General features: G+C 35.3%; 1 protein-coding gene across 1 annotated transcript; it reads right to left on the bottom strand.

Annotated features, from left to right (window-relative positions):
* Positions 1-38,718: 38,718 nt before the first annotated feature.
* Positions 38,719-45,711, bottom strand: LOC144318571 (pancreatic alpha-amylase). The gene is made up of 10 exons (XM_077905653.1): positions 45,508-45,711; positions 45,039-45,185; positions 44,012-44,209; positions 43,405-43,635; positions 42,887-43,020; positions 42,012-42,134; positions 41,819-41,918; positions 40,131-40,249; positions 39,899-40,024; positions 38,719-38,946 (listed from the first exon to the last, which is right to left on the bottom strand). Exons 1-10 carry the CDS (start codon positions 45,673-45,675, stop codon positions 38,757-38,759), a joined length of 1,536 nt encoding a protein of 511 aa, XP_077761779.1. The 5' UTR covers positions 45,676-45,711; the 3' UTR covers positions 38,719-38,756.
* Between the last annotated feature and the right edge of the window lie 26,378 nt (positions 45,712-72,089).

Here is a 72,089-nt window from a genome sequence, read left to right as displayed (position 1 = left end):
AGAGTAAATCAAACAAGAAAGGCATCCTGGAGACGAGAGAGAATTTCTATTATCTATTAATTATTTACTTAGAATGGAGCAAATACTTTGATAGAAGCTAGTTGGGAAAGACATTTCCTTTATCGTATCGTAATATTTTTGTTTTGCTCTATATTTCTATCCCATTTTTCCAGCGGTAAAAGATGCAAATTTTCTTTGAAAATTTAAATTTCTATAAAAAATGAAAAGGACTCAATACAGTGGGATTTTGTGTGTGTGCTGGAGGCAAAAACTAACAGACACTTTAAAACCTTAAATATTTTCCAACGTATTTTTTTTCTCCCAGGATGGAGTTGTTATATTTAAAAGGAAAATTTTTTTTAAATCTACAAATTAAATTATATAATATGACCTAAAGTGATCTGGAAACTACAATGAAGTTTAGTGCATATGATTCAATCAAAATCAACAATTAGATTAAATGTTTACTAGACAATACAAGCAATAAAAAGTACACTTATCTTCCTGATGTGCAAGTTACTTTGACAAAATTATAGTTAACAACAAGGGAATTGCCTAAACCTCTGCCTTAAAATCCAACTCTATCACTCTTCCATCTGTAGGGCCAGACTAGACTCTTGGCTTGACTAGAGAGCCCTAATTTTGGAGCACTAAAGAGAAGAAAATGAAGCAATAGTAATGACAATTTGTCTAGTTCTCTTTTTCATCCTAACATCAGTATTATAGATTCTATGACAATATCTAACTTGGAAACCAAAAAAGCAATCAACAAGATTGCTAAAATGGTAGGTAAATTGGGCAAAAACTTTCTTTCTTTAAAATTTAAGCTCCTTGGGGCACCTGGGTGGCTCAATTGGTTAATCATCTGCCTTTGGCTCAGGTCATGATCTTGGGGTCCTGGGATGGAAACTCACATGAGGCTCCCTCCTCAGTGGGGAGTCTGCTTCTCCCTCTGCCCCTCCCCAGGCTCATGCTCTCTCTCAAATAAAATAAAATCTTTAAAAAAATTAAATTTCTTGAAAATTGAGCATTTTGTTCTTTGTGACTCAGTGTAGGCTTGAGCAATAAGAAATATTTATTAAATTAAAATTTTTAATTGCTTCATCAATGCTATTAAGCCCAGTTCAATATTTTTGGAGCTGTTTTATTATGCTGTTGATAAGAAACTTAGCTAATGATAAAAATTAGCCCTAAAAATAAAGTCTTATCCTCTAAATAAAATTTTTATGGCAAATGGGTGTTTTTCAGACATTGAGTTGCTTATAATTCATGTCTAATCATAATTTTAAAATAATCTAAGAGCTTCTTTCTCTCCTAAAGACTGTTAAATAAAAACCCCTTCCTAATTCCACCGATATTTTAATACAGAAAATTAAAGAGAAGTATGTTTTTCCCCTAGGCTAGATTAAGTGGAAATGAGAGAGATTAAAGAAGAAATTCCTCATTATATAGGTTGTGAGAAAATAGAACATTTTTCCCCTAGAAATTTGTACGTTGATGAGCCACTTTCCCTCTAGAAAGTAAAAGACGTTTATAAGCCAGAAGCAAGACAAAAAAAGAAAAGAAATAATATATAAGAAAATGAAGAATGAACCTAGAGGGTGAAGAATTAGGGCTAGTTATAATCATTTCAATTTGGATATCCTCAAAATTTGTTTATTTGTTTCTTTTTATTGATTTTCACTTATGCCAAAAAACATTTATTTAATATCTAGCACCATCTGTCAATTTAAAAATTCAAATGTAAAAGAACAATGTATAAAATTTTAAAATTTAATACTGAACTATAGTATTTTTAATACGCTTTAAGGGAAAAAGTAGATATATTTATTTAGCTGTTAAAAATTAACAAGGATTTTAGATTTTTTTTTTTTTTTGGATTTTAGATTTTTATTTCAAAATTTAGCCATGAGCAATCAGCTGTGTCACAAGTAATGTTTATACATATTTTTAGGATGAAAATAATACCAAATGTAGCAATGGAAAAAAGAAAAAAATGGACAAAATCAATACAATGTTTCTTAGTTTTGAATTTCTTTTCTTCCATGAATTTTTTGTTAATTACAAACATAAAAGAATATTGTGTTATATGTATATTACATATGATTGGGATATATAAATATATCAGTGTAAGATTAAAGTAAGTAAAATTAAAATTAATAATTCTGGACATATTATAATGCTAAAATGACCTTTATATTAAAAAGCAGCATATAATAATGACTATAGTATCAATATTTATTATTAAAGTAGTTATTTCTCTATGAAATACATTAGTATGCAACATGAAATTGACGAGTTAAATGATGAGATTGAATCTCATATATGTCTGAATTGTATACATGCTGGAATCAATCTGATTAATTCAAGTGCTCTGTTTCCTTGTTGCTCTGTCACCTAACGTGATACTGTTTATGAAAATCGAATCAAAAGATATCTCCTGCTCCTTATTTCTAAATGTCAACATAACTTTAACCAGCTACAAAACAATAAGATTCTCCACTAACGTGATACTGTTTATGAAAATCGAATCAAAAGATATCTCCTGCTCCTTATTTCTAAATGTCAACATAACTTTAACCAGCTACAAAACAATAAGATTCTCCACCAGATTAACCTCCCAAGTATGTTAAAGGTATTTCATTTTAGATTCATGGAAGCATATTAAATACCTTTTATAACTAAAAGTAGTCATTCATAAATTTCTTGCATCTTCTTCCAGAAAATGAAAATGAAAGCTATTCGTTACAATATGAACAGCATGGTAAAGATGCTGTTAAGTAACGGTGAATAACTATATAACTATAACTATGTAAATATATATATATTCATAATTTTCAGAAAGAAATGGGCAGGGTGAATTATTCAAAGAAAATATCATTTGTGGTAGAGATGACATGTGGAGGAAGGTGTGATAAGCCAAAGAGAATAATTTGACCCTTCTTTGCAACAATCAGTATTTTTCAGGGATGGAATGACTGGGTGATGGGCATTAAGAAGGGCATATAATATGATGAGCCCCGGGTGTTATATGCAACTGATGAATAACTGAACTCTACATCTGAAACTAATGATGTACCACGTTGGCTAATTGAATTAAAATTTTACAAAATCAGTATTTTTTCAATATGGATAAAAAGTCTGTGCAACTTTTCACTAAATTTGTCAATATAAGGAATTAATTAGAAAATTTTAACTTATTTTCAGAAAATTTTTTATCCTAAATATTGAATATTGTTGTATTAGTTATGTTGGTATCATATTGACACAACACTGCATCAACCATTTTATGACAGTACTGTCCCTTATATGAATAGCCCAAATCTTACTTTTACTTAACATATGTAAAATACGACAAGTTTAGGGGTGCCTGGGTGGTTCAGCGGTTGGGCGGCTGCCTTCGGCTCAAGGTGAGATCCCGGTCCAGGAATCAAGTCCTGCATCAAGCTCCCCAAAGGGAGCCTGTTTCTCCTTCTGCCTGTGTCTAGGCTTCTCTCTGTGTGTCTCTTATGAATAAATAAATAAAATCTTTTATAAATAAATAAATAAATAAATAAATAAATAAATAAATAAATAAAGTCAAGTTTAGTGTTAATATTTCAGAAGAATACCGTAGGAATTTTGTTACAATTTTATTTCCTCTTGTTTGCCTACTACATATCATACTTCAGATTATTCTCATCTTTTATTTATTCACTTATTTCCTTCAATTTGCAAATAATTACAAAGCACTTATGACTTATAAGACAAGGTACCTAAGTTTGAATCGTTCATCCAATTTATTGGGAAGCCAAAACTAAATAACTAATTATATAACTATTTACTACTGTGAAGAGAGAAGAGAAGCAGGAATGGGCTGGGCAGGAGATCACATGCTGTGCAGAGGGAGAAGCAAGTATGAAGGTCCTGACCTGGAAAAAATATGATTTTTTTAAGTAAATACATGAAAACCAATGAGACTGAAACATATCATGGAATGAAATTGGTAATCTGGTCAAGATTATAAAGAGCCTAACAGTTGTGCTATGGATTTGGGTCTTTATCCTAACAGTAAGGGGAAACCATTGAAGATTTTCAAGCAGTGAATGAGATTTGCATTTTTTAAACACATTAACCCGGTCTTAATAAAGTCAGCAGGCATCCACTACTTAATCATTAGACTAGAGAATAGTCATGTCAATGTATGAATGTACGAGGCACTGATTTGGTGTCTTTACTAGACACTAACTCCAAATAGCAGTTAAAACTGTATAACTCCAGGTTGTATGCATTAATTAAAAAATTATTAAAAGACACATTTCTATGTTTCCCATTTTCATATTGTCTGTATTTATTAAGTGCATACTAAATCACTTAAAACAAAACTGGAGCAGTGCCTGGGTGGCTCAGTTGGTTAAGTGGCTGCCATTGGCTCAGGTCATGATCCCAGTGTCCTGGGATCGACACCTGCATTGGGCTCCCTGCTGGCTGGGCAGCCGGCTTTTCTCTCTCCAACACTTGTGCTCTCCCGCTCTATTTCCCTCTTTCTCTCTCAGATAAATAAATTAATTAAATTTAATTTAAAAATCTAAAGAAGGAAGATATGCCTTTCATTTTTCCTGCCTTTCCTCACCCAAGTAGCAAATGGTTGGAAACATGGTTCTCTGTGTGTTCCCTGGGGCAACAGGATGCTCTTGTGGTTCCTGATGGTCTACAAAAAGTTCTTGGCAGCTTTCATGTATCTGAGAGCAGCCTCCAGCAAGTCTATTCGTCAGTGCAGGGTGGGATGGGGATGAGAAGGCATCTATCTGCAGCAACTGCAGCAGCTCCTCAGTGGAATGAATCTCAGCTTTGGGAAGGGAGAAAAGAGAGAAGGTTCCCTAAAATCTGAATTTGTTCACAGTTCAAGTTCTCCCTGGTCCTAGGGGTGGCAGCAGCCTTCTGTAGTTGCTAACCCATTACACTTAGAGCTCACTTTCACCCCTTTCAATAGTTAAATATATATTAAATATATTAAATATACCTTATTGAAATTATTTATGTGACTAAAACTAAATGATATAAGCATTACAAAGCATAAAAAAGCAATAAAAATGCTCATTGTTTAAAAGAAATTTAGAAGATGAAATATACAGTGAGGGAAAAGCATCAAAATTAAGTGGAATCATAGCAAGTTATTAACTTTTGTCTTTTTCTGTATCATTTTATATACACATATATTATGTCATACTGTATTATTTACATTATATATATGTTTAAGCATCTGTTTCCTGCTTATTATAGATTATCTTTTTCCAAAGTCATTATACATTCTTTGAATCCATGCTCTTTAATGACTACATACTGGGTCACTATAAAGGTAGATTTTATTTTCTTTTTTTTTAAAGATTTTATTTATTTATTCACGAGAGACACACACAGAGAGAGAGGCAGAGACACAGGCAGAGGGAGAAGCAGGCTCCATGCAGGGAGCCTGACGTGGGACTTGATTCCGGGTCTCCAGGATCACGCCCCGGGCCGAAGGTGGCGCTCAACCGCTGAGCCACCCAGGGATCCCCTAAAGGTAGATTTTAATTTATTTATTCCATTTTTCTTGTTCTTTGAAATTTAGTCTGTTTTCAATTCTCTTAACCTTAAAAGTGATACTTTAAAAAATAACAGAAATATCTTTATTCTTGGATGATTATTCTTTCTCCCCCCAACCCCACACCTTTCCCCAACCCTATGCATCTATCTGTCTCTCATTTTGACAATAAATCTTTTAATGATTAATGTGCGATTTTATAGAAGACCTCCATAAACTGTGACATCTATCTTTAGTAAGGAAGAATAACAATTTTTTTCTTAATTTTAAACTTGTAATATTTAAAATCTTATAAAATCTGGTGATTCTAGAATAAGAACTGGGATTCATCAATTTAGTACCTAATATGTTACCCTGTGGCTAATAGAGTTGCTTCTGTACAGCTTTGTAATTTTTTCCTGGCATTTGAACTTTTCCTTTGCTTTCATTTTACATCCAGTCTCCCCTAATGGCTTACCTTCTGCATCCTGTAGTTATGGGGGTAACTGTAGTGATGGGAAGCCAATGCCTATTCATCCACTGCAGCATTCCACTTAGACCTACCTTCCCATACTCTCTGTTTCTCTTTAACTTTTTCCAAGTAATAATTTGAAAAAGTGATAATTTCTTCAGTGTAGAAGCTTGAAGCTAATAAGATGACAGCCAACATACCTTCCTGATATAATATTATATGATTCTAGATTCGGCCCTCCCATGCAATCAATTTCTTACCAAAATTAAATATAGAATTATCTAAAATTTGATAGACAATATGGAGAACTCTAATTGACCTCCCTTCCACTTAATAAAAATATCTGGCTCTGAAATTAAAAGAAATTAATCCTGAAAACTCAACTTCTTCTTTTTAATTAAGTTTTATCTATAATAAATAGTTGCTGCAATTCTTCCTTTTTTTTTTTTTGTTCAGAAAGTTATTTGAATATATCAAATATTCAGATCTATATTAGTTTCCTATATCTAGGCACACCACTTCCTTCTATACTAACTTGTCCAGGTAATAGCAAAAAAGTAATTTTGAAGGTCATATTTTTATAATTGGATGTATTCATAGCACAGCTGCAAATCTCTTAAAGTTGTTATAAACCATGCAACACCACTTCTTTGTGACAGTTTGTTGAGCATTTAAATGGAAATCAGAGAACCTAAGCTATCTATTTCAATTCAGCTAGCAATTCTACAAAGCTTAAAAATTTAAATGCCACAGTACTGTGAAAACACAAACTATCAAAAATTTATACAATTAAATTAAAATCTATAAAAATAACTTTGCTTTCAAGCATTCACTAATCTCCTTATAAACATAGATTTCTTTTACAAAATCACTTAAGCTCTATAATGCCCATATTATGCATATTGTCTTCAAATTATTATGTTTTGAGTGAATTTAAGGTTTAGTTTAGTTTAGTTTGTTTGTTTTAGAGTAGACTCCATGCCCAGTGTGGAGTCCAATATGGGGCTTGAACTCATGACCCTAAGATCATGACCTGAGCTGAAATCAAGAGTTGGCCGCTTAACTGAGTCATTTGGGTCCCCCTGAGCTTTAGATTTCTAAACATGTTTTTTTGAAATTATTTATTTTTCCCATATAAATCTTAGATAAAAGGCTTCTAGTTGCACCACTTTACTCCTTCTGTTAAGGTCACGAGTGGCAAGGTAACAAGCTGTCTATTCACCCTTTCTGTCCCTTATGTCTTTTATGACACTTTTTCCTGATTTTAGCTCCTTTGTTTTTATTACACTGATAAGCCCTAATTCTGACCTCCAAACACTATCTGAAAACTCATGTGTTCAAATCTAAATTATTATCTTTATCCCATTTCATTCACCTCCAATTCTTTAACCTTTATTCAATTCTTCATTGAGCTCCACTTCTCCATATTCATAGATGCTGTGTTCCCTATTATAGTGATGGCTCCATCTATCTCCTAAACTAAATCAGAAATTTATAGATTATTTTTAAAGTATCTTTCTTCACCATCCATATTTCATTCCATTCTCTTAATTCCACTTCTTGAATACTTTTAAGATCATTTCCTTAATTTCTATCCTCATAACACTGCCTATATTCAGGTTCTCCCCTTTTTTAACTAGCAACAACCCGACCACTTTCCCAATCTCATCAAAATCATCATTCTCAGTAATAATAACAACACATTGCTTTTTTTTCTTCTCCTTTTTAATAATAGTTCCTTGTTATCTCCCTTATCAAATCACACATATAATAAATATATAGAAAATATAGGGGATGCCTGGGTGCCTCAGCGGTTTAGTGCCTGCCTTCAGGCCAGGTCCAGATCCTGGAGTCCTAGGATCAAGTCCCACATTGGGCTCTCTGCATCGAGCCTGCTTCTCCCTCTGCCTATGTCTCTGCCTCTCTCTCTCTCTCTCTCTCTCTGTCTCTCATGAATAAATAAATAAATAAATAAATAAATAAATAAATAAATAAACATTTTTTTAAAAAAGAAAATGTCTCTGGAGAACTAACACAAATAAAAAGCTCTTCTTTTCCCACTTACGTGTTGCCAAACATTTGACAGCAAATCTTTATGCTACGTAATCAGATGTCATGCAATTGGTGACAAAAACACAAACAAGTGGTTTGTGTCTGATTTGTAATGCTTCGCCATGTCAATCTCTATTTATTCTTCATTTGCCATGCTTCTAAATATTCCACTCTTACACCATTTTGGTGGCATATTTGCAAACATGCCTAGTTACTAACTGCATGAGTTACTCTCTTAGAATTTTAATGCTCAGGGCAGCTGGGTGGCTCAGTCAGTTAAGCACCTGCCTTTGGCTCAGGTGGTGATCTCGGGATCCCGGCGAGTCCCTCATTGGGCTCCCTGTTCAGTGAGGAGTCTGCTTCTTCTTCTGCCCCACCCTCTGCTCATGCTTTCTCTCTCTCTCAAATAAATGAATAAGATCTTTTAAGAAATAATTTCAATGCTCAACTATATTATAGCTACAGAATACGGATTAAATGTGATGGGGACTTTAAGCCATCAAACAAATATGTCATGGACATATGTCATGTCCTCCAACCTGCCAGGAAAGCATGTGTTACATATATATTTTAGGATTGTTTTTCTATTTCTGTGAAAAAAAATGGCATTGAAATTTTGATTGGGATAACATTGAAGTCTATAAATTTCTTCAAGGAGATAGTCATTTTAACAATATTAATTCTCCCAATCGATGAACATGAGTTACCTTTCCATTTATTTGTGTCTTCATTTCTTTTCTTAATGTCCTGTAATTTTCACTGTACAGGTCTTTCATCTGTTTGGTTAAATTTATTCCTAAGTAATTTATAGTTTTTCATGCTATTGTAAATGGGATTGCTTTCTAAATTTCTCTTTCAGATAGTTGATCATTAATATTTAGAAAATACAACTGGTTTTTGTATCCTGCAACTTTACTGATTTAGCTTATTAGTTCTAACAGTTTTTTGGTGGAGTCACTGTGATTTTCTATATATAAGATTATGGCATCTGCAAAAAGAGACAAGTTTACTTCTTCCTTTCTAGTTTGGATGCCTTGTGTTTCTTTGCCATGGCTGTCTTGGCCAGGACTTCCAGTGCTGTGTTGAAAAGAAGTGGCAAGAGCAGACATCATTGTCTTGTTCCTAGTCTTGGAGAAAAAGCTCACAATTTTTCACCATTGAATATGATGTTAGCTGTCAGCTTGTCATATATGGCCTTTATCATTTGAGGTACATTCTTTCTATATTCAATTTGTTGATATTTGTTATCATAAAAGTATATTGAGTTCTGCTCAATGTGTTTTTTAATTTATTGAGATGATAATTTGTTTTCTACCCTTCATTATGTTAAAGTGATGTGTCATATTTATTGATTTGGCATATTAAACCATCTTTGCATCACAGGTATAAATCACACTTGGTCATAGCATATTATTCTTTTAATGTACTGTTAATTCTGTTCGCTAGAATTTTGTTGAGGATTTTTGCATCTATATTCATCAGGGAGAGTGGCCTGTAATTTTCATTTCTTGTATTTTCATTGTCTAGTTGTGGTATCTGAGTAATGCTGGCTTCATAAAATGAGTCTGAAAGTGCTTCTTCCTCTTAGGATTTTTTTGGAAGAGCTTGAGAGGGATTGGTAGTAATCTTTTAATGTTTATTAGAGCTCACCAGTGAAGTTACATAGTCCTGACGTTAAGCATTGGGAAATTTTTGACTACTGATTCAAACTCGTTATCTCTTATTGGTCTGTTCAGATTTTCTATTTCTCCATGATCCAGTCTTGATAGGTTATGTGTATCAAGGAATTTTTAATTTCTTCTAGGTTTTTAAATTTCTTCTAGTTTGTAGCATATAATTGTTAATAGTAGTCTCTTAATACTTTGTATTTGTAACATAAGTTATAATGTCTTTTTTAAAAGATTTTATTGATTTAAGAGAGAGGGATAGCAAAAGAGCATGAGTGGGGGCAGGGACAAGAGCAGAAGGAAAGGGACAGTCAGACTCCCTGCTAAGCAAGGAGCCCAGCAGGTGAGCGGGGCTGGATCTCAGGACCCCAGGATCACAAACTGAGCAGAAGAGAGATGCTCAACTGACAGATCCACTCACATGCCCCATATGCAATCATTATTTAGGCAACTCACTGAAAGAATTTTCTTCATTTAATCAAATGATAAAAATTAAAAATACTTAAGAAGAATTAAAATTATATTTTCCTTGATATTAATATATCAATTGATAGTAACCACTCATGGACCAGATGTTCTTTGTGAGTTTACATTTAAGAACTGATTATGTTTGCCTACTATTTATTAGTCCTTCAAATCATAGTTCAAAATGCCACATAGCGGGCAACCTGGGTGGCTCAGTCAGTTAAGCATCTGGACTCTTGCTCTCAGCTCATGTCTTGATCTCAGACTTATGAGTTAAAGCCCCATGTTCAGCTCCCTTTAAAAAAAACAAAGCCACATAGTAATACAATTGCTAAATTAAATTCATCAGTGCTGTGAAGTCAATTTTTATTTACATTTTTAGTTCAACATAAGTAAAGTCAATTTAAAAAATAAAAAATATGTAAGTGGAGAGAATCCACTGAAGTAACTAAATTAAATTGGTTAGTAGCTACTCAATTTATATAATTACATTATTTATTTATTCTTTCTAGTCAAGATAAGAAGGTTTTTCAGGACTCCTGGGTGGCTCAATGGTTGAGCATCCGTCTTTGGCTCAGGGCATGATTCCAGAGTTCCGGGATTGAGTCCCACATCAGGCTCCCTGCATGGAGCTTACTTTTCCTTCTGCCTATGCCTCTGCTTCTCTCTGTGTCTCTCATGAATAAATAAATAAAATCTTTTAAAAAAAGATAAGAAGGTTTAGTATAATAATAACCGTAATTTGTTGCACATTCATTGAGGCAGGCACCGTGTCCTATATATTATCTCATTTCTGTAACTTTTCTGTAAGTTAGGTATTACTTAGAATAATTAACTAAGAACACTAAAGTGCAGAAAGGTTACACAAATTCCCCCAGCCACACAAAAACGAGCAGATATTAAATTCAAATCTAAATCTTTCCCACTCAAAACCCACAGTTTCACTATTGCAAAAATTGATTATTTTTATTATCAATATCCTTGTACTATCTATCTATATCTATTTGTATGTGGATCATTTTTCAGAGGTTGAATGTTAGTATCTAATGAAGAACTACATTTTCTTTCATTTACTCATCAATTCACTCAACAGATATTTATTTAAAGCCTACTTTGTATCAGACATCATGTTAAGTGCTAAAGATTAGTATATCCCTAGATGTAAATAGGTATTTGAATAATTATAAAAGTTTGTCTTCCTTATAACATTTTCATGAGATTTTCTCAAATTATATATTTATTAAAATAGATCCTTAGAAATATTTAATGCAATAATAAACTTTGAAAATCTTTTTCTAATCAGTCTAAGATATTTTTCCCCTAAACCTTGCCAGCTCCTCATTTAAATTTTTTCCTCCAAAATCTATGGAATAATTAGAATGCAGTTTTGCCTGACCTGTACATGGACCCAGTCTCCCAATTATATTGAACTTATTTTCTTTTTTTTTTTTTTTGCCTGTACCTAACATATTGATTTATACTTGCATATTATTCATCTTTGGCAATAAAATGTAGAACGAGGTGACAGGAAGACTCTACCTAATTGGCAATATGTCAGCATTTTTCTGGGAGACATGTAATGATGGACTTGGCGGCAATAAGAGCATGGGCATAACTGACCTAGCAGCATGTAAACTATTCTCGTAACACAGACAGTTTAACTATATGAACCACCAATATCCACAGCATAAATCTTTTTTTTTCCAAAATAAAGCAGCCATTTTTTAAAGTTTTAAACTCATGTATTAAAATATCGATTTGACTTTAATCATCTACCAAGGATGAGCTAAATGATACAAATCTATTCCAAAACCTCATATGACTTCCACTAATTTGATGGAAGATAGAAGGTCAAGAACAGGAGAAACCTTCTTGGACCTACTTTAATTTGTGCCTAAACTAGGAGATTTCAGAGGAACCCTTAATTTTGGGTTTCTATTTCTGATGTTGTCTATGACCCACACCAGGGCCTCCATATTAGCTTGTGCACCTCCTTCCACATCAAAGACAAAAATGATATAAGGTATTACCTGAAGCATGTCAGAAAAAGAGAGAATACAAGATCTTTATAGGGATAATTCTAATATACTTCCAAATATCAGTATCACTATTTTATGGTATATATAGAAAAAACAGTTGTCTCATATCTATCCCAAGATGGTGCATCACACAAATACTAAATCTTACTGCCTCCAACTGCATTGTAGGCCACTAATAATATTTATCCTCTCAGAATTCTTTTGAAGAATGTTGCCCCTACAACCAAATAGCAGAAGTAGGGACTGGCCACATTTGCCTTTTACTGCCCTGAAACTTTATCCTCTCCTGTATAATTCAATCAGTACTGAAGATCAGAAGAAATTAAACATAGGAAGGGAAGAATTCAAGACAGCAAATTTGATTTTCCTCATAGTTCAAAGAAAAGGTACAAAACAAGATAAACACTTAAAACAGAGTTTCTTGAGATGCCTGGGTGGCTCGGTGGTTGAGCATCTGCCTTCAGCTCAGGACGTAATCCTGGAATCTGGGATCGAGTCCCATTTAGGATTGCAGGGAGCCTGCTTCTCCTTCTGCCTGTGTCTCTGCCTCTCTCTCTGTGTTTCTCACGAATAAATAAATAAAACCTTAAAAAAATAAATAAAACGAGTTTCTTCCCAGACATGGCTCATTCCTAAAGATTAAGACATTCATCAAGTTTATTCTTCACTAGGAGTATCTATTTCTTTAAAGTACCACATTACAAATCATAATTCTCATCAGTAAAATCGACTGCAAAAGGTATGCAAAAGGACACAGATCCCTAGGATTTTCCAAAGTCTGTTTAACATTCTGAGGAGGATACAGCAGGACTGCCTAAGTGCCGACCTGAGACTGATCATGCAATTGGCAAATTATTCTATGCTTGTGGCTTTGGAAAAACTGAAATAGAAAAAAATATGTATATAGCTTGGAAAAATGTATATGTATATTTCTAAAAAGAAAAACATTTAAATATAATACAAAACTCAGAACTCTGTTAGAGTTCTTTGCATTTATATGCACTTTAGTATTTCATTCGTTTCTTTCAAAAAAATTATTATCACAAAGGAATGTAGGTTCCAAAATGGTGTTAGTAGACAGTGACTCTAGAAGTTTGAATCTAGCAATGGCTTTAGCACTCTAATTCAGGTGACCCTTGATATAGAAATAAATGTGAAGTAGAAAACAAGGATTCTTCTATTTTTCCTAGGGTATACTTATTATGAAAAATGTCTGTCCCAGGATACCTGGGTGGCTCAGTGGTTGAGCATCTTCCTTCGACTCAGGGTGTGATCCTGGGATCTGAGATCGAGTCCCACTCAGGATCCTTGGAGGGAGCCTGCTTCTCCCTCTGCCTATGTCTCTGCCTCTCTCTCTGTCTCTCTCATGAATAAATAAACAAAACCGTTTTGTTTTTTTTTAAGTCTGTCTTTCTCTCTCTCTCCTCTCTCTCTCTCTGTCTCTGTCTGTCTCTCTGTTGTGGATAGTATGCTTTGACTTTCAAATTTAGAAGACTATAATTTAACACTATAATACATCCTTCACATATGCATATTTTCTGTTTTCCATCCTCCCAATTTGGTTTTATTAGCTAAATCCAAATTTACTATTTTCAATATCATGTCTATGTGAACATTTTTCATTCTGAGCCAAGCATTTCATCATCTTTCTTAGACAATATTTTTTACCTTACCAAGTTAATTTTTAAATTTATTTTTACATGCTTGACATTCTTCAAATATCTATTAAAAGGGTGCCTGGGTGGCTCAGTCAGGTAAGTGTCTGCCTTCAGCTCAGGTCATGATCTGAGGGGTCCTAGGTTTGAGCCCCATGGCAGGCTCACTGCTCCTTGGGAAGTCTGCTACTCCCTCTCCCTCTGACCTTGCCCTCACTCATGCTCTCTTTCTCTTTTCTCAAATAAATAAATAAAATCTTTAAAAAAACAATAAAAACAATTATTTACTAAAGTCTTCTCAAACTTCCAACATTTCTCTATATAATGCTTTTTAATCAAATTATTCACATGGACAAAACTTTCAGATAATGTCTCAACTTTACTTTTTTGCAAAAGACCTTTCTCACAAATCCCACTAATGTCCTAATCCAGTATTTACTGGTTTACCTCTAGCCTATTGGAACCCTACTGTCTGGGGACTTTCTGTCATTATATTGAACATTCCCTTAGCCTCTTTTTGGTATTTAATTCATCTCAGAAACCTTATTTCCCTCTTTCTGGGTTTACTACATCATTTTGGTGAAAAAAAGGTACATGGGAGTTACAATTTTTTAGGTTTTCACATGTGATAAATATTCTCTCCCACAAATCACACTGGTAGTTTGGCTGGCTACAAAATTTCTCCTCAGGATTTTAAAGATATGGTTCTACTATATCAAGCTTCTAGTGTTACTGTTAATAAGTATTCTAATAATAGTTAACATTAATTTAGCATTCCTATCTACCAAGTTCTATACTAGCCCACTCATTCTTTATAACAAACTTATGAAAAAGTAATATTCTTAATGACAGATAAATTGAGATCCAGAGTAATTAAGTAGCTTGTCCTCTTTTTCCTCTCAATTTTCTGAAAGTATTACAATATGCATTGCTTTCACATTTCAATTTTTAATTTGTATACTTATATGCTTGAACTCACAATTGCCTTTTGCCATTTCCCAGTATTTTCTTCAGAAATCACTATAAATGTTGAAATTCCTGGAGTAATTTTATAGTAATCCCATAATTTTCTATCTATTTGATTTTATTTTCTCTTATCTTTTTCTTCTATTTCCTAAGATATTTCCTTAGTTTCATATTCCAAATTTCTATTATTTTTTAATTTTAGTTAGCACATATTTAATTTTCTGAAAATTTAATTTTCCTTTCATATGTATAAATATATTTCCATTTCTTTTTTGTGTGTCTCAAAACATTCTAAATTTTCTTTTTACTATCAATTTCTATTTTTGTTACATTTATTATTACATTCCTTATGGCTTTATTGTTATTGTAGATTATGTTTTTAAATTACTTTTCCCAAATGTTTTGGTGTTTTTTAAGAATGCCATTGATTTTGTACTCCTGTCTTTTGTCTTTTCTCCCTTTCCTTCTTTTATAATACTTAACATGGGCCATATGTCGTTTAGTTTTTTATTATTAGAATTTTTATTGTGAGTAGATCTCAATCTAGCTAAAGCTTTGAATGTGTATGTTTGGTGTAGGTGGCCCATGTGAGCTGGTACAGCATCATTTTATGTACATTGCCTCAGGACACTTTTGTCATCAACTTTTCTGTGTAAGCTCTAAGATTATTTATTTTCTTCATAGTACTTTGCCTGTTTCTAAATTATGTTTTTGGAATGAACAGAAAATCTGTATGGCTTATTATGAAGCTTCTTGGGTAATAGGTTTCCTTTGTGATATTAGTGTATTTTGTTCCCCCAAGTCAAACATAGAACTGGATTATCATGTCTTATTTCAGCATCAACCTTACTAATAATTTCAAGTATATCGTCAATCAGGAGGTTTAGACAAAACAGAAAAAGTCATGATATATCAACAACAGCTCCCCAGGTCCCATCTCCCTGCATTGTATATGAGTATCTGGCTCAGAACAATAGATGAGGTCTCTAAATAAGGATCACAGAGTTATCTCACAAATAGAAGCTTTTAAGATATAAGATATATCCATTTTAAATCTAAGAACATTGTACAACTTATAAGACATCACCATCCCTCATAGATTATAGAAGCCAGTTATAATAGGTACCTTTAGCAAGAGACACTCTATAAAGGGCATTTCAGAGATAAGGTTTCTTCTTCCCACCAAATATCAGTAGAACCCTTTCCCAGAAATACAGCCAATAAGGGGATTAGACCGGGTCATCTACCTCTTATTCTTCCCAGGGCATCTGACAGTCAAGAGAGTTAATAGATTTCAGGTTAACTGCTTTAGTTACTTCTAGACAGCTCTAAGTGGACTTGATACAATTATCAGGCTGATCATCAAACATATTCCTTACTACTACTTGCAACTCTAATTAACTTCTTCTGGAAAAGATAGGTTTTCATGCTATGAAATAGGATTTGTGTATAGTTTCAAATACCCCACTACATTCTAGTAGATCACTGTTCAAAGAAAGAAATCCTTAATTAGGTCTTTAAGGTCAGAGATGGCCATATTTCTAAGAGTTTTGTGCCGTGCACAAAATCTAGTGGTACTACTTCCTCTAAAGGTTATTCCAAATTCCATTTGATTGGTATTTCTATGCTGGTTCTTATTGTTTATTATTTGGTCTAGAAATCTCATAGTTTTATAAAGATGAAGGGATTTTTTTTCCTAGATTTTTTGTTCTTTTTTTTTTTTTTCACCAAGGAAGGGTGTTGGAGTGTAAATAGCTTTGCAATCTTCAAACATAAAAAAATGAAATATTGTTTTAAATGGCTTCTGCTGTAACTAAAAGTTCTGTAATTTGAAGAAGTTTCTAAAATCAAGATTTGTTTAAAACTATGTGGTTGACATTTTTGTAAATCAGTTTTTAAAAATTTACAAACAACAAAAATTCTATCCTTGTAAACTTTGAAACAGGCAAAAAGCAAATGTTTAAATTTTAAAATAATTTTTGGATATTACCTGTAAATGATAGACAGAAAATATAAGACAATAAAGAACAAGTAGTATTAAAATTTAGATTCACTTTCAACTACTTTAAGTCAGTATGTACCATGTAAAATTTTATCAGCAGCAATAAGGAATTTAATTCATTTCAATGATACAGTGGAAAGTACTGTATTTTACTATATGGTTCTTTTTTTTTCTATTTTTGAATTAACCTTATTATATACTTTTGGGTTAACAAGGGAATAAGATACAAAATTCTCTAATCTGTAGGGAACTGATAGCCAGATTTCAATAAATGATAGGCTCTTCAAAGCACCTTTTTTGTCTCTTTATCTCTCATACCTAGCACTTTATCTTGTTGTTGGCAGTCATTCTTCCAGTATGTGTGCATTTTATTGCTGTCAAAAATGTGCTAGAAATACTTGGGGATCCCTGGGTGGCTCAGAGGTTTAGCGCCTGCCTTTGGCCGGGGGTGCGATCTGGAGCCCCAGGATCAAGTCCCACATCGGGCTCCCTGCGTGGGGCCTGCTTCTCCCTCTGCCTGTGTCTCTGCCTCTCTCTTTCTATCATAAATAAATAAATAAATAAATAAATAAATAAATAAATAAATAATTTTTAAAAATGTGCTAGAAATAATTAATGTCTTATTATCATTATTATTCTAATAATTAGTATATGTCAATTGTAATATTGGTACTTTTTTCATTTGAGCCATCTCATTAGTCTCTATGGATTCTAAATGTTATTTTCAATGAGTTAAAAGAAAACAAATTTCTTTCTTGGAAGAGGAATAGAAAATCTTCAGCAAAACACTTGTAAAAAAAAAGAAAAAAAAAGGAGGGAGAGAGAGAAGAGAAAAAGAAATATCCCAGTCAAATTAAATTACAGAGAGGATTGACATTGATAGAAAACAAGTGTCTAAGAATTGTGTAGAATTCCTAAAGTAACACCCAATTCTTATGAAATGTATCACTAGGAAACAGAGGTTCCATTTTACATCTCATTGCATGTGAAAAAGCAATCTTCTTTAGCAGAGTCCCAACATCCCTTTTCAATTTCAGTATGACATTTTATTCTGAGGTTAATAGATATTAATAATACGTACAACCACAGAATGTCAGCTACAACAAGACACCAAGCATAGAGAAGGTAATTCTGTGGCTTCTATTCCATTAGGACACCATCAAGGGGCCCAATCTGACCAGATGTAAGATCTTTACACTTTCACTCACTCAGTCCACTCTTGCACTACAGAGCATCTGAGCAAGCCCCTCCGTGACAGTGCTTTACTGTCACATCTTTCTTGACTTGGCTTGTTCTCTCACAGAATCTCATAGGAACAAAAGTTTGGAAACTATAGATGTACCATCAAAAGTGGTGTCATTGCAGGGCAGGGCAAGCTGGCAGAGGAGCAGGGTCCTCGCCCCACCGGGTCCCCCCAGCTCACCCGGATAACTTTCAAACCATCCTGCAAACCTACCAATACGACCTGAGATTTAAAAAGAGAACAGCCGAAGGCTTCAGAGAGAGGGGTCTTCGCTTCTAACAAGGTAGGAAGGGGGGAAAAAGAAAAAAAAAAAATCCAGTGGGGGAGGGGCCGTGAGGAGCCGGGCTTAGGGGGGCGGCTGGAGCCTCGGGACTGGAGAGCCCCACCCGGAGAAGCGGGAACGTTAAAAGTCCACCCCGGATTCTTCCCGGATGGAGGAGCGCTCCCCAGGCAACTCGGGCAGGATCGCAGGGGGGCAGGGGCGCCTCCAGGTTCCCGGGGTCACTAGGAGAGCAGGGGCGCGGGGGAGAGCACGCCCACACCCCAGCCAAGCTCAGTAAAGGGCTGGAGCAGGCGGGGCCTCGGGGAGCAGCCGGGGTCGGGGGGCTCCGGGCGGGGGGCTGTGCCTGCGGCCTTGGGGGCTCCCGGGAGCGCGATTCCAGCGGTGCAGGCCCCGGAGCCCAGGGCGGGGAGGGGGACTCGGCCCAGGATCCTGCGTCCCCGAGGACAGGTGGAGGCGGGGAGGGCACAGGACGGCGGGGAGCTCCTGCCGCGGGCGCCCCCGGAGGAGTCAGGGAGGGCACAGGACAGTGAGGATGCTCCCCTCCCCTCGCCGTGCGCCCCGAGCTGTGCAGGTCAGCGCTCCCCGTCCTCTGAACATCCAGGCCCCTGCGGACTGGGAGCTGCAGTAGTTACTGCAGGAGCTGACTCCAGACCTGGAGAGCTGGCCATCCTCAGTGGTGGTGTTCCTCCCGGTGTCACCCTGTGCCTGGGAGGGGCGGGGCTGCCAGGGAACACGGGCCTCACGGGGTCAACAGCTCCCACTGAGCTGGCACCTGGGTGTGGGGCAGGTGCCCCATGTGCACACCCCTGAGAATCAGCACAGCAGCCCCTTCCCCAGAAGACCCACTAGAAGGGCAGGGGAAGAGCAAGTTCTTGACCAAGCAGCGCTGGAAAGCTCCAGGGGAAGTCAAGGGAGTTACAATATATAGAACCAGAGGGTACCCCTCATATTTTTTTTCTTCCTTTTCCAGTATAACTCGTCTTTATATCAGACTGTAAATTTCTGATTTTTTTCCTCTTTTTCCACCTTAACTACAATTATTTTACCACCTCTTCATTTTTAAGATTCTTCCTTTTTTGACTTTCATATTTCTACAATTACAGGTCTTAGATAGATTTTCCACTTCTAGATTCCCTTCAACATACTCAGCATAATTTTGGGAGATATACAAGATATATTTTTTTTTATTTTCTGTTTTGTTTTGTTTTGTTTTCTCTGCCTTATTTTGTTTTACAATGGCAGAAGTTAATACTTTCTAAAACATGATCAGCATGCACCCAGAACCAAGTGGTATACCATGCTGATTCATTCTGTGAGATTCCTTATTCCCATTCTGCCCCCCTCTTTTATCTCATTTATGTTTTGGTGGTCAATGTTGGGGCCCTCCACAAGTGTTTCTGGTTTATATAAATTTGGGACTGACCATCTTATAACATACAGAACTAAAAATACTCAGACACAAGAGGATCAACCTTTAGAACCCCTCAGGTAGACTACCTTCTTCCACTACAACTTCGTCACCACCACCATCTCTTAGCACCCCCCCTCCTTTTTTCTCCTTTCTTTCCTTTTTTTTTTTTTTCTTTTTTTCTTCTCTCCTTTTTTGGGATTCTTGGCCTTTTAATTTTTACTACTTTGTTTTAAAATTTGTTTTTCACTTTAGTGGTCCTTTTATTTCGTTCTGATCTTTGTTTTCAATTTCTGGTCTCTGATCTGAGCAGAATCATCTAGGGTGAAATTTACTTAGGTCGTGGATGATATTCTTGACTCAGGCCACTCATACAGCCACTCTGCACTGCGCAAAATGACTAGAAAGAAGAACTCACTACAAAAGAAAGAATCAGAAACAGTACTCTCTGCCACAGAGTTACAGAATTTGGATTACAATTCGATGTCGAAAGCCAATTCAGAAGCACAATTATAAAGCTACCGGTGGCTCTGGAAAAGACCATAAAGAATTCAAGAGACTTCACGACAGCAGAATTTAGATCTAATCAGTCTGAAATTAAAAATCAATTAAATGAGGTGCAATCCAAACTAGAGGTCCTAACAATGAGGGTTAATGAGGCAGAAGAAAGAGTGACATAGAAGACAAGTTGATGGCAAGGAAGGAAGCTGAGGAAAAAAGAGAAAAACAATTAAAAGACCATGAGGAAAGGTTAAAGGAAATAAATGATAGCCTCAAAAGGAAAAATCTACCTATAATTGAGGTTCCAGAGAGCACTGAGAGCAACAGAGGACCAGCAAGCTTATTTGAATAAATCATAGCTGAGAACTTCCCTAATTTGTGGAGGGAAACAGGGATGCAGATCCAGGAGAGAGACAGGCACTCCCCACCAAAATCAATACGAACCGTTCAACACCTTGACATTTAATAGTGAAACTTACAAATTCCAAAGATAAAGAGAAAATCCTTAAAGCAGAAAGAGGCAAGAGATGCCTAACTTATATGGGGAGAAATATTAGATTCACAGCAGACCTCTTCACAGAGACCTGGCAGCCAGAAAGGGCTGGCAGGATATATTCAGGGTACTAAATGGGAAGAACATGCAGCCAAAAATACTTTATCCAGCAAGGCTCTCACTCAGAATAGAAGGAGAGATAAAGAGCTTCCAGGATAGGCAGAAACTGAAAGAATATGTGACCACCAAACGCACTCTGCAAGAAATATTAAGGGGGACCCTGTAAAAGAAAAAAGAAGCCTAAAGAAATAATCCACAGGGGATCCCTGGGTGGCGCAGCGGTTTGGCGCCTGCCTTTGGCCCAGGGAGCGATCCTGGAGACTCGGGATCCAGTTCCGCATCTGGCTCCCAGTGCATGGAGCCTGCTTCTCCCTCTGCCTGTGTCTCTGCCTCTCTCTCTCTCTCTCTGTATGACTATCATAAATAAATTAATTAAAAAAAAGAGATAATCCACAAAAACAGGGACGGAATAGGCATTACAATGATGCTAAATTCATATCTTTCAATAATTACTCTGAATGTGAATGGGCTTAAAGATCCCATCAAAAGACACAGGGTTTCAGACTGGATAAAAAAGCAAGACCCATCTATTTGCTGTCTTAAAGGGAGTCATTTTAGACCTAAGGACACCCACAGCCTGAAAATGAAAGGTTGGAGAACAATTTGGCATTCAAATGGTCCTCAAAAGAAAGCTTGAGTAGCAATCCTCATATCAGATAAATTGAAGTTTATCTCAAAGACTGTAGTAAGAGATGAAGAGGGACACTATATCATACTTAAAGGGTCTATCCAACAAGAGGACCTAAAAATCATGAATATTTATGCCCCTAATATGGGAGCTGCCAAGTATATCAATCAATTAATAACCAAAGTTAAGACATACTTAGATAGTAACACACTAATAGAAGGAGACTTCAACATAGCACTTTCTGCAAATGAAAGATATTCTAAGCACATCTCCAAAGAAACAAGAGCTTTAAATGATACACTGGACCAGGTAGACTGCACAGATATATACAGAACTTTGCATCTGAACACAACTGAAGACACATTCTTCTCAAGTGCACATGGAATTTTCTCCAGAATAGACCATACACTAGGTCAAAATTAGGTCTCAACCGATACCAAAAGATTGGGATTGTCCCCTGCATATTTTCAGACCATAATGCTTTGAAACTAGAACTCAATCACAAGAAGAAATTTGGAAGAAACTCAAACACGTGGAGTTTAAAGAGCATCCTGCTAAAAGAAGAATGGGTCTGCCAGGAAATTAGGGAAGAATTAAAAAGATTCACAGAAACTAATGAAAATGAAGATACAACCATTCAAAATCTTCAGGATACAGCAAATCAGTCCTAATAGGGAAATACATTGTAATACAAGCATCTCTCAAAAAATTGGAAAAAAAAAACTCAAATAAACAAGCAAACCTCACACCTAAAGGAACTGGAGAAGGAACAGCAAATAAAACCTACACCAAGCAGAAGAGAGTTAATAAAGATTCAAGCAGAACTCAATGAAATAGAGACCAGAAGAACTGTGGAACAGATTAACAAAACCAGGAGTTGGTTCCTTGAAAGAATTAGTAAGATAGATAAACCATTAGCCAGCCTTATTAAAAACAAAAGAGAAAAGACTCAAATTAATAAAATCACAAATGAAAAATGAGAGATCACATGCAATACCAAGGAACTACAAATGATTTTAAAATGATTAGGAGCAGCTATACACCAATAAATTAGGCAGTCTAGAAGAAATGGACACATTTCTGGAAAACCACAAGCTACCAAAACTGGAACAGGAAGAAATAGAAAACCTGAACAGGCCAATAACCAGGGAGGAAATTGAAGCAGTCAACAAAAACCTCCCAAGACACAAAAGTCCAGGGCCAGATGGCTTCCCAGGGGAATTCTATCAAAGGTTTAAAGAAACCATACCTATTCTACTAAAGCTGTTCGGAAAAATAGAAAAGGATGCAATACTTCCAAACTTGTTTTATGAGGCCACCATCACCTTAATTTGAAAACCAGACAAAGACCCCACCAAAAAGGAGAATTTATAGACCAATATCCCTGATGGACATGGATGCAAAAATTCTCACAGAGATACTAGCCAATATGATGCAACAGTACATTAAGAAGATTATTTACCTTGACCAAGTGGGATTTATCCCCAGGATGCAAGACTGGTTCAACACTCATAAAACAATCAATGTGATAGATCGTATCAACAAGAGAAAAACAAGAACCATATGATCCTCTCAATAGATGCAGAGAAAGCATTTGACAAAATACAGCATCCATTCCTGATCAAAACTCTTCAGAGTGTAGGGATAGAGGGAACATTCCTCAGCATCTTAAAAGCCATCTACGAAAAACCCACAGCAAATATCATTCTCAATGGGGAAACACTGGGGGCCTTTCCCCTAAGATCAGGAACACGACAGGGATGTCCACTCTCACCACTGCTATTAAACATAGTACTAGAAGTCCTAGCCTCAGCAATCAGACAGCAAAAAGAAATAAAAGGAATTCAAATTGGCAAAGAAGTCAAACTCTCCCTCTTTGTAGATGACATGATACTGTATGGAGAAAACCCTAAAGACTCCATCCCATGATTGCTAGAACTCATACAGCAATTCGGTAGTGTGGTAGGATACAAAATCAATGCCCAGAAATCAGTGGCGTTTCTATACACTAACAATGAGACTGAAGAAAGAGAAATTAAGGAGTCAATCCCATTTACAATTGCACCCAAAAGCATAAGATACCTAGGAATAAACCTAACCAAAGAGGTAAAGGATCTATACCCTAAAAACTACAGAACACTTCTGAAAGAAATTGAGGAAGACACAGAGATGAAAAAAATATTTCATGCTCATGGACTAGAAGAATTAATATTGTGAAAATGTCAATGCTAACCCAGGGCATTTTACACATTCAATGCAATCTCTATCAAAATACCATGGACTTTCTTCAGAGAGTTGGAACATATCATCTTAAGATTTTTGTGGAATCAGAAAAGACCCCAAATAGCCAGGGGAATATTGAAAAAGGAAACCAGAGCCGGGGGCATCACAATGCCAGATTTCAGGTTGTACTACAAAGCTGTGGTCATCAAGGCAGTGTGGTACTGGCACAAAAGCAGACACATAGATCAATGGAACAGAATAGAGAATCCCAGAAGTGGACCCTCAATTCTATGGTCAACTTATACTTGACAAAGCAGGAAGGACTATCCACTGGAAAAAGGAGAGTCTCTTCAATAAGTGGTGCTGGGAAAATTGGACAGCCACGTGCAGAATAATGAAACTAGACCATTCTCTTACACCAGACACAAAGATAAACTCAATATGGATGAAAAATCTAAATGTGAGACAAGAATCCATCAAAATCCTAGAGAACACAGGCAACACCCTTTTTGAATTCGGCCACAACAACTTCTTGCAAGATACATCTATGAAGGCAAGGGAAACAAAAGAAAAAATGAACTATTGGGACTTCATCAAGATAAAAAGCTGCACAGCAAAAGAAACAAAACTAAAAGACAACCTACAGAATGGGAGAAGATATTTGCAAATGACCTATCAGATAAAGGGCTAGTATCCAAGATCTATAAAGAACTTACTAAATTCAACAGCAAAGAAACGAACAATCCAATCATGAAATGGGCCGAAGACAGGAACAGAAATCTCACAGAGGAAGACATAGACATGGTCAACAAGCACATGAGAAAATGCTCTGCATCACTTGCCACCAGGGAAATACAAATCAAAACCACAATGAGATCCCACCTCACACCAGTGAGAATAGTGAAAATTAACAAGACAGGAAACAACCAATGTTGGGTAGGGTGTAGAGAAAGGAGAACCCTCTTGCACTGTTGGTGGGAATGTGAACCGGTCCGGCCACTCTGGAAAACTGTGTGGAGGTTCCTCAAAGAGTTAAAAATAGATCTGCCCTACGACCCAGCAATTGCACTGTTGGGGATTTACCCCAAAGATACAGATGCAGTGAAACGCCAGGACACCTGCACCCCGATGTTTATAGCAGCAATGTCCACAATAGCCAAACTGTGGAAGGAGCCTCAGGGTCCATAGACAGATGAATGGATAAAGAAGCTGTGGTCTATGTATACAATGGAATATTCCTCAGCCATTAGAAACGACAAATACCCACCATTTGCTTCAATGTGGTTGGAACTGGAGGGTATTATGAGTGAAGTAAGTCAATCAGAGAGGGACAACCTTATATGGTTTCAATCATTCAGGGAATATAAAAAATAGTGAAAGGGGTTATAGGGGAAAGGAGAGAAAATGAGTGGGAAATATCAGTGAGGGTGATGGAACATGAGAGACTCCTAACTCTGGGAAAGGAACAAGGGGTAATGGAAGGGGAGGTGGGCGGGGAGTGGGGGTGACTGGGTGACGGGCACTGAGGGGGGCACTTGGAGAGATGAGCACTGGGTGATATGCTATATGTTGGCAAATTGAATTTCAATAAAAATATACAAAAAATGGTGTTATTGCAAAAGACTTTGGGTTTAAATAAAATAAGTTATTAAATGCTAATAATTATCTTAGTACTGAGTTAAAGTATATTTCAAAATATAAGCACTGATGTATTCAAACATTATAACAACTGTATTGCTAATATAGTAAATACATTAAAGTAAGTGAAACAAGTCAATTCCCAGTAGAATTATTTATATGTATGTGCTCAAGGGTAGGGAGCTGGGAGCAGAGGTAGGTACTAAAGCAGTCCAAAATAATCCTCTCATATAGCCAAAAAGGAAGCAAAGAGTAAGCCTGATGATTGAAATAATCCTAATAGCTCTCTAATTTCTATCAGAGAATGACAGGTCCATTGAGAATTCTGTGTTCCTGCTTGCCTATGCCTGCAAGGTTTATTCCTTTCTGTGTTAGTGTTAACCTTCTGTGATCTTAACCTGCATTGATCGGTTTGTTTGTTATTCTGAGAACAAGATGAGATAACGAAGAGAATTTAGTCTATGAGTTTAATGCCTATAAGAATCCATGAACCCAATATATCCAATCTGAAATGTTTTAATGTTTGTGGTAGGATTCTCAACATGATCAGAAGCTGTAATAATGATAGAATTCTACCAATGAAGAAGACTGTAAGAGCCAAGTCCTCTCTCTTTCCCAAAAAATCAAGAAAGCTTGAGGAAATAACTCATAGAAAGAGAAAGCAAAACCTAGAGCACCTGAGTGGCTAAGTCGGTTAAGCATCCGACTCTTGATTTCAGCTCAGGTCACGATCTCAGGGTTGTGAGATCGAGTTCTACACTGGGGTCCATGCTGGATATGGAGACCACTTAAGATGGTCTCCCTCCCACTCCCTCTGCCCCTACCCCTGCTTTCTCTCTCTCTCTCTCTCTCAATAAATAAAATCTTAAGAAAGAAAAAGAAAGGCAAAATCTGATCAAAGGGTTAAAGGAAAGGAATAACTTTGAGTACCATAATATTGCCTCCATCTCTCAAATTTTTTTTGGCAGGTACCCATAGATTTATTGGTATGGTCTGGAGAAGGAAACTATGCATACAAATTGATAATCTGTGATATATACGAATTAAAAGGCAACATTGATTTGAGACTTAATGTTTATTGTTGTTGGGGGAAAGGGATTCAAAACAAGACTTTAGCACATCAAAAGCTCCCATATGTCAGTAAGTACATGGAGCTCTATTAAGTGGTTTTAGCATGGAATGTGACTTCACTACATCTTGGGATTTTTACAAGAAGACTTAGCATCAGCAGGGAAGGGCTGGCAATCTATATTGGTCAAAAGGCAATTTCACATGGTAACTTAACAGGTATTTAGGAAGCCATAATATGAAGGAGAAAAATGGCAGGTGCCACATGGTTTAGAAGAATACATTCAGCCGTGAGATATAACATCAAGTCTTCCAGACAGATGGAATTTAGGAGACTTTGAAGGAAAGCTGTTAATGACACAGCAATAGGTGTAGTCAAAGTCTAAAATATGCAACGAAATACATAAAATTTCGGAAACAACCTCACTGAGATCTAGGGTTAATATGAATGCTTAACTGAGGAAACAAAAATGTCAGTTAAACATTTTAGCCATTTTATTTAGCAAGTCTGCACTTTTAGAAAAAATAACAGATGAATTAGGAGTCAGGATATGGTGAAAAATTAAGATCAAAAGAAAGTAGATGATCCTTAAAAGATGTGGGGACATGTGTGTGCAAGCAAGGTGATAGGACAAGTGAATCCAGAGAAGGATGATTTTGAAGAAAAACTACAGAACAAAAAATAGCAATCAGTGTTAGCATGAATGGTGTAGATTTCAAGTGACAACCAAATAGACTAAAGCACAATGAAAATTTGTTAGTTTTATAACTGGGAAGTACAGGGATACAGGTGGCCTCTGACTGAAATTAGTAGCTCAGAGAAACCTCAAAACATTTTGTCTCTCCATCTCTTGGCTCTGCCTTCCTAGGTCTGGCTATGTTTGAGCAAGTTTTTCCCATGCAGTGGCAGAGCTGTCAAGCATAGTGCCGAGCTTATTTCCTTACAGATTTGCAAACTCAGAGAAATAAGTAAACACCTCTTTTCCAACAGTAGAAGTCAAAGACCCCAAGGTGACTCTTAATTGACTTGGCTTGATTTATAAGCCCATCCCAGAATCCAAACATTGTGACAGGGGAATGGAGTGTTGTGATAGCAATCAGCATAGATCACATTCTTACATAACATTTCCTGGAGATGGGAAATGAAGTTAACTGTGCCTTCTCAGCATGGGTGAAACATGGTCCCTGGGTGGTTTCTTAACATGAAGGTGGTGTACTGTTACCAATAAAGGAGGAAAGGATGCTTGACACATATAAACAATAAATATTCATCACATGCACATGTTGAAATCTTCTGGTTCAGGTGACCCTAGAAGATACCATCACTAAAAATTATTGCCAACCAAAATAATTAATTATAAAAGGAAACTATAAAATCTTAGAATTATGAGAGCAGAAAGTGTGCACATGATGTAATGCTGTCTAATGTGTTACTGATTCAGAATTCAGAATCATATTTGTCCTGAAGTGTCTATGATAAAGCCTGAGTTTAGTTTTTTAATTTATTTGCCTTGGATATTTTTCATTTGGATTGTTATTCCACTCTCTTTATTTGTCAGTGTTAAAGGAATATACATCCACATCTTTTGCTGTATGACTTTGCAATTCCTATTAGGATATATAGAGTATATTTTCCCACTCAGTCAATTGATACTGGGTTTGTCCATGTTTCTTGTTTTGACCAATGGAATTTTTGCATATTGAGGCAAGCAAAGACTTTAATGTCCTTTTAATGACATGGCTCACTGTAGTTTTGCTTTGCACTAAAGAACATACCTTGAGTAGCCACTGATTGAAGAAAATGGATCAGATTTGACTTTACCCCTCAGCCTGGAGTCAAGCCCAGATAACTGCAGCATGAACCAGTCTCCCCAAATAACCTGCAGACTTGGGAGCAAGAAAAATAAATATTTGTTGTTTTAAGTCACTGGGACTTTGAAATAGCTGATTGTGTAGCATTATTGCAGCAGAAAACTCAATATTAAACTTTCTATTCTACTTGTGAGTTATATTCCACTTATTTTCAACATAGCACATTGTACAAAAATTTAACTCTTAAACTGTTGAAAACATTTTTAATATATGATAATGAAATGTAAAAATATTTAAAAATATAACCTTTTAAAGATTTCTTCCCATACTTAAGTTTAGAAACAATGTACCATGCCCCTCTAGGTGCTTTCAAGTGTAGCAGATGATGGAGGCAAGCAATCCTGTCCTTCTCCCCATCCCACTGAAACTTTAGAGAAACCTCATTGCTAGATTTTTATACAGTGAGATTCCACATAAAGTTACAGCTTTTAAGTAGGGGGGGGTGATTCTTCTGTTAAGATAAAAAACAGGTTTGTAATCTATTAACTACACAGTCATCTAGAAAAAGACAAATTTTCTTACTCCTAAAAGTAATTTGTTGATATATATTATAATTAAACCCAACTATAAATAATTGAAAATAATAAATAATTATGCTAAATTGTGCATCACAGAGGAAATACTCCTTTCCCCTACTGCCTAAATAATCATAATATGAAATACAAGTGTTTTTCTTATCACCCCTTTAATCATGCCTTTACCAGAATATGTCTCATATTAGAGATGGTCTATTTTAAATTTTTTTATTCCTTGGGAAGGAACTCTTGAGGGAAAAAATGAAACATTCTCTGTAATTTGCACTCTTAAAGGTATGCTACTAATAAGTAGAAAATAAAAAAAAATTCATGTCACTTTTCAGCTGATGTATGGGTAGAAATGATTATGGCAGATTTTGACATTCAAAGCTTTCTTTAACCTTAAGTGAGAAATGAAATACTAGTCAGTGATTGACAATTAGAGGCTGGAAGACTACCCAGAGCCTGCTTTTATATCTTCTCCATTATGATGTCGAGAATAACCATCACCGCAGTCACACCTTTCAGTTAAGACATTATCTGCAGATTTTTAAATAGTTACTAAAATTTAGTTCAGCTAAAAATTTTAAGTTAATAAAATCTATATTAAGCCAATGACATCAACTAAATCTTTGAGGCAGTGAAAAAAGATAAATTCAATTTTCTCTAAAGACTTATTTCCTCTTCTGTTTTGGTAACTTACCAAGAAGCTGACACCATAGGTCTGAGTAACCTCAACAGGAGAACAGGTATTACCAGAATCTGGGCTCCAGAAGAGGTCTTTTCTAACAGAGACACTTATTTATTGCTCCCTCTCCATAGCTATATTACACTGTAGGAGTGAGGACCCTTCTTTACTGGAGTACTTTCTGTGGTTACCCATTCCAGATGTGCTAGTCAAAGCATAATGCTCAGTGGAATAAGGGAATGTTCAAAATATATGTTTGTAACATTCCCCAGTAAACTTTTTTTATATTTACTATAATGAAGTTAGAGTATGCTTTGAATAACAAACATGTTACTTTTTGAGATTAGTTAGCAAAAAGGGAAAAAAGAAGTTTTATTTTTTCTTTTAGTTTTTAAAAGATTTATTTATTCACGATAGAGAGAGAGAGAGAGGCAGAAACACAGGCAGAGGGAGAAGAGGGAGGCAGAGGGAGAAGCAGGCTCCATGCAGGGAGCCCTATGCGGGACTCGATCCCAGGACTCCAGGATCACGCCCTGGGCCAAAGGCAGGTGCCAAACCTTTGAGCCACCCAGGAATCCCCGGAAAAATAAAGTTTTAATGAAAGAATTTTAGAGAGCAAAATTGTATAGTTGCAGGATGTTCTTCTTGTTCCATAAGGGTAGGAGGGTTCCAAAGAGGAAAAGAAGACCAAAGAAAATCATAGGGCATGCAACGGAATTCCACAGCAAATTTACTACTCTAGAAAGCTCTGAAACTCTATTAAAATGTCACTAGGAAAGAAAAGTGAAAGAATATAGAATGAAACTATAAATCAGAAGTTATTTTTTCATATCCTTTTTCTTCTCATTCCTTCTTTTCTCCTTTAAAATTGTCGATTTTATCCTTTAAAATTGTTGATTTTAACCAAAGTACTTATTACCTTCTCAAATACCAAAAAGCATGAAGGTGACTTTTTCCTACTCATTGTTTCTTTTCCTGAAGAATAGCTAGATTCACAGAACATTCTGGTTTCAATGTGCAATGTCACTCACTAGAGGAAGAGGATAACATCTTCTTGGTATTTGGAAAGAAGTGTTGGACACAGGTAGCCCAGCTCCTCTTCTCTTTCCCTTGGGAGTGATTTACATGCTGATAAAGATATTCTGCTTTTTTTTTCCTTTTTTTTTTTTTTTCCCTAAAGATGCTCTGCTCCCCTCTATGGGAGAGTCCTGCCCCGTTTCAGGCTGCTGAGTGAGAATTCCAATCTAATTGTTAGGTTCACCATTAGAAATGCCACTTGCCCACTGATACAAATTGCATTCTCCTATATCAGCTTGTTAATAGAAGTTGTGTTTTGGTTTCCATCTTCCTTATTATTGCTTGCTTTTTAATAAGTTTGACCCTAGGACCTAGAAAAATGTACTACATATTATTAGGAAGCCCCTAAACTTGCTTACAATACCTCTAAAATATTTCCTTATAGTATCTCTAAAATTAAACCTCTGAAAAATAAAACCACATTTTGTTGAAAGTTTCACTTTCTCATAAAAATTTCTACTGAGAGGTTAGTCCTTTTTTTCTACCCCTTTTAAGACATTTTTGTTAAATGCGTACACATTTCTTCATTCATTTGTTACTTTTAGAATAAAAGGCAGACAATATACTAAGTGCTTTTCTTCTCAAATGAAAATTATAGGTTTATTCTCATTGAAGGGAAATTTTGCTGGATATAATGCCATACTTTAATTTTAAAATATATTCATACTCATTATGTTACAGGGAAACATTACATATATGAACTTTCTTCTATAAATCTGGGAATATTACAAAAATCATTAGTTCCTAGAAGATTGAGGGGCTTTCTTTAGTTTTAGAGTATGTTTGAGGTGCCACTTGCCTGACCGTTAAATCAAAGGAATGGTTCTATTATTTCCATCCCCACTGATGTAAAAATAGTAAGTAGGAAGCAGGTTGTCATTCAAAATCAATGATTTCAGCATATGACAATAGAAGCAAACCACAAAGGTAATATACACTAAAATGTAATAAACTAATTCTGTATAATATAAGGAATGATAGTTCCTAAAATTTCACTATCTTGCATAGTGATATCCTTTATATTCAGAAATGTCATTGCTGGTATCAATATATTAAACCTAATAGGAAAAATGTTGGCCTTATTCTACTTTCCAACCTTCCCATTAGTATCCTCTGAGTTCCCCTCTTGAGCACTAATCAACTACTCTATTCGCTGCCACGTGGTCTCATTCCTTTGTGCTTTAGTCATGCCTTTGTCTCTTCCTGGTTTATCTCTGCCTCTTTGCTCTTCCTTACAAATCATCCTTACCCTTATCAAGACCTTCATTTTCCATAAAATTGTCTCAGACCATTTCAGGACATGCATTATCTCCCTCCTTTGAAATCAAACAACGGTCTATCCCATATTTTATTATGCATAATTTTAACTATTTCCCTCTAATTTCATTAATGTATCATGTAGTTATATTTTGTTTTCCCAACTATACTTTGTACTGAAACATGGATAACATATTTCAAAGTACCTGAAAGAGTCCAGTACACTTAATTAATATATTAGATTGGTTGATGTGCTTTTTCATTATAACAGATGTGTTTAATCTTTGTTTGTAGCTCTTATAGCACATGTAAGATGGCAATATACAAAGCCGAGGCTGAAGTTTCTGATAGAAGAATTCCCACAGATCTTATATAGGACCTAGAACTGAATTAGACACTATACTCAAAGACAAGGATTTTCTGTCAACTAACTTTCAGAAAATGACGCATCACTTGAACCTGGCAAAATTTCAGATTAGAATGGATGTTCTTTCTGTTCTAATTCCAATGTTTTGTGGGGATTTTTTTCTCCTTTTTTTCAGTTAGACTGTAGAAGAGTATCAAGTTACTAACCCTCAGCATTAAGAGACACACTTTTACAAAAGAGATGAAGAATGTGCATTTAATCAGAAAGAGTGGTTAGTGTATTATATACAATTTCTCATTCAGTACACCAAACTGAAAAAAGTAGCTATTACTATTGTTTTACAGATGAGGAAACTGAGGTTCAGAGAGGTGATTTTAAAATGTCCATTGAATTAATTATGAAAATATAATTATTTCATGACTCAAAAGAAATCCTTAAAATTATCAAAGAAAAATATTGAGTTGGGTTTGACAGATTTGCAATTTAGGGAAATAATAAATATCACCTTTTATTCTAATGTAAGTCATGCTGAACCTAACCTCTTTCAACACAACTATTTCTACCTAAATAGGTTGTATGAGGGGCTGGCTCCAAGCCATACTTTCCCCTCACCCTGGACTTTGTGTTCAAGGGCAGAAAGAGCAAACACACTATGTATTTGCCCATCTGTTCCATTTCATGTGAAAGAAGTTTAAAGGTTTTTTATATATTACTTTACCTTCGTTTTTTAAGTTATGTTTTTATCGGGGATCTTAGAAGATTATTTCTAAAACCTTAGGATTTTCTGCAACAAATTGTAAGCTGTATCTGACATATCTAGATTTTTCTGCTTTATATGTGTGTGTGTGTGTGTGTGTGTGTGTGTAGATACTTGCAAGGGCAAATGAAACAGAAGAAAAACTGAGGCTAACTCAGGTAAACTAGCCCTGACTTAAGCCCTTGAAATTTTTTCCAGCCATTCCAAATTGGAATAAGGAATTTGCTTTAACATATACATAAGAACAAAATACAAATGTTACAAAACTTTGGTTTAAATACTCAGAGATTTTTCTATCCTTTGCACAAACTGTCTCATTCGTTTCTTTACACAACAGAAAGTGATTTCTTTAGAGGTTTGATTGGTTGAACGTGTCTTTTTGGAAGCTTTTATCATCTATTGGTCCAATATCTAGATACACTTCATTTCGGGGTTTAATAATAATAATGATACTAATAATGATACTAATAATCATAATGTTGAGATTACTCTGGAAGGGGACTGAGTTTGTCTCAATCATTCTCTCTGATCATATTCTATGATAATGTTTAGTGGTTTCACTTTGACTTGCAGGTGAAAGCCTAATCATAAACAAGGATTCTTCAACATACTTTCCCTTCCATGAGAAGAGAAATAACTCAGTATTCACAGAGTTCCTTGAATACATAAAATGAAATATCTAAATGAAGAATCTGTTAACAAACTCTTAAGTATAAGAAATCACTAAGGACACAGTGTAAATGGGTTTAAAATGTATTATATCCAGACCAATGTGGGATCATTTTTCCTGTTTTAAGAATATTGTGTTGACATAAGAGGGGCATAGCTTACAAAAATTTGACTACTCTTACAATTTACATCCCGAAAATATGATGGGATTTTGCCAAAGTACTTAACTTCTCCATGATGTTGTTTCCAACTCATAGAGAAATACTGACAACATTGTATATATTTAAAGTGCATGATGTGATGCTTTGATATACATTGTGAAATGATTACCAAGCTTAAGTTAATTACCACATTCATCACTTCACATAATTAACTTTTTTTGTTTGTGAGAACTATTAAGATCTATTCTCAGAAAATTTCAAGTAATACAAGACCATATCACCATCTCTAGTCAGTTTGCTGCACATTAGAAGCTTAGAACTTCCTCATAACTAGAAGCTGATATCATGTACCCTACATCTCATTCTCTGTCATCATTTCCACTTTCTGTGAGTTCAGCTTTACTTGCTTTTTAGATGTCACATATAAGTGACATCATACAGTATGTGTCTGCCTGGTTTATTTCACTTAGCATAATGGCCTCCAGGTTCATACATGTTGTCACAAATTACAGAATTTTATTCCTTCCTATGATTAAATACTATTCCATTGTATAAAAAATACATTTTATTTACCCACTTATCTGTTGAGATTTAGACTGCTTCTGTATCTTGACTATTACAAATAATGCTGAAGTGAACATGGGAGGGCACATATCAGCCAAAATTGTGATTTCATTTCCTTCAGATATAGAGCCAGGAGTGAGATTTCTGGGTCATATGGTAGTTTTATTTTTAATTTTTTGAGTAACCTCCATACTGTTTTCCATAACGGCTGTACCGGTTTACCTTCTTAAGACCAGTATACAATGAATCCCTTTCTTCATATCCTTGCTAACATTTGTTATCTTTTCAACAATAGACATCCTAATAGGTGTAAAGTGACATATCATTATGATTTTGTTTTGCATTTCTCTGATGATTACTGATGTGGAACACCTTTTTATGAACCTATGGGCCATTTGTACATCTTCTTTGCAAAAATGTCTCTTCAGGTCTTTCACCCATTTTAAAAATGGTTATTGTTATTATTGCTTTTGAGTTGTAAGAGTTCCTTATATTTTTTAAATACTAACCTCTTGTCGGATATGTGGTTTGCAAATATTTTCTCCCATTTTGTTGTCTTTTTATCTTATTGACTATATCCCTTGCTATGCTGAAGCTTTTTAGTTTGATGTAGTCTCACTTACTTATTTTTGCTTTTCTTGTCTGTACTCTTAGTGTTATTATTCAAAGACCAATGTCGTAAAGCTTCTTCTTTATGTTTTCTTCTAGGAGGAGTTTTATGGTATCAGGTTCTACATTTAAGTCTTTAATTCATTTCTAATTCATTTTTGTGGGTGTTGTAAGACGGGGTCCAGTTTCACTCTTCTGCATATGGATATAGTTTTTCCAGCACCATTTATTGAAGAGAGCATCTTTTCCCTATTGTGTGTTTTTGGCACTCTTCTCAAAGATTTGTTGACTGTATATACATGGATTTATTTTGGGGCTCTGTATTCTATTCCACTGGTCTATGTGTGTGTGGTTTTATGGCAGTACCACACCGTTTTGATTACTATACATATGAAGTATAGTTTGAAATGAGAAAGTATGATGCCTCCAGCTTTGTTTGGGTTTATCAAGATTGCCTTAGCAATTTGGAATCTTTTGTGGTTTCTTATGAATTTCAGGATTTTTTTCTATTTCTTGGAAAGGTGTCATTGGAATTTTGATGGCAATTGTATTGAATTAATACACTATTTGGGGTAGTATGGACATTTCAACATCATTTTTTTTTCTAATCCAAGAACACAGGAAATCGTTCTTTTGTTTGTGTCTTCTTCATTTTCTTCATTAATGTCTTATAGTTTTCAGTGTATAGATCTTTCATCTCCTTGGTTCAATTTATCCCTATGTATTTGTTTTCCAGGACATTATAACTGAGATTGCTTTCTTAATTTTTTGTTTTAATAGTTCATTGTTAATGTATTGAAATAACTAATATTTGCATGTTTATTTTGTATCTGGCAACTTACTAAATTTATTAGTTCTAACAGTTACTTTGTGGAGTCTTCAGGAGTTTCCATAAATAAGATTATGTCATCTGCAAACTGAGAAAATTTTACTTAATACTTTCTGATTTGGATGTCTTTTATTTTTATATCTTGCCTAATTTCTCTGGTAAAGACTTCTAGTAGTACGTTGAATAGAAAGGATGAGAATGGGCATCTTTGTCTTTTTCCTAATTTTAGAGGGAAAACTTTCAGCTTTTCACCATTGAGCATGTTAGCTGTGTACTTGTCATATGTGGCCTTTATTATGTTGAGATACATTCCTTTATTACCTAATTATTGAGAGATTTTATCACAAGTTGTTTAATTTTGTCAAAAACATTTTTGATTCCGTTGAAATTCCATGACATTTAGGACTTAATACATCAGGGTTAAAAGGAATTAATTTAATTTGGGAAGAACTGGGGAGGAAATGAGAAGAATCACTAGCACTCTTTTTCAAATATTGATATATTTCTTCTTTTCTTTCATTATCTTAATTTATTTCACAAATAATTATTGAGCTCTTACATAACATGTACCAAACAGTATCTTGACTCAGGGTTCAATGAAAAACAAAATAGACACTGTCTCATAGTACAATGATGGTGATAAAAACAAAAGTACAGAAAGTCATGGCATAACAGGAGGACTTGACATAATACTGCTAAATGTCCATGGTGAAGAGGGCTTTGAACTAAGATTTGAATGATGAACAGTAGTTCATCAGAAGAGATGAAAAAACACTTTCCAAGTAGAAGAAGCAGAATGTTCCTTAAGTTGAAGTTGAGGAGATTAAAGAGGCTTGGTGAGTAACTAAAACATTAGTATAAAAAATAAATAAATAAATAAAATTAAAAAAATTAAAAAAAAATAAAACATTAGTATGGCTGAAAAAAAGTTAAGGATGAAAGTTTTGTGAGGGGAGGCTTCAGATACAGACAAATCTTAGAATGCTGCTATGAATTTTGGTTTTTTAACTTAAGACTTTTGGTCTTTTGATAGAATTTTGGGAAAGTGGTAGTGCTGGTGCTAGTGGTGGATTTCTGATGTGAGATCACTCCAACTGCATGATAGAGACTGGGATGGTGGGAGAAAGGGCAAAGTAATTCTGATGCTGCAGTCAGACTGTCTGTAATCAATAGAACATGAAGCTCTGGTGGTCTGGTATAGTAAAAGTTAAGATTTCAACTAACAGAAATCTCTGATGTTTCATGCTCCTGGGCAAGCTCTAATAAAAATACTATTAATCCCATGATAGAACCTCTTTTTAATTTTCCTAGCTTATGTTCCTAATGTTTATCTTCTCCTCCCTTGCTGGGAACTGAGATGTCATTACTCTCCACTATTTACCTGAGTAAATCATTACCATCATGATAAATAAAATAAAATAAAATATCCCATCATTACTTGAGTATCACGGACATCCTACTCCCCTGCGAACCACCAGGAAGTTCTTCTTTTTTTTTTCTTTTTTAAAGATTTTACTTATATTAGATTTTACTTATATGAGAAAGAGAGCACGAGTGGGTGGGAGACGAGAGGAGATGGGAGAAGCAGACTCTCTGCTGAGCAGGAGCCTGACTTAGGGCTTGATCCTAGGACCCTGGAAACATAATCTGGGATGGTGACCTCAGCCAAAACTTAACTGCTTGAGCCACCAAAGCACCTCCCACCAGGAAATTCTTAAAGGAGTTCTTTAGGTACAATCTTTTATTTAAAAAAAAAAAAAAAAGCATGTAAAAAATAATAAAATAAAAGCATGTAATTCTGATATTTTACAAAACTGGTAAGAAAATGCCAGCCCCTGGCTTGTGATTACTCTCCCTGTTTTCATTCTACAATGTATTTGTTATAAGCACTAAAGTCTGGCTTTAAGGTGGGCACCCGTGATCTTTTTCTCATAATAATGGAGGTAAAGTAAGAGACTCTTGTCATTTAATAAAAGGATAAATAGTGGCAATTGAGAGAAAAAATGATAGAAATATTTGGATGGTAAAATAAAAATATGATGTTTGATTGGATCTAAGAGATATAATAGAAGGGGGTTTCAAAGATGAGACTCAGATTTCTTACTTGCAGAACTGAATGAATGATGATGCCAAGCATAAGAAAAACTACTGAGAGTTATGAGATCCAGATGAGATCCTTACCAAATTTCATATTTAAGGTCATAGTGAAGAAGGATGAACAAGTAGAGGATTAGAAAGAAAATCTAGACCAAGTGGTATGATGAAAGCCCCAAATAATTACATCCATCCATACTGGGGGTTAAGAAATGGAACAAAAAAAACCCTTACATCAACATCAACTTAAAGACATTACAAGGAGAGAAAAAATACAGATAAAATAGAAGATTCCTATGAGTTCCCTATAATTATATCTATATATATTATAAATATAATTATATATATAATTATATCCCTATAATTAAGAATCATACCTTGCATGATTTTATTTTATTTATTAACTGATTGACCATAAAAGGGTTCTCACAAAGTGAAATCACTCACATGTTATAGCCCTGTATGGCAATTATTAAATCAACTATCCCTCACTAATTGTTAGAAACAGTTGATGGAAGAAATAACATAAATACATATTGGGAAATTGTATAAATGGCAATAAACATACTAGTTAACATACATCTCTGAATTCTTAGAAATTCCCTTGACAAATAAGTCATCAAGAGTCTTCTAAAATATATCATGATGTTAATTGTAGCTATCTTATAATTATATAGTTATAAGTGATCTTTATGCCTTTCTCAGTTTTTCGACTTGATTACTTACAGCTTTTATCAAAAATTAATGAACTATAATAATATATACATACACACAAAAGAAAGAGATACACTTGGTTATTGCTTTGAGTACGTGTATGTATTTATTTCAAATTTTACAGTTTAGATTCAGCATGAATTGCAATAAATGGATCTTCAGCCGAGTTACTAATAGAAAAATGAGCATTCCCCTCCCCAGAAATATAGATTTTAATTCCTGTACAATTGCCGTCAATTTTATCTCCAGAAATAACATCACAATATGTGCCAGCAGGAAGACCAGTTTGCAGAGTTAAAGATAATGGCCTGAAAAATAAAATTTAAGATTTAACTTCAATTCAGTACAATTAAAAGCAAGAATTCAGACTACCTCTAAAAGCTTAAGTTTGTGCAATAGAACTCTAAGCAGTCAAAGCCTCGGTGAGAAGAAAATACAAAGACCTCTCCAGCAGATGTGAACAATTTACAAGCTAATGGTAATCTTACAGAAGACTTAGCAAATCCCTAGTTGACAGTGAATATCATCACAAAATTATAGTTTTAGAACTTCAGTGAAGATTTGAACGAATTATCACCCTTAGATAAAAGCACTTCCTTTTAATATTTTAAATTTGTCAGCTGCTTGCAAAGACATCTCCTAAGCCATAGTTTTATATATAAGGGAATCAATATACTAGAAGCAAAGGATGTGAATATACCAATGAAAGTAAGAAGTATCAGAACTAAAACTTGAAAACTCCTGATGTGAATCCCTGACCAACCCTAAGATACATGTTCTTTAAACAATGCCTCAAAAAATACATCATTCATCAGAGAGACAGGGAAGTGAAAAAAGGAGACAAAAGAACCAGCTACAAGAGTACTTGGAAAAAGAGCTAAACAAATGTACTTCAGTATTGAGGTAGTATTTTTCCAACATTTCAAAATGGAATGGGGGCTATAAGACATGTTCTTCTAGTGATTTCACACCCTTCATATGAACTACTCTGCGTATTTTGTGTGGGGTATATATACAGGTGAGTCTATACGTGTGCCTCATATATGTACATGATATGCCAGGATGCACATATCTCCACTTAGAACACAGAGCCCTTATGAATAAGAGCCATTTTCATTTTTCTTCTGATTTCTGTGTTTTCTTAATCCACTGACTAAAGAATTTTTCAGATATGAAAAAAAAATAAATGTGCAAGAAGAGAAAGTAGTAAACCAAGAAAATGTTAGAATAAAACGTTATTTCTAATTGATATCTACTTACCAGTCATCATTGTTAAAGACAATGAACCCTTTGTTTCCTCTTCCAAAAGCTACTTGGTTGCTACCATTATCCCACCAGTTTGTAAAAGGTTGTCCATCAACTACATTACGGAACATAACCATGTTTCTAAAAATAAAATACCACATAAAATGCTTATGAATACATCAACAGCTTAAAATAAAATGTTAAGAATGTTTATTAGTAGAGGACATCTCTAAATAAGAATTCCCACCTTATTTGACGCCATCGATGTTCACAGACCCAATCATTACCACAAGTAGTATCTGGATTAATAGTAACTTCTTTAATTATCCCATTATTATTTGGTGGCCCATACCAATCATTAACATCCTGAAGTAAAAAGAAAAAAAGAAAAAGTTTAAAAAGCTCAGATTTTTGACATTTCACATATTTGTCTATTTCTTCTCCAGTACACCAAAACCAGTATGTCTTGTATCTCTGCATTGTCTTCATTTAGAATGTAACTCCCTCAGCATTGTTACAGCATTTTGCCAAGTCCTCGCTATTTATCCCCAATTTCTCATTCTCTAGTACCATATTTTAAGGGCAAGATTTTTTAATACACTTTAATTTTCTTTCTAAGAAATTGCCATGGAATTCTTAATATCACTGTCAGCAGTGCAATGATAATGAAATGGCAGACTTCAGTGTCAGAAACAGCAGAATGAAAACAAAGATTCTATTACCATTAGTTAAGAAAACTTAGTTGATATACATAACTTCTCTGTGCCTAATTTTCTTCTCCTGTAAAATGGGGATAATGCATAGTTGCTATAAAAATTAAATGATAGGGCAGCCTAGGTGGCTCAGCGGTTTAGCGCCTGCCTTCAGCCCAGGGCCTGATCCTGGGGACCTGGGATCGAGTCCCACTTCGGGCTGCCTGCATGGAGCCTGCTTCTCCCTCTGCCTGTGTCTCTGCCTCTCTTTCTCTGTGTGTCTCTCATGAATAAATAAATAACATCTTTTAAAAAAATTAAATGATATATGTGAAAATGCCTTGAATGTGACAATTGCTAAATAAGTATTCAATTCTTTCAGTCTTCTTTCTGGATAAATGTGCTAATCAATACATCACAATATTCTAAAAAAAAAAACAATATTCTTTACTAAACTGATCAGAGGTTTAATATTGTGCTTTTCTGATTGATACTTTTAACAACAGTCACAGAAAAAAATGGAAGAAACTATGTAAATATCAGTCTGGTTTATGCTGAAAAGCATTTTTTACTTTACGTAAGAAGTTGCTGTACAATGCTGCATGTGAATTCTTCAATTAAAAAAATTTTCCATTAAATTTCCAAATACATTCACAGTTTTATTTTTTAGTTCCCTTATAAAATTGCTACTCAATACCACATATAATACCCCAAATAATCTCCTCATCTTTACTTTTCCCAAAATAGTCTCAAATTTCTTCAATACATCTATTTTCCTTCCTCTTATAAGATATTTACCCTATTTAACCCCAGTTCAATCGAATAATTTCTTTCCATTCCATATTACTTTTTTCCAAAGTATTTAACAAATATTTTTATTGTTCATATTATGGGCAGGTACTGTTTTAAGTTATTTCAACGTGTTAATTTGTAATCCTTATATCAACCCTATGAGGTAGGTACTTATGAAAAATACATATTTTTCTTACTATATCCTTACTTTTAAGCTTTTCTTTGGGGTGGGTGTATGTTTATCATATTTCTGATATAGTTTGCATACTCTTTGATAACAGAGACAATGAATTTTAATTCTTTAATATCTACTGCATTGCTAAAAGCATTCCTGTATCAGGTTTACACTTCAATATTTGATAAGTAGTAAATATAATAGCATCATGGTACAATTACAACACTTTCTTTTCTCTCTTGAGAAACAAACATGTTAGATAACACCAAAACTTACTTTTCCATTTTCAAAGTATCTTGGCCAACGGAAGCTTGACATTACTCGTGTAAATCCATATGGATGAGCAAGCATAAATCCAACTCCCATTTTGTACAGTCTAAAAGTTACAAAATGATACCATCATAGAAGTAAACAGTATGTTTAGTATCATTAACAGGTAGATTAAAAAGGGGGGCACTTTGTTTCCTACCTAGAGTCCCAGAACGTAAGAATAGATGCTCCTCCAGCTCCATGTCCTCGTTGATTGTCGTGGTTATCCACAAAGACAAGTGCTCTATCAGAAGGCATGAAACCCCATCCTTCTCCCCAGTTCCTATTAAAACACACATAAACACACAAACATGTATTCTTTCCCAGTAGCTTTAGGGTAACCTAAATGTATATTTATTTTGGCAGAGCAGGCCCAAATGAAATTCTCTAATTAAATGATTATTCTATAAGAGTTTAAAAATATATATATAAACTATATATAGATATATTATGCATTCCATGTATGAATATATGTATGAATTACTTCGATTATATTCATATTACAGTTATAAGATTTATGCTATAAAAAGTCCTTTTAGAGATTTCAGTATAATTTAGAAAAAACTTCAGAATTTATCAACATCCATATCATAGCATACAGAATAGAATACTGGGATTAAAAGCAAGTTTCAATATTATATTGCTATAATATAAATAGTCTAATATTTGAAAATAATTAATTGATAATACTCATAAATTGAATAGTATAACCACATTGTAGGTTATGCTTTATAAATGACACGATCATTTTAATAACAATGTGGCCTTCACATTATATGCAAACATTAGTAATCTAAAATAGTTATATAATACACAGATTAAAGTCTCTAGGTTATGATTGGGGTTTCCAGACATCCTCATGATTGACAAGCTAAATAATAAAGATGATAAATTTGAATTTTGGGAAGTTTAACCCTTGTTACTATTCATTGAATCCTTAAAAGTTCTAAATAAGTTCCTAAGATAACGGAGATTGAGATAATAAGACTAATACATCTGTGAAATAATTTAAAAGACAAAACATATCTCGTTTACTTTAAGTAAGCCATCTTTTCTCCATTCCATTTGCGCAGAACTGTGCCTAGTTTTGCACCATACTTGAATTCCGTCACACGGCCATTTCCAAAGTACTCTTGGCTTTTAATTGGCTCACCACCCAGATCAATTACCTAGTAGAAATACAGGGGAGAGATTATCTTAAATAAAAACTTTAAAGACTTTTCACCAGGAACGCCTGAGTGGCTCAGCAGTTTAGTGCCTGCCTTCAGCCCAGGATGTGATCCTGGAGTTCCCAGATCGAGTCCCACCTTGGGCTCCCTGCATGGAGCCTGCTTCTCCCTCTGCCTGTATCTCTGCCTCTCTCTGTGCCTCTCATGAATAAATAAATAAAATCTTAAAAAAAAAAAAAAGAATTCAAGAACACTATTCTATATAAATGATTCAGCCATTAAACAACAGAATTATATTTTAATTAAATCCACTATTTTCTAAGGAATTAAGTGATATTATTTTATGTACATATGAAATATAGATACATATATGTATTAATGTACCTCCTGGTAAATGAAAGGTTTACTTCCTCCAGGGAACCACCTTGTATTTAGATTATGCAGTTTATCCAAAACCGCCTTCATGTCTCCAGGCCACATGTGCTTGGAAGCATCAATTCTGAACCCTGCTACACCAATGTCAATGAGGTGGTTTAGATATTCAGCAATCTTGGAACGCACATAATCTTTCTCCAGTGCAAGATCAAGAAGACCAACCAGACGACAATCTCTGACCTATGAAGGCAAAAATTTTGTGATTGATACACAAAACCTCATCTTTACTTGAGAATCCATTTCATTATGCGTTCATTTATTCATTAACAGATATTTCTGTAGTGCTTCCTTGCATTGGCACCTGGAGATACTGACATTCTAGTATGGACATACCTTTGAAATATTTTCTAGTATAAAAATGGAGTATGTAGGAAATAAATTAGAAGAGCTTTTCAACTGGGACAAATTAAATTGGAAAAAATGTTTTAAATATTGATTTCTATTTTCCTAGGAATCTACTCCAGTATGTAAAATGATGATCGATAAACTACATGTAAATAATTAAAGGTACAGATAGCTCTTTATTCGCATCACTGTGGTTTTTAAATTTAATTACCTGATACGGATCATTATAGTTTTCAATGTCTCCACTTCCAGTTTTACATTTACCATCATTAAAATCCCAACCAGAGAATGGGACCGCTGGAAAATCTCTGTTTCCAGGGTTGAAGTAACTTCCACAAGTACTGCTTGTTCCTGCACTCACAGCATTCCCACACATATGATTAATTACAGCATCCACATAAATATAGACCTGAAAAACAAAGTTTCTATTTGTTTGACTCATAGAAAGGTAGAAATTTATAGTATTATTTACTAAAGTTTATGGAATGATAATCACACTCCAAAATAGGTCTTTGCTATTTTTTAACTTATCTTCTTAGTAAACCAAAAGTCAAGCATGAAGGGAAATCAATATGAACTAAATGCCTATCTGCTTTCTACCATCTTGGTAAAATATTTACATATATGATAAACTGATAGAACTAAAGCTACCAGGCAAACAGCCTTTTTAGGGAGAGGTAGGAATCAGCTGAGGCAAGAAAGAGTAGTAGTTTTTAAAATTTCCATGCATTATCCTAGAATGCTAGTCTCTATTATCTACTTAACATCTGAACTTAATTATTGTCTCTTATGCTCTTCATCAAAAATGATTTAACTATATATCATCAATTAAAGAATATAACTATACACCTATGGGGAAGAAGACTCAGAAATGATAGGTGGAGATACAAGTCACATAAAAATTACAAGCAAATATTGCACCTGGAATTTCCAACTCCTAACTAGGAAAGTATTCCCCAGAAATGTGTATAGTTATGGGGTTCAAAGTTGATACTTTCTTTATAAATAAGCTCAGCTTGAAACTTCGATTTAAATTTCCTTTAGTAGATAAATAGCACATATACAAAAGTTTACAAAAGCTGAGCATAAGGTAACAATTAAGCTTTAGTTATGGCTTAAGTGTAAAGTAAACTAAACTAAACTAAAATAAATATGGAAAACATTCTGCTAAAGAGTAACAGGAGACAGGAGACATTGTTTTCCTGAATATTTTTTAAAGGAAACTTTAATTCACTTACACCAACATTGTTACACCGAGTCACCATGTCTTTGAATTCATCTTCATTTCCTGATCTTGTGCACAACTTGTAGCTAATTGGTTGGTATCTTTCCCACCAAGGTCTTGAAGGGTTATTAATCACAACATTTTCATTGGGTGGAGAAATCTATAAATAAAAAAATCTTAATAAGTATCAAATTATGGGTTAGTTTATATCATCAGATTACTCTAGAAACTCATCAATAATCTAAAATTATTTCTGAATTTTTGCATATACAGCTACATTTTTAACAACCACGTGAAAATATTAACAGCATACTGGAAATGTCCTGCCAAAGAAAGGTTATATCAGGAATGAAACATAAAGTTGTCAACAATACTACATTTCTTTTGTCCTCAGTAAAATGCTCCAGCTTCACAGATACAAATCATAATACCATTTCCTCTAAGTATAGCAAACTGCAATTTATGCTCTGAACAATACTCACCTGAACCCCTCCAAATCCTCTTGGAGCTAAGTATCGTTCGCATTCAAGAGCAATGTCAGCCCAGCGCCACTCAAACAGATGGACAATAGATGTCCGTCCAGGTTTGGTATTTGGGGCATACTGAGCCCAGCAGAACCCAATGACTGAAAGCAATAGAAAGAACTTCATTTTGCTTTGAGTTGGTAGTATTCTTCCCAGGAACTATTTATCTTCCTGTAAGAGACATATTTTACTAAGTAAATGTTACCATGAATAAATACATAGAGCACAAAGTGTTTATTCATAATCAGAAAAAGGATTATCAATAATAATATTAACAGGTGAAGAATATCTATAAAGAACTTTCCAGAAAAATAATCTAAGTGACCTTTTAGACTTAATGTTTTCCTTATTGAGGGAATATTAACCTTTTTAAACATCTGGCAGTTTATATATAAAGAATCCTTAATCATGTATTACTTAATTAGGATTAACTTTTATTTCTGAAGTCTTTCACTAATAGAAGGAAAATCACAATTAAAGCCAACTGAATTTATGGTCAAAACTTTGCCTTAACTATTTGTAACCAATGTAATGTTTCACTTTCAAAAAGAAACAGGATATTCAATACAGTTCTGTTTTTATACCACCAAGTCTCATTTTTAGTTATTGAAGTTTCTACTTTACAATTTAAGAAACTATTGGAAAGTTGAATGCCCACGAATTGAGGAAACACCCTTTCCCCACCCTCATCAAATCATGTACTTAATGCAATGGCTATAGTGTAGATTGTTTTGTGTTTTTTTTTTTTTCCTTTTAGCTAAATACCTCTTTTACTACCTGATAAGATACTAAATTGATGAATTCACACACTGCTTCATTCTTAATCTAAGTAAAAGCCTATAAAAGAGAATAATTGTATGGGGGGGGGGACTTCATGCATTAAGTCAACAAGCATTAACTGAATGCTGCTTTTTGCTTAAGCATTCAGATGATATTTGGGATACAGTGATGAATAAGACAGGAATCATATTCTCAAAGAGCTTACGTTCTATTGTGGAAAGAAATTATATAAAGCTAGATATCCCTCATCACCAAGGAAATACAAATCAAAACTGCAATGAAATATCACCTCACACCTGCCAGAATGGCTAAAATTAACAACACAAGAAACAACAAGTGTTGGTCAGGAGGTGGAGAAAGGGGAAACCTCTTACACTGTTTTTGGGAATAAAAACAGGTGCAACCACTGTGGAAAACAGTTTGGAAATTCCTCAAACAGTTAAAAATAGAGCTACCTTGTGATCCAGCAATTGCACCACTAGGTATTTACCCAAAGTATAAAAAATACTAATTCAAAGGGACACATGAACTTCTATATTGATAGCAGCATTATCAACAATAGCCAAACTCTGTGGAAAAAGTCTAAACATCCATCAAATGATGAATGGGTAAAGAAGTGGTATAGATGATAGATAGATAGATAGATAGATAGATAGATAGATAGATAGATGATAGATAGATAGAGATATGAGGAAAGATATGGATATGGATAGATATATATATATCTCCAGCCTAAAAAGAATGAAATCTTGCCATTTGTAACAATGTGATTGGAACTAGAATGTATCATGCAAGTGAAATAAGTCAGAGAAAGACAAATATATGATTGTACTTGCATGTAGAATTTAAGAAACAAAACAGATGAATACAGGGGAAGGAAAGGAAAAATAAAATAAGTTAAAAACAGGGGGGAGTCACCTTAACGGACTATATATTTAAAAGAACAAACTAAAGAGGGGAGATGGGTGGGGATTGGGTTAAGTGGGTGATGGGTTTTTAAAAGAACACATATTGGGATGATGACTGTGTGTTATATGTAAGTGATCAATCACTAAATCCTGCTCCTGAAACCAGTACTACACTATATGTTAGCTAACTTGAATTTAAATAAAATTTTAAAAAATGAAATCCTGCCATTTGCAACAACATGTTGCAAGGGTGTATTATGCTAAATAAATTAAGTCAGAAAAAGACAAATACCATATAATTTCACTCATAAGTGGAATTTAAGGAATAAAACAGATGAACATATGAGAGAGGAAAAAAAAGAGGGGCGAGGAAAACAAACCCTAAGAGACCCTTAATGATAGACAACAAACTGAGGGTTGACGGAAGTGAGTGTGGGATGGGCTAGAAGGATAATGGTAATTAAGGAGGGCACTTTTTATGATGAGCACTGGGTGTTGCATGTAAGTGATGAAATGCTGAATTCTGCTCCTAAAACCAATATTGCATTATATGTTAACTAACTAGGGGATCCCTGGGTGGTGCAGCGGTTTAGCGCCTGCCTTTGGCCCAGGGCGCGATCCTGGAGACCCGGGATCGAATCCCACGTCGGGCTCCCGGTGCATGGAGCCTGCTTCTCCCTCTGCCTATGTCTCTGCCTCTCTCTCTCTCTGTGTGACTATTATAAATAAAAAAAATAAAAATAAAAAATATATGTTAACTAACTAGAATTTAAGTAAAAATTTGGAAAAAAAGAAAATATATGAGTAAATTATAATAAAACAACTGAAGATATCAATAAGAACTAGTATGAATTAACAGTAATAAAATAGAAAGTTACTTTGCCATCAGGGTTTTTTAAACTGGATAGTCGGAAGATTTCTCTGTGGAAATGATTTTCAGCTAGCATTTGAAGGAGTAGACGGAGCCAGTCCTTTGAAGATCAGAGAAAGAGCAATCTAGAGAAAAGTACAAGATAAAAAGCTCAAGGAAAGAAAAGACTCAAGTGATATGTTTAAAAAAAAAAAAAGTCAAGGTAGCTAAACAACTTGTATTACTGGGAAAGGTAAAGTGATAAGATATCTATTAGGCCAGGTCATGAAGGACCTTGTAGAATTTAACGAGAGCACCTTTGAATCTGAAAAACGGAAGCTAGGAAACTTTGGTATACATTAAAAGAACATCACTCTTGCTGCTGTGAAGAAATTGGATTATGTGAAGATTAGAGTAGAGGTAAGGAGATCAGTCCGACTTTTTAGTGGTCTAGGAAAGAGGTCAGCAGATTGGACTAAGGGCACTGACAGGATATATTATATTTCAGAGGCAGAGAGGCTATAGGCTTATGGATAAATGAGAGCTAAAGAATGAGGGGAAGAGAAAACTTACAGAAAGATATTTGGTGATACCATTCATTAAGATGAGGAAAAACAAGGAAGTTTGGGGAAGGGTTATGTAGAGCACTATGGTCCATAATTATTCCTCTATCAACCCTAGTGATCTCTGTTGGTCCTTCCTCCAGCCGACCATGTAAACACTATGTGTCCTGCTTTCTTAGTCAGTTCAAGTTGTTATGCCAAAATTATCACAAGCTTCTCAGTTCACAGATAGTCATCTTCTCCTGTATCTTTATATGGTGGATAACAACAGAAAGCTCTAGTCTCTTTCTCTTTTTATAAGGATACTAATCAATCATGGGGCTCCATTCTCATGACTTTATCTCAACTGAATTACTTCTCACCTGCCCCACGGTCTCACATGCCCCACCATTTCACTGGGAGTTAGGGTTTCAACATGTAAATTTGGAGGAAAGGAGACCCAAATGTGCAGTCCCTAACACTCATCCGTTGCAAAATGAGAATTCCCTCACATTTCACAAGCAATTTCATTACACCATGATTTTCCAAGTATTTTCCTTCTTTCTAGGATCACCTTTTAACATCCTGGTGTACTTAGGAAACATTCCTCTTTCCAGATGCAGCTGAAGCAACATCTTTTGAAGCTTATCCTGAAATTCCCAGGCATAGTTAATAAATCCTCTGTATTATAGCTTTTTATCTTATATGACATTATTAAGATGTATTTGATTTACATGATAAATATATTGTAAATAACTAAGTATTTACAAGTCCATCATTCTGTACCAAACTTCTTAAAGGTAGACTTCCTAACTAATATTCTTAGAAACTAGCAAAACAAACTAATATTCTTAGAAACTAGCATAAGCCATTATGCTTATGAGACCAATGGCTTATGCGATCAGTAAATTGCTGTAACATAAGACTCTAAATTCCATGCACTGTACAAGACACTGGCATAACTTGGGTTATGTCTGCAATTATTTTTTAAAGTAAACAAACACCAGAGAAATTATGTCATACAATCTAATCTTTGTAAAACATTTGTATACTTGAAGGAACTAAAGTCAGACAAAGTGAATAAATTGTCCAGGCTCATAAGGTAAATAATGAAGCAAGAATTTGATAATAGGTCCTACCATAAATCAACATTCTCTGTCATACACCAATATTTATCATAGAATTCTAGAGGGGTAATGTCCAATATGGTAGCACAAGCAATATTTGGTTACTGAGAAATGGAAATATTGGTTTGAACAGAGATGTGCTATAAAGTATAAAATACACCCCAAATTTTGAAGAATTAGTATGAAAAATTAATATAAAAATAATTTTAAGTCATTTATGTTGAAATAATATTTTGAGGGGGCCTGAGTGGCTCAGTTGGTTGAGCATCTATTTTAGGCTCAGGTCATGATCCCAGAGTCCTGGGATCAAGCCCCATATCAGGTCGTTGTTCAGCAGGGAATCTGCTTTTTTCTCTGTCCCTCCCCCATAGCTCATTCTCCTTTGCTCTCTGTCACATAAATAAAATCTTAAAAAAAAAAATTGTGATACATTAGGCTAAATAAAATTTATTATTGACATTTAATTTCCCAAGTTTCTTTGGCCTCTTTTAATATTGCTCCTAAAAACTGTTAATTACATATGTGGTTTTCATTATATTTCTACTGGAGAGTATCATTCTAGAGATAATGTTAAGTCAAAGAAAGGACATATCTGTATAAAAATACAAGCGACAATAATAAAATGAAGAATATGATTACCATTTTAAGAAAGGTAGGAGTAAAGTGCTTGAGGATTTCACTGATAGAAAAAGTAATTTGTGGGAAGCCCAAGTGGCTCAGAGGTTTAGCGCCGCCTTTGGCCCAAGGGCGTGATCCTGGGGTCCTGGGATCGAGTCCCGCATCGGGCTCCCTGCCTGGAGCCTGCTTCTCCCTCTACCTGGGTCTCTGCCTCTGTGTATGTGTGTGTCTCTCATGAATAAATAAATAAAATCTTAAAAAAAAAAAAGCAATTTGTGCTGAATGAGAACAGAAAAAGATATAGTCAATTCAAAGAATGGGTTTGACTTTATTTTTCTAAGATTTTATTTATTTATTCATGAGAGACACAGAGAGAAGGAAGACACAGAGGCATTCCGGTTTGACTTTAAAAGAGATAAGGTGGGGATCCCTGGGTGGCTCAGTGGTTTGGCACCTGCCTTCGGCCCAGGGCCTGATCCTGGAGACCCGGCATCGAGTCCCACGTCAGGTTCCCTGCGTGGAGCCTGCTTCTCCTTCTGCCTGTGTCTCTGCCTCTTTCTCTCTCTCTCTCTCTCTCTCTCTCTGTCTGTCTCTCTGTATGTCTCTCATGAATAAATAAAATCTTTTATAAATAAATAAAGTGAAGTAGCTTTTATGTAAAAAAAAAAAAAAAAAATGGTAGCCATGGTGGCTCAGTAGTAAAGCATCTGCCTTCAGCTCAGGTCATGATCCTGGAGTCCTGGGATCCAGCAGCCGTGGGATCCAACCCTGATTCAGGCTCCCTAGTTAATAGGGAGCCTGCTTCTCCTTCTCCCTCTACCCCTTCCCCTGTTCATGCTGTCCCTCTCTCTCTCATAAATAAATAAAATCTTTAAAAAAATGTAGGAAATGGGAAAGAAGAATGGGCAACTACAATATAGTTTTGTAGAACATTACGTTAGGTCTAAGGGAGCTACAGGAGTTAAAGTAAGAAAGTTACATTGGGGTTTCTAAGTCAGGGAGAAGAAAGAATTTCTTCCTAGAGCTATAAGAAGCTACAGAAGAATGTTATTCCTCTGTTTTGTTTGTTTTTAAAAAGGCAAGTAACATGATTAGAGCTTTTAGAGTATATCTCCCTACACATTCCAATCAGCTGAGCTGATCTACCAACTAACTGTTGAATGATTGAATGATTATTGTAGTTGAATGATTATTCTGGGGCTAAACCAGCAAAAGAACCGCCTAGCCAACCCATTAAATTGTGAGGCGGAATGTGTATTATTGCTATTCAGCAATAATTAACTAATACAGAAAGGAGAGATGCAATAGATTTGGTGGAGGCCAATTCTACAGGAAATGGTAGCTAATGAGATGAAGGGGGAAAATGAAAAGAAAGAAACAAAGGGGACACAGAGGTTTAAAGTTTAGTGAAAGGGGGTGACTGGGTGGCACAGTTGGTTAAGTGTCTGACTCTTGGTTTCAGCTCAGGTCATAATCTCAGTGTTGTGAGATTGAGACCCATATGGGGCTCTGTGCTCAGCATAGAGTGTGATTAAAACTCTCTCCACCCCTACCCCTCTTACAATAACTAAATAAACCTTAAAGAAAAAATAATAACAATATGAAAAGAAAAAGAGAAAGAAAGAAAAAGAAAGAAAGAAAGAAAGAAAGAAAGAAAGAAAGAAAGAAAGAAGAAAGAAAGAAAGAAAAGAAAGAAAGAAAGAAAGAAAGAAAGAAAGAAAGAAAGAAAGAAAGAAAGAAAGAAAAAGAAAGAAAGAAAGAAAGAAAGAAAGAAAGAAAGAAAGAAAGAAAGAAAGTTATTTAGTTTAGTGAATGGTAGAATGACAACACCATTATCATTCATAGGGCAATCCAAAGGCAGACTTGGTTTAGGGAAACTGAAGAACTAATATCAGAATATACTGAATTAACAGCAATAAAACTGTTACCCCAATGCATGATACATTAAAAACTCAATGTGTTTGGTTTCTGTAATGTTACTATTGCTGTTTTGTTATTTTTATCACTGATACTATTCCAACTACCCTAAACTCATGCTCTCTTTCCACTTCACTTACTGTCACTTGGACATTCTCTCTTTCCATTCCACTCTTTCCAAATTCTAATAATACTTTCCACCTTTTAGAAGTATTTACATACCCTTCCCCCAGGAATAGTGATAAGAAGGAACTGGCAATGTTTTCCACACTTTATTTTCTTTTTCTTTTTGTTTTAATCTCTTCTGAGTTTCTAGGAGATCACATGTTGATTTTGAAATAACTTCTCATCACTGCCTCAACAATTAACTCTGAACTGTTTTAAATACTTTCACATGTATTTTAGGATGTTATTAAAATAAGGGATAACTTGCAGACATAAATTGAGAAATTTTACTAGCTTAGGTGGATGTACACAAATATATGATAATCTTCTATCAAGGGTCACGCATTGTCATAGATTTTCTCATGTAATCTTAATTTTCACCTCAATCAATATAAAAAAATAATAACAAAAATAATAAACTCCCTAGGAAAGGCATTAAAATAATTAACACATTTATATCTTGTGAAGTAAATTCTGCAAACAAATCTCAGACATCTTTCTTTTTTTCTCAGACATCTTTGACATCAATAACAAAACAAAAGCAGGGCGCCGGGGTGGCTAAGCCAATTAAGCATCTTCCTTTGGCTCAGGTCATTGTCCTAGGGTCCTGGGACCAAGCCCCATGGTGGGCTCCCTGCTCAGTGGGGAGCCTGCTTCTCCCTCCCCCTCTGTCCCTCCTCCTGTCTCATGCCCTCTCTCTTTCAAATAAATAAAATCCTTAAAAAATATAATAAAAAAAAAATAAGAACTTGAAACAGTTGAAATATCTACTTCCCTTTATTGATTTCCTAAAATTGTTCGGCTCAGAGAAGATATTCACAGTCATTAATACTATTATCAATGCTCTGTTGCCCACATCTCATAATGCTTGTATTGCCTTATAAAGAGAAATTTCCTTCTATTTTAATGCATTAAGGACTACTATAATATGTCAAATGAGATGTATTGGGAGTTCTTTAAAAATATAAACTACAACATTTGGTACTATCCTATCAACAAAGCAATACTTCTTAAGAAGTATTTATATTTGAAGTACCAATAAAACATATGCAATGTTAAGGAGAAAAAAAAATACTACTAATTCGGACTTCATAATTTGCTAGGTTCTGATGTTCTCAAGTATTTTTTTTCTCAATCGGTATTGAGATATTTGTTATTTTATTTAATGTCCACAATATAAATGACAACAAAGGGGAAAGGCCCTAGAATAAATTCAGGATTTTTCTTAATGCATGAAATACCATTTAGTCATTTAGCTTAAAGTCTACTTAATTGTACCATGTCATAAATAAAATAAAGGAGCTCTATTAAAATGTTAGGTAAAAAGTAGTAGTCAAAAAACTAGTATCTATTTTTATAGCTTCCTTCCTACTTATGTAAATATCAGTTACTTACATAAGTATTAGCTATGACAATGTACTTTCCCCCCACCAAAGATTCACATCTCAGGCAGACAGCAATATATTTTTTAACATGTAAATAATTTAACATTAACCAAGAAGAGACTAGTTATCTACTCTTATCATTTGTAGTTATTAGCCTAGAACCCTCATAGTTAAATATCTTCATAGCAAGTTGTTTAAAGTATCATTAAACATTTAAATGTCACATCTATGCTTATTTTGTCACTTTATCTCCAAGTGTTTTATTTTCTATTTTCATAGTTTTCAATATTCTAGAGCACAGGGTAGTATTATTACCCCAGTATTTGGTCAAGTTAGCCATTTCTCATACTGAAAAAAGTCATAATTCCTCTATATTTTACACTGAATAATGTACAATTTTCCCTCAAAACTGTCTCCCTACAGCTGTCTATCCCCACCAAAAAATAGAAAAGAAAAACAGGAAAATGAACCTGAGCACCAGGTAACAAGTTACATGTGAAGATTAGAGAAACAGAGGCAAATATAATCAAGTTTGTCTACGAGATCTCTTAAGTGAGAGAAACATGTTAAGCCAAGGCTCAGACACAAATAGTACATTTTGTCCTGCTGGAAACTGAAACTTGAGTTGTCAACAAACCTAAAATAGATTGGGAAACTCTAAACAATATCAAATCATATTACAGAAACCAATTATTTCAAGACAAAACTAGAAGGCGGGTATAGGGACTACATGATAGTCATAAACATTAAAAAATAACTCACCACAGTAATTTCTTTAAATCAGCAAACTCTCAAATCCAAAGGTCAGCCTTTCCAATTATAAAATCAGAAAAACCACACAGCTCTTGTTTTGCTTTCTCTTCAATGGGGGAAAATGCTGAATTTAGAACTGCATAGATCTTCTATAATCCTTTTCAATAGGTGCTCTTAGAACCCTTTCCAATTCCCCAAATCTAATCTGCAAAAAAAAGTCTTATGTGAGCCATATAATGATTCCTGCATGAACCACTGTCTTCTCTTCTCTGCTTTCAATGTGCTGCCCTGCTGCCTTTTCTAATTACACTGTACATTTTCAGTTCACTTTCTCTTTGCTTGCTTTCTTCTTTAATTTCTCAGTATCTTCTCCCAATCTCAGTTAGTTTTTTGTTTTCCTGAACTATTTATATCAAGCTGTAAGAAATTTTTTTGATAAAATAAGCTTAAAGACATAGATTAAAATGATTGTGTTAAATTACGTAAGTGTGACTAGGATGTAAACAAAGTCTCTAAACCCTAAATATAATTTTGAATCTGAGCTTTGCCACCTACTATGTGAACCTTAGAGAAAACAAAAGCCTATAGATTGTATTTATTTATTTATTTTTAAATATTTTATTTATTTATTCATGAGAGACACAGAGAGAGAGAGAGAGAGGCAGAGACAGGCAGAGGGAGGAGCAGGCTCCATGCAAGGAGCCTGATGTGGAACTCGATCCCAGGACTCCAGGATCACACCCTGGGCCAATGGCAGGTGCTAAACCAATGAGCCACCCAGAGTCCCCACCTACAGATTGTATTTAGGTCTCAGCTGGAAAATGGAGGTAATATTATTACTGATAAATATAACAAAAATGCGAAACTAACTGAAAATAAATAAAAACATATTATGAGTGTTACTATGAACCATGTCAGTGTATTATCACTTTGATTTCTCACACAAACATAAATGCAAGATAGAATTATGATGATACCCAGTTTCAAAAGAAGGAAACTGAAGCACATTAGGAAAGGTAATTTGTCCATAGTCAAATTACAGTAAATGCTGAGACCAAGATTCAAAACCAAGTAGTTTAACACTATAGTGAGTTCTTAGCCAGTACTCAAGCTTATCAGTCTCCAGCACTGAGTTGTAAAAAAAAAAAAAAAAAAAAAAAAAAAAAATTCTATTAAAATGTTTTATGTGAAGATATTTTTCTGTTTAGTTAATATTAATATGTTTAGAAAATAGCAAAAGTAGTAAGAGTTTGTCTTATACTTTGTTTTTCAAATTTTTTACACTAAACAGAATTAATAGTTCTCTGTTGTAGTGATGCTTAATTGTTTTTGTTTGGTTTTGATTTTCTGGAAAGAGAGAGAGAGCATGAGCATGAGAGGGAGAAGAGGAGAGAGAATCTTAAGACTCTATACTTCGTGCAGCGCCTGACACAGGGCTTGATTTCACAACCCTGAGATCATGACCTAAGCCGAAATAGTCAGTTGCTTAAACAATTGAGCCACCCAGGCACCCGTCTCTGGTAAAGTTTTTATTCCTGATCTCATACCCTGAGAAATATTATGATTCATAAATATGCCATGCTCCTCTCTACAGGTGAAATACACACCTTATCCTGTTGAATTTGGGAATGTCCATGTCATTTGCTTTGGCAATGAAATAAAACAGAAGTAAGAAGTTTTACTCTGGTGTCTCTGTGATTGTTAAAGCATGTGTCAAAATGAAGTTTCAGTGGCAGGTTGTAAAGTGACCAAAATTAAGAGTCTCCTTGTTGATCCAAGATAAACATGAGAAATAAACTTGGCTACTGTAAGCCACTGAGAATTCAGGTTTTTTTGTTATTGTGGCATATCCTATTCTATCATGATTGATATAACCATTAAGTTCCCTTAAGTTCTTTGATTCTTAGACATACTATATGACATTTCTCTTCTCTTGGAATGTAGGAATAAAGAATAAATCATAAGATCTGAGAACATTAATATGAAATAGAATAAGTCAGTCCAGTGGTCTCTAGATTTTGAACCCTAAGTAATCAGTAGAATTTTTTAATATATAAATACATATTTTTATATAAAAGTCATGAAATTCAGTTTCATAAAAGATCTACCATTAACATACTTTTTAACTTTTAATTTGGAACTACTTATCTAAATCTAATTATTTTAGTGATAAAAAAATAAGACCTATAACTGAGGCAAGTAGTATTTATTTTGAACAAATGACAATTTTTAAAAAATTGACTATGATACCAGCATCATGGTGGTGTGGATTCCTTTTACCTCTCTTCTTTTATTATAATTAATTAGTCACCTATACCTAACGAAAGGTGCCTCCACATTACACCAGGATACCTGTGAAATCTTTTTCTACTTGTGCACCCAAAAGTAAGTAGATGGAATCTCAGAGGGGACTGTGAATTCAGGGATGTTAGTGAACCTGGTTCACCAGCATTTGCCCTGATTAGAGAAGAGGAACCTGGAGAGTACACAAGTAGACAGATACTCATGAGAGATAGAGAATCTGTGGAGGTCCAGTTAGCCTGACAGGAGAACCTGGCACATCATCAGAGTGGAATAGAGGTGAATTTGGATGCAGAGGATTTCGGAGGCAGCCTCCCCATCTATGGCAAAAGTTCAAGACTCTGGAGTTTGAGCAACAGAAAGAGTTATCTTTCTGGCAGAGAAAGTAATAAGTGAAAGAAGTGACACACTGCCCAGCTGCATGCAGGTTGCAGCTGGATGGGCTCATTTCCCTCCTGTAACACGACAGTTCAAAGAGAACCTCCATGACCTGGGGGACAGAGAAGGAAGGGAAGGAGGCAGACAAGGAATATCAAATGATGTTGATGAAAATTATTGCATCTTTATGCTTCAGAATTTCAGCTGTGGGTCTGATTGTGGATCTCTTGAAATTCCCTACACTAGGTTCAACCTAATAGGCTGTAGATAACCTCAAAGTCCCAGATGCTAAATCCACATCTCCCTCAACTTTGCTGCTAGTTCTTTTGCATACTTTGTCCCGAGAGTCATCTCCCATAGGAAAAACCAAAAGCTGGAGCTACAGTGCACCTTCTGTATTACAAAAGAAAGTTTTCTAATTGTGGGTCTGTAGAGCTGTAATAGCCAAATCACACAAATTCTTAAGTAAGAAAATTTTTTGCTACTTCAAATGTAAAATCAGAGACATATATTGTCAGATACAATAAAAAATCAAGGTAATATGATACCATGAAAAGAAAATAATTCTTCATATACTGAACTCAAAGACAAAATATTGAGATGAAACTGAGAGAGAATTCAAAATAACTAGTATCAAGAAATTTAATGAGCTATAAAAAACTGAGAAAGTCAGTTAAATGAACTCAGGAACAAAATTAATGAAAAGAAGGAGTTCTCTACCAGAGGCTGAAATTCATAAAAGACAAACAAACAAATTCTGGAGCTGAAGAAGTCAGAGAATGAAATGAAGAATGCATTGAAGAGCATAGGTAATGGGGCACATAGATGGAAGAAAGTATAAGTGACTTGGAAGACAGGAATTTAGAAATGATTCATTCCAAAGAGGAGAGAAAACTGAGATTTTTAAAAAGTGAAATCACCTTGTGAGTACTATCAGATTCTATCAGAAAAGCAAATGGAATTATTAGTGTATCAGAAAAGAGAGGGGGGGTAGAGAGCTATTTAAAGATATAATAGCTGAGAACTTCCTAAATCTGCAGAAGAAACTGAACATACAAGTCCACAAAGCCAGAATAACCTATTATTTCAATACAAAAAGACCATTTCCAAGACACTTTAGAGCAAAACTGTCAAAAAAAAACAGTTATAAAAAAATAAATTATGAAGAATCTTAAAGACAGCTGGGGGTAAAAAGGAAAGTAATCTACCAAAAAAAAAATCCCCATTAAACTATTAATGGAATTTTCAGCAGAATTGCCAGGTGAGACAGGTGAGAATGAAATATCCAAAGTATTAAAAGATAAAAATTAATAGCTAAGAATATGCTATCTGGCAAAGATATCCTTCAGATATGAAGGAGAAAGACTTCTCAGACAAATAAAGGATGAGATGAAAGAGTTGACTACAACTAGAAGTGCCTTGCAAGACATGCTAAACCGAGTTTCTCAAACTAAAATGAAGATGCAAAACATATGAAAGCACACAACAGTCTGGTAAAAGTGAATAACAGAATTAGAAGACTGTAACTCTCTATTAGAATCATGAGTAAATAACTATAGGATAAAGACTTAGAATATTAAAATAATTATAATAGGTATAATTATATTATACCTATTATAGTTATATGTTAATGAATTCACAACAGACAACCAGGAAGCAGGCTTGGAAAGCTGCTGGAGGAAAGGGGTGTAGCGCAGTCGAGAACTTTAGAAATCTGTGCCTGAAAGAGTCTTCCCTGACTGAAAAGTGCTCAGTGGAGAAAAAGGGCAGAATTGCAGGAGGGGCAGTTAAGTAAAAATATTCCCCAAGACATAGTAAGAATAGTGGTGCCTGGGAGAAAGCTCACGGCAAACAATGGTGGGATCATGGTAAAGGGCTGGAACGCAGCAACCCTCCTGGGGCATCTTGGAAAGGAGGGCCTGGTGACAGGCCAGCACCTAAGTTCTCTTTACCCCAGAGCCTGGCAGTGGCAGAAGCAGGTTATTCATGGTTCCCTCCACGGGAGGCAACCCCCAAATGCAAGTCCAGCAGCTAGTGCTCTCTGTCCCAGGGCACCACAGTGCTATCCTCCGTTCCCTCCAGAACAGGTGGAACTGGGAAGGGCTCATGACCACATAAGCTCTCTTGCCCCTAGGTGCCCTTTAATTTGTACAAATCAGTGCCCTCACAGCTGCACCCAGGAGGATCTAAGCCACTGTGCACTGAGAGACAGCAGTTCAGTATACTTGGGAACTCTTGGCTCTTGGGCTAGAGATCTGGCCTTGACCTTTTTTTTTTTTTTTTTCTTCTTCTTTTTGCCTTTCATCTGGGAGAGGCACAGCCTCTAGGGAACAAACCTCGCAGGACAAACAGCTTCACATTGAGCTGGCCACCTGGTGAGGAGCTGGGCATCCCCACCCAGGCACAGAAACCTGAGAATCAGCTCAGCAGGCCCCTCCCACAGAAGAACAGCTGGAAGAACAGGGGAAGAGCAAGATTAATGACCAAGCAGCACTGAATAGCTCCAGGACTGAAGGAAAATGGTATCTAGAACTTGAGGGTTTTTTTCCCTTATGATTGGTTTATCTGTCAAGTTACAAATTTCCAGTATTTTTCTATTTTCTTGCCTTCACTATAATATTTCATCAACTCTTTGTTTTTGACTTTTTTTTCTTTTTGACTTTCATATTTTTACAATTCTATGTCTTAGGTATATTCTTCATTTTTGGATTCCTTTCAATGTATTCAATTTAATTTTTGTAGATATATAAGTTATGTAGGTTTTTTTTGTCTTCCTTTTTTATAATTGTGGAAGTTAGTACCTTCTAATGCACTCAGAACCAAGTGGAGCACCATGTTGGTCCATTCTGTGAGATTATATTCTCTTTTCCTTCCCATTCTTCCCCCCTCTTTTATCTTGTTTTGGTTGCTGTTGTGTCTCTCTATAAGTTTTGCTTCTTTATGTAAATTTGGAATTTAGCATCTTCAAACATGAAGAACAAAATACATTCAGAACCAAGAGGTTCACCCCCTAGGTCCAATCTGTGGGACTATATTCTCTCTCCCCCACTACTTCCTCTCCACCTTTTTTTTTTTTTTTTTTTACTTCACAATTTTTTAAAACTTGTTTTTCACATTCATGATCTTTCTGATTTTTGTTTTTGTTTTTCTTTTATTTTCTGGTCCCTGGACCTCTTTGGAATTGTCTAAGGTGTATTTTACTTAGGTTGTGGTTGATATTTTTGACACTGCTCGTTCATACAGCCATCCTGCACTGGACAAAATGACTAGAAGGAAAAATTCACCACAAAAGAAAGAACCAGAAATAATACTGTCTGCCATAGTCCTAATGGATATGGATTTAAGTAGCATGTCAGAGATACAATTCAGAAGTTCAATTATAAAATTACTTGTAGCTCTTGAAAAAACCACAAAGGACTCTAGACGTTGTCTTATTGTAGAATTGAGACCTAATCAGACCGAAATTAAAAAAAAAAAAAAAAGTTTTACCTGAGATGCAGTCTAAAGTGGATACTCTAACTTCTGGGGCTAATGAGGTAGAACAGAGAGTGACATAGAAGACAAGTTGATGGTAAGGAAGGAAGCTGAGGAAAGAAGAATAAAACAATTAAAAATCCTTAAGGACAGGCTTCGGGAAATAAATGATAGTTTGAGAAGGAATAATATTTGTCTTATTGGGATTCCAGAAGATGGAGAGAGATAGTGGACCACAAAGTATATTTGAACAAATCATAGCTGAGAACTTCCCTAATCTGGGGAAGGAAACCGACATTCAGATTTAAGAGATAGAGAGGACCTACCCTCTCTGAAACAAATCAACAAAAACTGATCAACAACCTGACACAAAATAGTGAAGCTTGCAAATTTCAAAGATGAAGAGAAAATCCTAAAAGCAATCAAGACTAGAGATCCTTAACTTATATGGGGAGGAATACCAAATTAACAGCAGACCTATCAATGGAGACCTGGCAGGCCAGAAAGGGCTGGCATGATATATTCAGGGTACCAGAAAAAATATTCAGCCAAGAATACTTTATCCAGCAAGGTTTGTCATTCAGAATAGAAGAAATAGAGTTTCCAGGAAAGACAGAACTGAAAGAATATGTGACCACCAAACTGGCTCTGCAAGAAATATTAAGGGGGACTCTTTAAGCAAAGGAGGGAGCCCAAAGCAACAATCCACAGAAACAGGGACAGTATAGGTAAAACTATGACACTAAATTCATATCTTTCAATAGTTACTCTGAACGTGAATGGGCTAAATGATCCAATCAAAAGACACAGGGTATCAGACTGGATAAAAAAGCAAGACCCATCTACATTCTGTCTATAAGAGCTCATTTTATACCTAAGGATACTTCAAGACTGAAAATGAGGAGGTGAAGAACCATTTACCATTCAAATGGTCCTCAAAAGAGAACTGGGGAGCAATCCTCATATCATATAAATTAGAATTTATCCCAAAGACTGTAGTAAGAGTTGATGAGGGACTCTATATCATACTAGAGCATCTGTCCAATAAGAAGACCTAAGAGTTATGAATATTTATGCCCCAAATGTCGGAGCAGTGAAGTGTATCAATCAATTAATAACCCAAGTAAAGAGATATATACATAATAATACATTAATAGTAGGAGGCTTCAACACAGCACCCTCAGCAAAGGACAGATATTCAAAGCAGAACATCACCAGAGAAACAAGGACCTTCAATGACACACTGGACCAAATGGATTTCACAGATATATACAGAACATTCCATCCTAATGCAACTGAATGCACATTCTTCTCAAGTATACATGGAACTTTCTCCAGAATAGACCACATACTGGATCACAAATCAGGTCTCAGCTGACACTAAAAGATTGGGATAGTCTACTGCATATTTTTAGACCACAATATTTTGAAATTAGAATGCAATGACAAGAAGAAATTTGGAAGAAACTCAAAATTTGGAGGTTAAAGAGCATCCTACTAAAACATGAATAGGTCAACCAGGAAATTAGAGAATTAAAAAGATTCATAGAAACTACTGAAAGTGATTAGACAACTATTTGAAATCTTTGGGATACAGCAAAAGCAGTCCTAAGAGCCAAAAATACTTTGCAATATAAGCCTCCCTAAAAAAAAAATGGAAAAATCTCAAAGGCGCAATTTAACCTTGCACCTAAGGAACAGGAGAAAGAATAGCAAATAAAACCTAAATCAAGAAGAAGAAGAGAGATACTAAATATTAGTGTAGAACTCAATGAAGTAGAGCCAGAACTGTAAATAGATCAACAACTCCAGGAGCCAGTTCTTCAAAATAATTAATAAGATAAATAAACATCTAGCCAGATTTATTAAAAGGAAAAGAGGAAAGTCTCAAATTAATAAAATCAAGGATGGAGGAGGAGAAATCACATCCAATACCAAGGAAATACAAACAATTTTAAAATCATATTATGAATATATGCTATCAAATGAGCTAATCTGGAAAAACATATGCATTCCTGGAAACCTAAAAATTACTAAAACTAGAACAGAGAAAAATAGAAAACCTGAACAGACCAATAACCAGTAAGGAAATTGAGGCAATCAACAAAAACCTTGCAAGACACAAAAGTCCAGGGCCAGATAGCTTCCCAGGGGAATTCTACCAAACATTTAAAGAATAAATAATACCTGCTACTAATGCTTTTTCAAAGGAGAGAAACAAAGGGAATACTTCCAAACTTGTTCTATGATGCCAACATTACCTTGCTCCCAAAACCAAACAAAGCGCCCACTAAAAAGGAGAATTATAGACCAGTATCCCTGATGAACATGGATGCAAAGATTCTCACCAAGATAGTATCCAATAGAATTCAACAGAACATTAAGAGCAGTATTTACCATTACCAAGTGGGTTTTATCCCTGGGATGCAAAGGTTGTTCCACATTCCTAAAACAGTCAACATGGTAGATCACATCAATAAAACAAAAGACAAGAATCATATGATACTCTCAATAGATGCAGTGACAACATTTGACAAAATGAATACAGCATCCATTCCTGATTAAAACTCTTCAAAGTGTAGGTATAGAGGGAACATTTCCCCATATCATAAAATCCACTTAGGAAAAGTCCACAGTGATTACTATTCTCAGTGGGGAAAAACGGAGAACCTTTCCCCTAAGGTAAGGAACAGGACAGGAATGAGTGAAACTAGACCATTCTCTTACACCATAGATAAATATAAACTCAGAATGGTTGAAAGATCCGAATGTGAAACAAGAATCCATCAAAATACTAGAGGACAACACAGGCAACAACCGTTTTGAATGTGGCCATAGCAACTTCTTGCAAGACACATCTATGAAGGCAAGGGAAACAAAAGCAAAAATTGGGACTTCGTCAAAGCTTCATCAAAGCTTTTGCACAGCAAAGGAGACTAGTTAGTCAACAAAACTAAAAGACAACCTACAGAATGGGAGAAGATATTTGCAAATGTCATATCAGATAAACGGTTAATATCCAAGATCTATAGGGAACTTATCAAACTCGACACCCAAAAAACAAACAATCCAGTCATGAAATGGGCAGAAGACATGAACAGACATTTCTCTAAAGAACACCTACACATGGCCAACAAGCACATGAAAAAATACTTCACATCACTTGCCATCAACGGAGTACAAATCAATGCCACAATGAGATATCACCTCACACCACTGAGAATGGTTAAAATTAACAAGACAGAAAACAAATGTTGGCGAGGATGTGGAGAAAGGGGACCTCTTGCATTGTTGGTGGGAATGCAAGGTGGTGCAGCCCCTCTGGAAACCAGTGTGGAGATTCCTCAAAAAGTTAAAAATAGAGCTACATACAACCCAGCAATTGCACTACTGGGTATTTACCCCAAAGACACAGATGTAGTAAAATGATGGGACACTTGCACCCCAAACATTATAGCATCAATGTCCACAATAGCCAAACTGTGGAAGGAGCCATGATGTCCTCCGACAGATGAATGATAAAGAAGATGTGGTAGATATATACATGTGTATATACACACACACACACACACACACACACAATGGAATATTATGCAACCATCAGCAAGGATGAATGACATCCTTGACATGGATAGAACTGGAGGGTATAATGCTGAGTGAAATAAGTCAATCAGAGAAAAAGTAATCATCATATGGTTCCACTCATATGTGTAATATGAGATAGTGAAAGGGATTATAAGGGAAAGGAGGGAAAATGAGTGGGGAAAAATTAGAGGAAGACAAACCATGAGATACTCCTAACTCTGGGATACAAACAAAGGGTTGCAGAAAGGGATGTGGGTTGGAGGATAGGGTAACTGGGTGATAGGCATGAAGGAGGGCATGTGATGGGATAAACACTGGGTGTTATACTATATGTTGGCAAATTGAATTTAAATTAAATATATATATACAACAAGATGACAAGATGGCAGCAGTAAGTTCTTACATATCGATTATCATTCTAAAGAGTAATGAGTTGATTTCACCAATAGAAAGACAGAGAGTGACTGGATAGATAAAAAAAAAAAACCAAAAAACAAAAAACAAAAAAAAACAAGTCCCAGTTAAGTATATGCTATCTATCAGAGATTCATTGAAGTTCTAAAGACATACACAGGCTCAAAGTAAAGAGCTGGAAGAAGATATTCTATGCAAATGAAAACAAAAGAAAGTAGGGGTAGCCATACATGAATCAGACAAAATAGACTTCAAGCCAAAAACTGAAAAGAGACCAAAAAAGGCATTATATGATGAGAAAAGAGCCAACACACGAAGAGAATAAAATAATTGTAAATACATATACACCCAACACTGGTATACTGAACTCTATTAAGCAAATACTAAGAGATCTAAAGGGGCAAATGGATAACAAGAATAGTAAGGGACTTTAATACACCATAATCAGCAATGGATAATTATTTGGACTGAAAATCAACAAGGAAACATTGGAATTGAATCATACATTAGAATATATGGACATAACATATATAGAATATTCCATCTAACAGCAGCAGAATACACATTTATCTCAAGTACATATGGACCATTCTCCAGGACAGATCGTATAATAGGTCACAAAACAAATCTTAGCAAACTTAAGATCGAGGGGATAGTTCAAGGTGGTGGAGGAGTAGAAGACCTGAGTTTTGTCTGGTGCAAGGAATTCAACTAGATAGATATTACATCATTCTGACAACCTGAGAGCTCAACTGGAGATCTAAGAAAAGAATAGCTGCAACTCTACAAACAGAAAATGACCACTTTCTGCAATGTATAAGGTGTGGAGAAGTGAATCAAAGTGTTATGGGAATATAAAATGGGGGAGGGACCTCCATAAGCCAGCTACCAGAAGAGATCCTAGGCATCTGAGCTGTAATCAGCGAGCCCAGGAGTGGGCTCTCAGCTCTGGCAACCACTGCACGTTTGGCACAACTGCTCTTGTAATAGGGGCCCAGCAAGTGGCAGAACTGGGAGCACCCCCCTTCCTATACCAGGAGGAGCAGTGTGGAAGTATGCCACAGGAATCTGCTAAACTTGGGGACTCAAAACAAGGTCTTGTGCCTGAGACAGAAATGCTCAGTCACAGGCTGGATAAGCATGGAGTGCAGAGAGAGACCAAGGAGACAGAAGTGAATGACTGCTTTCCCTGAGGGTGTCCAGAGGAGTGGGGCCCTGAGCTTTCTGCTCCAGAGATGGAGTATGGGAGGTCACCATTTTCACTCTCATCTTCTAAAGCTGCCCTGAAGGCCTTTAGGAAACAAAACCACTTAGAACAATCAAGAGCATTTTACTTAGCCTGGCCACCTAGGCAAAGGCAGTATAATTTGGCTAGGGCAAAGACACTTGAGAATCCACACAACAGGCCCCTCCCCCAGGCCAACGAGAACATCCAGCCAAGACCAAGTTTCCTGATCATTGAGAACTGCAAAAATCCAGCATTAGGGGAATATAGCATGTAGACTTTATGGGGGTTCCCTTCCACAATTCTTTAGTCTTTCAATTTTAACTTTTTTCTCTTTCATTTGTCAACCAACTTCTTATTTTATCAACCTTTTGAAAATAATTTTTAATTTTTACATTACAGTTTCATTGTATCCCTTCATTGCATTTACTTTTATGTTTATGTTTGTGTGTGTGTGTGTGTGTGTGTGTGTGTTTCTTTACAATTTTGGGGTGTAGTTTCTTTTACCAGACCAAAATACACCCAAAATCTAGTGTATGGTTCTGTTCTCTTCACCTGTCTGAGCATATTTGCTTTTCTCCCTGTTTTCTCCCTTTTACTTTTTTCCTCATTTTCTTAAACTCTTTTTGAAATGTTCATCTTTCAACTCATATTCTATCCTTTCAGTGTATTTTTTATTTTTGTATATATATTTTTTCTTTCTTTAAAATTTGAGATGTAGTTTCTTCTAACAAACCAACTAAAATACACTCAGGATGTGGTGTATTGCTCCTCTGTTCACCTCTCTGTTTATTTCTCTTTTTTTTTTTTTTTGTCTATTAATGTACATTTTTACAGTTACATTCTATCCTTTCATTGCATTGAAATTTTTTTATACGTATATAAGTTTTTCTTTTTTTAAAATATTGGGATCTAGTTTTCTAACAAGTGGGCCAAAATACATACAGGATCAAGTGTATTACTCTACTCTGTACACTTGTTTGACTATATTCTCTTTTTCTCATTTATTTTTATTTTTTTTAAAATTTCAGGTCTCTTCTAATTTTTTTATTATATTTCTTGTCATTGTCACTATTTTAGTATTCTCTTCTCTCATTCATCTATTCTTCTCTGGACAGAATGACAAGATGGAAAAATTCACCCCCCTCCCCCCCCCAAAAAAAAAACCACAAGAGGCAGTACTGATTGCCAGGGACCTAATCAGTAAGGACATAAGTAAGATGTCAGACTACATTTCAGAATAACAATTATTAAGATACTATCAGGGCTTGAAAAAAGCACTGAAGACACTAGAGAATCCCTTTCTGGAGAAATAAAAGAACTAAAATCTAATCTAATCAAGTCAAAATCGAAATGGCTATTAACAACATGCAATAAAACATGGAGGCTCTCACTGCTAAATAAATGAGGCAGAGAGAGAATTAGTAGTATAGAAGACAAAATGATGAAGAATAAATAAGCTGAGGAAAAGACAGATACACAACTACTGCCTCATGAGGGAAGAATTCAAGAGATAAGTAATACCATAAAGTGAAAAAATATTGGAATAATTGAGATTCTTCTTCTAGAAGAAGAGGAAAAAGAGAGGGGCAGAAAGCACATTGGAGCATATTACAGTGAAGAACTTCCCTTATCTGGGGAAGGAAATAGGCATCTAAGTCCAGGAAGCACAGAGAATGCCCCACAAAATCAATAAAATTAGATGGTGAAACTTGCAAATCTCAGACACCATGAGAAAATCCTGAAAGCAGCTCAGGACAAGAAGTCCATGCCCTATAAGGATAGAAACAGAAGACTGACAGCAGACCTATCCACAGAGACTTGGAAGGCCAGAACAGATTGGCATGATATATTCAGGGTGCTAAAGCAGAAAAATACGCAGCCCCAAATACTTTATCCAGAAAGAATGTCATTCAAAACAGGAGATAAAAAGCTTCTAGGACAAACAGAAACAGAAAGACTTTGTGATCATCAAACCAGTCCTATAAGAAATGTTCGAAGGGATCCTTTAAGCAGAGAGAAAGCCCAAAAGTTAACATAGACCAGAAAGGAACAGAGACAATATAGAAACAGACAATTTTCAGGTAATACAATGATACTAAATTCATATCTGTGAATAGTTAGTCTGAATATAAATGGGGCTAACGGCCCCAATCAAAAGACATGTAAAGACTCAATAAACAGCAAGACTCATCATATGCTATCTGCAAGAGACTCACTTGAGACCCAAAGATACTTCCAGATTTAAGGTGAAGCAGTGGAAAACCATTTTTTCATGCTAATGGACATCAAAAGAAAGCTGAGAGGGCAATGATTATATCAGACAAAATAGATTTTACACCAAGGCTGTAATAGAAGATGATGAAGGACACTATATCATAATTAAAGGGTCTATCCCAAAAGAAGATCTAACAATTGCAAATATTTATGCCCCTAACTTGGGAGTCAACAAATATATAGATAAATAATAACAAAATTAAAGAATCACTTGCTAATAATACCATAACCATAGAGGACTATAACACCTCACTCACTGAAATGGACAGATCATCTAAGTAGAAGATCAACAACAAGGAAACAAGGGCTTTGAATGACACACTGGACCAGAAGGACTTCACAGATATATTCAGAGTATTTCATCCTAAAGCAACAAAATATATACTTTTCTCCAGTGTACATGGAACATTATCCAGAATAGATCAAATAGTGCGTCACAAATCAGGTCTCCACCAGTACCAAAAGACTGGGATCATTCCCTGCATGTTTTCAGACAACAATTCCTTGAAACTTCAATCACAAGAAGAAATTTGGAAAACCAAAACAAAACCCCCTCAAATATAAGGCTGGCTAAAGAGCATCCTACTGAAGAATAAATGGGTCAACCAGGAAATTGAAGAATTTTAAAAATTCGTGGAAACAGGGGTGCCCAGGTGGCTCAGTCAGTGAAGTGTCTGCCTTTGGCTCAGGTCATAATCCTGGTGTTCTAGGATCAAGCCCCACATCAGGCTACCTATTCAGTGGGGCATCTGCTTCTCCCTCTCCCTCTGCCTCTGCCCTTCCCCCAACTTGCTCTCTCCAGCTCTATTGCTCTCCATGCACAGAAATCAGTTGCATTTCTATACACTAATGATGAGACAGATGAAAGAAAAGTTAAGGAGTCGATCCCATTTACAATTGCACCCAAAACCATAAGATACCTAGGAATAAACCTAACCAAAGAGGTAAAGGATCTGTACTCTGAAAACTACAGAACACAGCAACTTCTTGCTAGACATGTCTTCAAAGGCAAGGAAAACAAAAGCAAAAATGGGACTTCATCAAGACAAAAAGCTTTTTGCACAGCAAAGGAAACACAGTTGACTAAACTGAAACACAACTGACAGAATGAGAGAAGATATTTGCAAATGACATATCAGTTAAAGGGCTAGTATCCAAAATCTATAAAGAACTTATCAAACTCAATACCCAAAGAACAAATAATCCAAACAAGAAATGGGTTAAAGAGGGACACCTGGGTGGCTTAGTGGTTGAGAATATGCCTTCGGCTCAGGGCATGATGCTGGGGTCCAGGATCGAGTCCTGCATCAGGCTCCTGGCAGGGAGTCTGCTTCTCCTTCTGCCTGTCTCTGCCTCTCTATGTGTGTGTCTCATGAATAAATAAATGAAGAAAAAAAAGAAAGAGAAAGAAAGAAAGAAAGAAAGAAAGAAAAGAAAGAAAGAAAGAAAGAAAGAAAGAAAGAAAGAAAGAAAAGAAAAGAAAGAAAAGAAAAGAAAAGAAAAGAAAAGAAAAGAAAAGAAAAGAAAAGAAAATGGGTAAAAGGCATTTCTCCAAAGAAGACATACAAATGGCCAACAGACACATGAAAAAATGTTCAACATCACTCAGCATCAGGGAAATACAAATCAAAACCACAGTGAGATACCACCTCACGCCAATCAGAATGGTTAACATGAGTAAGTCAGGAAATGACAGATGTTGGCAAGGATGCAGAGAAAGAAAAATCCTTGTACACTGTTGGTGGGAATGAAGCTGGTACACCCACTCTGGAAAACAGTATGGAGGTTCTTCAGAGGGTTGAAAATAGAGCTACCCTACAACTCAGCAATTGCACTACTGGGTATTTGCCCCAAAAATACAAATAAGTGATCCCATGGGGTATTGCACCCCAATGTTTATAGCAGCAATGTCCACAAGAGTCAAACTATGGAAAGAGCCCAGATGACCATCGACAGATGAATGGATAAAGAAGATGTGATAAGGTCATCCCAGGTGGCTCAGTGGTTTAGCACCGCCTTCAGCCCAAGGCGTAATCCTGGAGACCCAGGATTGAGTCCCACGTCAGGCTCCCTGCACAGAGCCTGCTTCTTCCTCTGCCTGTTCTCTGCCTCTCTCTCTGTGTCTCTCATGAATAAATAAATAAAATCTTAAAAAAGACAAGTATCAAATGATCTCACTCATACATGGAATTCAAGAAACAAAACAGAGGATCATAGGGGAAGAGAGGAAAAAAATAAAACGAGACAAAATCCGAGAGTGAGACAAATCATAAAGGACTCTTATACATAGGAAACAATCTGAGGGCTGCTGGAGGGGAAGGAGGTGGGGGAAAGGGTAACTGGGTGATGAACATTAAGGAAGGCATGTGTTATAATGATAATGAGCACTTGGCATTATATAAGACTGATGAATCACTGACTTCTACCTCTGAAACCCATAATACATGGTATGTTAATTAATTGAAATTAAATAAGAATTTTTAAAGGGTTAAGATCAAAATTATACCAACTATCCTTTCCTATCACAAATTATTAAAATAAAACCAATGAGAGGAAAGCTGAAAAAATGTACAAAAATGTGAAAACTAAACAACACACTTCTGAACAATTGAGTCAAAAAATCAAAATATGGAAATAAAAATTATCTCAAAACAGATGAGAATAGAAATACAATATATAAAAATTTATGGGATACAGTAAAAGCAGTTCTGAGAGGAAAGTTTATAGTGATAAACACATATATCAAGAAATTCAAAGGATGTCAAATAAACAACCTAACTTTATATCTCAAGGAAATAGAAGCAGAAGAACAAATTAAGCTCAAAGTAGCAGAAGAAGGGAAGTAATAAAGATCAGAGTGGAAATAAATGATGTAGAGACCAGACCAACAAATTATGTAAACTAGAAGAAATGAGTAAATTTCTAGATACATACAAGCTTCCAAGACTGAATCAGGAAGAAATAAAAAAAAAAATCTGAACAGACCAATAATGAGCAAAAAGATTGAATCAATAATCAAAAACTGCTCAACACAGAAAAACCAAGGCCTAGATGACTTCACTGGTAAATTTTACCAAATATTTAATGGAGAATCAATATCCATCTTTCTCAAACTCTTCTAAAAAATTGAGAAGGGAACACTTCTAAACATGTTCTATGAGGCCAGAATTACTTTGATGCCAAAGCTAGATAAAGACACCACAAGGAAACTATAGACTAATATCCCTGATGTATGTAAATATGAAAATTATTAACAAAATAGAGAGCCAAATTCAAGAACATATTAAAGAATATACATTACAACCAAGTGGAGTACAAACATGGTTCAAAATATGCAAATCAATACATAATATATCACATTCTTAAAATGACAGACATTCTTTCATGATTATAAATCCTCAGCAGGTGCGGTTTAAAAGGAATAAACCTCAACACAATATAAGCCATATATGACAAACCTACACCTAACTTTACACTCAATGGGGAAAAAATTGAAAATGTGTTCTCTAAGATGAAGAACAAGACAAGGATGTCCACTCTCACAACTCCTTCAATATAGTACTAGAAGTCCTGGCTAGTCCTGCAGGAAAAAGAACTAAAAGTTATTCAAATTGTAATTTAAGGAGTAAAACTGTCACCTATTACAGATGATATTACTATATATAAAAAATCACAAGACTCAACCCAAAAACTGTTGGAGCTAATCAGTTTCATACAGTTATGGGATAAAAATAAATATGCAGAAATTAGTAATAAACATTTGAGAAAAAAATAAACTATCCTATCCAAAGTAGCATCAGAAACAATAAAACACTTAGGAATAAATTTAACCAAATGAAAG

This window comes from Canis aureus, chromosome 8, assembly GCF_053574225.1.
Source record: "Canis aureus isolate CA01 chromosome 8, VMU_Caureus_v.1.0, whole genome shotgun sequence".
NCBI classification, from domain to species: Eukaryota; Metazoa; Chordata; class Mammalia; order Carnivora; family Canidae; genus Canis; species Canis aureus.
This window is presented reverse-complemented; position numbering and strand designations above follow the sequence as displayed.

What these genes read in the sequence shown, in the direction of transcription:
- LOC144318571 (XM_077905653.1), bottom strand. Translation starts at nt 45,675, where the DNA reads ATGAAGTTCTTTCTATTGCTTTCAGTCATTGGGTTCTGCTGGGCTCAG. An exon ending in GAGGATTTGGAGGGGTTCAG is followed by an intron (nt 45,186 to 45,507) that starts GTGAGTATTGTT and finishes TTTTATTTATAG; the next exon opens with ATTTCTCCACCCAATGAAAA. An exon ending in CTTACGTTCTGGGACTCTAG is followed by an intron (nt 41,919 to 42,011) that starts GTAGGAAACAAA and finishes TGTAACTTTTAG; the next exon opens with ACTGTACAAAATGGGAGTTG.